Raw genomic sequence first — 70,763 nt, 5'->3', positions numbered from 1 at the left:
AACCATAATAATAAATACCATCTGACTGTTATAATTATGATTCTGTTTGCAGGTGTATCGCAAATATGGGAAAGAATACGGAGAGAAAACTAATCCAAACATTAGCTACCAGTTCTACGTACCTACCAGAAACAGTGAGTTGACAGACATTACACCTAAAGGCGAATGGGCTGTCCACACAACACCCTGCTCTGTCTCCTGTGGATCAGGTAAGTAACTATTAATCACAAGTTATATGGAAAAGCACAAAGAGTAAACACAACCTAATATAATATAATGTATTTGATGGCAGAAGTCATTAAAAATGCCCAGGCTGATTGCACATTAAAGTCTTAGCTCTTTTGTTGTAGGAGCCAAAATAAGATGAGGCATTTGTATGATAATGTGCAGCAATATTGACCTTATTGAGCAAGCTTTTATCCCATACTTACAGTGTCTGTCTATTATAAGGACACTGCAGCGAATATACCAAATTAATTTAGCCGTTGCTCTGATCACACGTTTTCAGAAGCAGATGCCACCAAATGTCAACTGAACTGATTACTAAATGATCAACACACAGCACACCAAATGCAATCATTTGAAACATTTTGTGTTTCATGAAGTAATGTGTTCTTTCTACACATATTGACTTTTTAACAGGTGTACAGAAGCATGTATATGTCTGTGTGGATGCAGATACCAACAACCATTTGGAGGAACACAACTGTGAAACGACTCCTCCCCCGGTACCACTCCACACAAGCTGTCAGCTCTCACCCTGTCCCCCCAGGTCAGGTTCACACACACAACACTGTTCCTCTCACATACACATGCAGCTCAGCACAAACGGTTATACGTGAATAATGAACTGTTTTACAGGTGGGATACGGGGATGTTTGGGCCTTGCAGTGCCTCCTGTGGTGGAGGAGAGAGAGTGCGTCCTGTAAGATGTGTTCAGAAACATGGAGCCGAAGTGAAAAAAATTCCAGATTCGAAATGCCCACCTGATACAGCTCCAAATACCGTTGAAAAATGTAACCTGCAACACTGCCCTGCCAGGTATAAAGGCTACACTGTACTGTTGAGCATTAGGTGCCCAGCTATTTATTTTATTTACCAAGAGTGCATGGGTCAAATAACTACCTATGGCCGCAGAATGTGCAGGATTTCATGTGTTAGGAGTTAAAAAAAAGAAAGAAAAGAAAAATGAAAGCCACTTTTTGTGTTTACAAGATGGCGCGTGTCAGAGCCCGGAGAGTGTTCAGCAGTGTGCGGGCCGGGAGAAGCGAGACGCATCGTGTCGTGCGTCCGGCCCGAAGACGGTCAGGATGTTGAAGTGGATCACAGCTTTTGTTCTTTGCAGATCAAACCACCTGATTCTGTGCCCTGTGTGGTAGATGTTTGTCCCATTGGATGGGAATCTGAGGGAGAGGTAAAGTAAAAAATAAAAAATTAGTAAAATTTTCAATTTCAAAATGTGAAGCATCTCTAAACATTGTCTTTCTTTTTTGTCAGTTAAATTAACATCTGTCCATACACAGTCAATCAGATAGTCTTCATACAATAGTTATACAATAAAAGAAGAAAAAATACATCCAAGAACAACAACACACACAAAGAACAAATAATAAAAAATAAAAAAAACGTAAATAACTAAACCTTAGTAGCAAAGACAGTCAAAATCGTTTACCCTTAAAACAGCACCTCTTGTAATTGAATCAAATCTACAATTTCACACCTTTTTTTTATAGCAGTACGCCTTTAATACATAACATGATCTGATCCCATACCTGGCTAAATTTCCCTTTGCCATTGTTCAATCTAGCTATTGAGTATTCATAGGAAGCAGTCTCTGTCATAAATTTACCCCATTCTGTGAGTTGTGGCTTGTATGCATTCTTCCAATTGAGCAGAATTAAAGTCTTGCTGCAGTAATACCGCCTGCCGTCACGGGTCCAAACTGTGCTTTGGTGACAACGTTGTCTTTCTTGACCAGGAACAGCCCATGCTGAAGTCTGGTGTGTCGCCACGCTCTAGACAGGCCCCTGTGTATGTCTGGAGTCCTGTTATCAGCCAGTGCTCTAAGACCTGCGCCAACGGTAAGTGAAACAAATATACTCACCATCACTCAGAAACAGCATGTCCTCGTCAGATACGGTACCAAAACAAAAGCCTGATGCTTACGTAGGAACCCTGCAGGTGTGGTTCTCCTGTGTGGACCACCAGACCAGACTGAGGGTGACTGACGTCCACTGCGATGCTTCTACCAAACCTCCTCCACAGTCTGAGGCATGCAACACATCTCCCTGCCCCGCCATGTGAGACCCCCATGCTTGACATGCATATAACATACGGTGTTAATGTCAGTACGTGTCAGCATGTATCCAAACCTTCCACTCTCTGTGTGTTGCCGTTCCTAAACTCTGTTCGCTTTTAGGATTGGGCATCGAGAACCGATTCCTACTTGGAATCGTTTCAAAAATTAAGATCCCAGTAGAATTGTTTCTTTATTTGAATCATTTGGAATCATTTGAAGGATTTGGTTTGAAATCCCAATTTAAAATGCTCGAGTTTTGGTTTCCGAGGCGGCCAGGCGCTTGTTGTGGTGCAGCCTTGGAGCACAGTAAGCGGTGCTCTAGTGTGGCTTTATTTTACATTGAAAAAGTCCTGTAAAACTACAAACCACCATTTTGAATCAAAATAAAACTTTCCTCTTATTTGTGAAAATAGGCATGTGACCCGTTTCAACTCCACCCCTCAAAGAATCGGAATGGAGAATCGATGAGAAGCGGAATCGAAGGGAAGAATTGGAATTGGAATCAGATTTGTGCCCAACCCTATTCAAAAAAGAGAGAACCTCTGAGCTAGCAAGCTACGCACTGAAAATGACTAATTTTGAAGAAAACTTGGATCGTGCATTAAGGGGAGTGTTTTTTCGGGGAATGATTGTAAAGATTTACAAAGAATATGTTTGCGGCATTTACTCTCTAACTGGGAGGTTTAAATTGCTCACGTTACTGTATTGTGTGCACAGTTGCTGCATCCGGAGCTTAGCACCGCCCAAGACGATTGTGATTGGTTCTCCTGTCCCAGAATGTATGTGTGGTGTAACCAGTCCTTACTCCACAGTGTTGTTGAGATAGGTCTGGCAATGCAAGACTACCGTTATAGAGAAATAAGTTATGCGGCTTGAAATAAGGGTTTGAAAATTACAGCAGCAAAATGCTTGTTATATCAACCAGGTGGCGCTCTAAGCAAGGAGTCTGCAGTGTAACGTGTGGAGGAGGGGTGGCCAACCGGGTGCTGTACTGTGCCAGAGAAACAGAAGGCGAGGAGGAGGAGGAGGAGGTGGTGGAGGATTCAGAGTGCGGTGACTTTCCCAAACCCACAGCAGTGGTTTCATGTAACGACTACAGCTGCCCAGCAAGGTTAATAACACCCATCTAAAATAAAAAAAAAAATGTTGCAAAGGTAAAATGATTTAAATACCACTGTCATCCATCCAGGTGGAAGGTATTCAACACATCGCCCTGCTCGGCGTCCTGTGATTTGGGTGTAGCTCAGAGGACTGTGTCTTGTGTCCAGTTCGTCTATGGCACGGAGAGTTTGGTGCCGGAGGAGAGCTGCCACGCGGCTGTCAAACCAGCCACCAGAGTGCCCTGCCTGGTGCAGGTCTGCACCTTTAGATGGGAGGTGAAACCGTGGAGCCAGGTACATTTCACAGGAGGCACACGGATCGGAATATAAAGATTAGATCACATTCAAGATGACACAATTAGTTGTTGATCGTCAAGTCGATTGACAGAAAATAAATGGCAAACAATTTTGATAATCTATTAATCATTTAAATACGTTTTCGAGCAGAAATGTAAACCATTCTCTGGTTCTCAAATGTGAGTTTTCTGTGTTTTATATCAGTACAAAGAGAATCGTCAGCTTCTGGACCCAAACAAACAATTGTGATTTCATTTTTCGTTATATCTAGACCTTTACTAGAGAAAATTATTGATTAATCGAGGAAATTATTCCACATTGAAAACAATCACTAGATAAGATTATGTATATTATATAAAATGAGTGGGAAACTTTCTCATTGCTCAATTTGTGTGGCTTGGGATTACTACCTTCAATATTGAGTCAGCATCCCATTTTAAAGGACTGTGCCAGACTTTTCAAATCAATCTGCACTTACACTGCATTTCCACGCAATAAAAATGTAACACCAAATAAATTTTGTATTGTATGGAAATAATTAATAAGCGTAGAAAAAAGGACTCCTCTCCTTGTTGCCAGACATGCAATCCTATATTTACACATTGTGCTAATTGTTTCTTCTTCTTTGATGTGAATCCTGTTTATTTGGGATATCTTGCTCATCCAGTGTTCAGTACCCTGTGGATATGGGATCCAATCCAGAGCTGTGTCCTGCATGGGCCCCTCTAAGCAGGAGCCCCTCAGCCCTCTGTTTTGTATGCACATGCCCAAACCCATCACCATCCAGGGATGCTACATGTCCGCCTGTGGAGACGTGCTGCCCATCTCAGATGTCACCGCAGCAGTTACGCCACGGCACCCGTTGGACCATCCTTCTCCATGTCCAACAGAGGCAATCAGCATCCCACAGGCCACTACAATCACCAGCCCAACACCTAAACCCAGTTAGTACACATAAACTATCCTTTCTTAGTAAGAGCTGAAGGCAGCTGCAGGATTATCATTACAGTGTCTGTGTTTAACCAGGTGCATGTGGACAGCTACTCCTGTCAGAATCAGGCACGGTGGATTTGAAAGACACGACCGGCCGCTGCACAGTATCCATAGGTCGACCCCTAGATGAGGTCATTCGTGTTAAAGTGGAATCTGGCTCCTTGAACTGCAGAAAAAGTAAGTTTTATCAAAAACATAAAAGGATATTTTCCCGTGTCGTAACTAGTGCAGCTAAACAAACTCCGTGCACGTGCCCCTACAGAGGAATATGCAGCATTTTTTGACCGACTGGCAGTTGTGAAGAAGTGTGAGCAGGTAGCGGGAAGCGAACTGACCACCAGAACCAACGTCCTGCTGGTGCGTCAAAATCTGCTCACCCCAGGGAATGGGGTCGTGTTCACCTACACTTCACAGAAAAACACAAAGAAGAGCCACCATCGGGGTAAGAAATGCTTGTGCAGAGCTGGGGTGGCATGATGGATTTTTTTGGGGGTTTTTTGCAATCCAAAAGGCTGACGTTTCCTATAACTCAGAAGAGTGGATGATGATTTGTGAAATAGGCTTTCCTTGCTTTTTGGAATGGATGCAAGTATAAGTGAATTGAGCCCAATATTTGAGCCTATTGCAACATAAAGGTTGCAGAGAGATGTATGCAATATCATGAACACTTGCACAGTCTAATGCAATCCGATACAAAAGCCCTGCAATAAATAGTCAAGCCAAAAATATAGCTAAGCCGGAAATATTCTGTAACACTTTACTTGAAGGTATCTACATAAGAGTGCCATGACACTGTCATGAACATATGACACTGTCATGACACAGTCATGTACCCTAACCCTAACCCTAACTTGTCATGACAAAAACCGAATGACACTAACTAAAAGTGTCACGTCACTCTTATGTAGATACCTTCAAGTAAAGTGTAACCAGATATTCTTTCCTTGTTGTGATTGCCAGAGTGGCGTTGACTCAGCTACAATAGTTTATAGCCGCTTTCCGACCGGAGGGATTTTTGCAGTTCCTAGAACATAAAATTCCTAGAACCCTTTTTTTCTCGTGTTCCGACTGGACAAATTTGGGGATTTTTAAGTTCCTCAGAACACAGTTCCTGTAACTCTTTCAGCTCCTACTTCAGGGCAGGGTCTTTTCACTGTTCCCTTTTAATTGATGCCAAATTGACAATTTGCTTCACAGTCTTCGGAGTTGAGAAGCTCCATGAAATGAGGCAACAGCCAGCAGGCACCTGTGCCTGCCCCGGCCGCTAGCTCGTCGCTCGGACAGTCATGCTCAGAGACCCCGAAGTAAGCTGGAGGTCTCTCAGACTGGTCTCGTACATCAGAGTAACTACTTGGTCGGAAAGCGGCTTATGTTGTGTTGAATTGTACTGTGCTTTTATTTTGTCCCCTTCATCTCTTATACATTTGGAGGTGAAAACCTTTTAGCACTTTTAACTGCCTAAAAAATGAAGTGGGGCGCTTGGGATAGCTCACCTAACTGAGCGTACGCCCCACACAGAGGCCCAGTTCTTGCTGCAGGTTCGATTCCGACCTGCGGCCCTTTGCTGAACGTCATTCCCCCCTTTCCTGTCTTCAGCTGTCCTGTCTAATAAAGGCCTAAAATGCCCCCAAATTTTTTTTAAATAAATAAATAAAAATAACTAGTTGAATCAGCACCTGACCCAGCCTCAATAAATATTAACCATATTGAGCTTCTCAAATGTAATAGTCACTGCCAGGCATTGGACTGCATTTGACTGTGCAGGTGTTCAGATGAAATGTACCGTGTCTTTGGCCCACAGATTGTGACATTCAGCTGTTTTCCCCAACTGGTGTCTTCGAGAATCCAACAACGTCCAACACTAACCACACCTGTCGAGTCCTCATCAACGCCCCTCCCTTGGTGAAGATCAGAATCCAAGCGCTGCACATAGGATTAGTGTTCAACTCCACTAACTCCCAGTCTACATACATCATGGTGCGGACAAGCTTTTTAAAAGGACAAATGCGGCGCAAAATGAACCTAGGGGTTAATAACACATGTGTACCGAGTAAACCGTTCTCTGGGACATGTTTTCATGCTGATCGAATGTGACCAGTTTTAGTGCAAACCGCTAATTAGCTTATAACGTTAGTCGTTGGGGCAAGGGTAAAGTAAAAAGAAATCGCTATTTCTATACCACTAACGAGGCTCAAAATAGCACCACACTTCCACGGTAGCATAATGAGGGTCCCTGCATGTAAACCATAGCACTGAGAACTTTGTACGTGTACAGACAGTTTATTAATAAAAAGATAGTTCAGAAAGATAGTACCGGTGACGTATACACGCCATCTTAGGAAAACAGTCATGACCAGTCGAACGACAAACGGCGTGCAACCAGTAACCAGTAACATAGCTCAAGCACGGCGTTCGTCGTTCACCTGGCTATTTTGAGCCTTGTTAGTGGTATAGAAATAGCGATTTCTTTTTACTTTACCCCTGTCCCCCGACAACTAGCGTTATAAGCTAATTAGCGGTTGGCGCTAAAACTGGTCACATTCGATCAGCATGAAAACGTGTCCCAGAGAACGGTCGACTCGGTACACGTGTTATTAACCCCTAGGTTTACTTTGCGCTGCATTTGTCCTTTAACACTAGTTTCAATATACTGTATACTTTAACTAGGAGGAAGAAAAGTGCAACTGTAATAACTACTGCACTATTTTGTCTTGTGTTTTTTGTTCAGATCCGGGACATGGACGTCTTAAAGACCAACGTGTTTAAAGGCCAACAGCTGTTTCAGTGGCACTCCTCTGGAAACATGGCTGAGATTGAATTTCATGGAGATTACCTGCATTCCAAAGGGATCTTCAGAGCTGAATATTCCTTTATGCGTCTTTTATACTAAATATAAGCTATCTCGATGGAGATTTGAAATTTACGTTAAACATTTATTTAGTTTACAATCCTTGATGTTTTTGTAACACTGTTAGCAAAACTTCTATTCTGCTGAGTAGAAAAACTTTACTGTAACAAGATACTTTTGGTTTTTATTCCTATGTGGTAAATAATTCCGACCCAAAATAAATAATTAACAAACCAAAAGCACTCAAAATCTTTAAACACCAAGCGAGGACAGTATCATTCTGAGGACTGCACCAGGGACATGCATAGTATAAATAAACATTTATACTATGGCAATCAGCAAATGATGTTCATTTAAAGTTTATATATAACACAATATATTAAAATATAGAATTTCCATCATAAAGAATATCACACATTGCACTTCTCACAAAGCTTTGTTAACGGGTTTCTACTCAGCTCCAGCACACTCAGTACATTGTGTGTCTCTGTCAGCGTGGCATTCTGCCAGCGACTCCGGCACCGGTTCAGTTCCAGCTCCTGTACAGCCCGGTGGGACCCGAACGCCACGTCGGGCTCCTGTGTGGGATCACTGCTTGGCTGGAGCTGTGTCTTCCAGGAGAGCTCTCATGTCCAACAGAGCATCCTCTACAGCCTGGGCAAACTTGGCAGCGTGCGTCTCCTCGCAGCTGTTGAAGGCCGTGACGGCGATGTTGATGTGCTCATCCATGGGATTGTAACACACTCCGTAGCCATCTGGCACCATTGGACCAAAGCACATCACACAGTCGGTCTTGGAGCCAACCTGGACGAGTCCGAAAGAGACGGGAGAGATGAGTGCAAGCAAAGAAATACGACGACAAATAATCATTTGCTCAGAAATAATAATAATAATAATAATAATAAGACTGTTGATTTTCTCAGAAACAAATATACCTGGCTGGTGGAGAGATTATAATGATGAGCCACAGCAAAAGAGGTATCCATGAATATCTCAGGCATGGAGGTCAGCTCTTCAATACTCAGCAACCTTAGCCCGAGGAGGTGTCTGTCTATGGCTTGTCCATAGATTGCCTAAAACAAATTAAAAGCTGAATGTGTAGAACTGAGAATAATCAGATGGTGTTTCATGTTGATGAATACCAGTTCTCACGTTGTACGTGTGCTCCTTATGTGTCTGAACGGCAACCTGCAGCAGCGCCAGCCTCTCTGCGTTCTGTTGGGAACAATTACTGCTCTGTAAGACATCTTACGTGCCTTAAATTGTACATTTATTGTGAAATTGAGTGGTGTCTCAGTACCTGTTTAGCTGGGTCTTGCATTGCCTGGACGAATTTGAACGAGTCCGCAGTAGTTGCACGGATTGCGTCTGTTCGCCCATATTTGAACATCCGTAACGATGCGCTCTCATACGTTGAGCAGCACATATTATACATCCTGGGATTCAAAAACAGCACACAGGACATATCATGTAATACACTTATAATGTGTTCGTCCAGCATCATTTTCGATTACGAAAAAGGATTTCTTACCTGAAATAGGCCAGTTGCAGAGCCATTTGCACAAAGGCATCTGGACTCAGCTTATGTTGCTTTGGCACATTCTTTCCAAAATGAGAAAACATAAGCACCTTCACGTCTAAGTCATGCACCATCCTGATGAAACAAAGAAAAGAGTGAGTTAAACAACAAAATTGTCTGACAGCAAAGACCAGACGATAATAATCACAATCATAACTGCACTTTACTTACATGTTCATATTTTGTTTGGCTCTCTCAATGTCTCTCTTGACCTCAGGTGTAATGTTAAAGCGCAGTTTCAGAGGCATGGGCAGGGGAAACATGGGAGAGCGAACTATTTCAGTTCTCCGCCTGTTACGAAAATATGAAAACACTTGCAGTCTATTCATTTGAGTTCATTTCAAAATAAGGGGATAACACTCTTCTAAAAATGGACAGAAACTTACATGTATCTAACAACGAAATCGATGAGAAAGACAATGGGTGGACCCTCGGCAGGTGCATGTTCATACACTAGTCCACATGTACCGTCTTCACCAACGATGAACTGAGGACGATTGACAAACACGTTGAAATTCTCAGACCATTATCGTGGTACTGTTGATCATAGAGAGGCAAAGTCCCTCCCCTTCCGGTGGACCTCATGGGACCTTCATTCGGAAAAAATATGAAGGGGGGGAGAGGCAAATAATTTTTTGATCCAGTTTGAATTGAGCCATGGATTACAAATATGATGTTCGTCAATTTAAATGACAATTTTTCAACCGAAGAAAGTCTCTGTTAGCCGTAGCTTTGTCGTGTGACCACTTAGTTTGTGTGAAACCGCTCAGTGAACTACATCTCTCGTCTCACACAATTTACGTCACCTAGCTCGATGCTCAACTTGCTAGCTGGCTAGCGTAGCTCAGTTCCACAACACATGTAACATTGTCTTACCCGATGTGTTTTATCCAGTGAAGGGTTTTCAGCAGATAAGCAAAAGAACAAGCAAGGTACATCCCCCGGTACGATACACACAGACATCGTAACTTCAGCGAGAAGTCATCCATGCGACTGTGAAGTGTGTAGTCTTTCTAATTACGTATTTTCACAGTCCTATACTGCAACAGTTTAACAATAAACTGAGACTTTCTTGATGTGCGAAATTATCTGTTAAACTGACGAACATCATGTGTGTAATTCATGGCTCAATTCCCACGGGATCAAAACATAATTTGTCTTTCCCCGTTCACTCCCGTTCATATTTTTTTTCCGAAAGATAGGTCCCATGGACCGGAAGTAAAAGGGCGTGACTTTGGCTTTCTATTGTCAATGGAAAGTCGTCGGTCTCAAACTCACCTGTAATGTCTTATCAAACCAGCGGTTGCCGCTGTTCCAGCGAGCTCCTCCTCCATGCAGCATCTGGGCAGCCACGCGGCTCGGGTACAGCTTGTCTGACATCCGTGGCATCGGGGCATCCAGGCACACGGTGAAGATACTTTTCTGGATGGCACGGACTGACTCCTTATTTGTCTTATCTGAGGAGGGATATAACAGCTTTCAAGATCAAATTCCCCCTCCGCCCCACCGACAGATTTTTCTCTCAAATACTAAGCCTAACTAAGCCTATCAACTCCTAAAAAAAACTCTGTATTTGTCAGTGTGGCAGTATGTTTACAAAATGGTGTAGTCCGGCGACTTTCAAGAACAACGGCGAAGAGAAAGAACAACGGCAAAGTGGACATACAAATTACAAGATAACTACTTCTTCTGAAGAGTCCATCATGTTTTGTTTTTTTATTCCTCTGTGTTCTCCTTGATTTGACGGGTTATACGCTACTAGCAACTGCATGGGGGAGGGGTGGGGATGCGATTACATGCGGATGCGCCGACAGTCTTGTTGTCACTACTTAGAATTCCTCGTGGGGTTGGCATTAGCTTTAGGCTAGATTTATTCTAAAAAAGAGAATATACTTTACGTTTTTCTCCTTGCTCTGCTCACCCTTGATGAGGTTGTTATAGGCTTTCCCCCAGGTGTTGCGGTGCTGTGACGTGAGGATGCCAATAGGCTCCTTGTTTGTCTGCAAAGAAGAGTTCCAGATCTTCTCCAACTGCATGTAAATCTGGTCTTCTGTCAGCGGGGTGCCATCGCTGTGGTACACATCCAAGACAAAGAACTGTGGGGAAAGGCCAGTTCAGGTTAATTCAGCCACAGATCTAAATATCCACGTTTCTGTTGACATTTTGAGAAGTACAAGAAGGGGAAGAACAGCAGTGCCATCTAGAGTACCTGGAAGTTGTGGACCACAGTGATATGAGTGATAGGTTTTTTCCCGAGGGTGTGATTCACAACAGTATCTCTCTTTGGACCAGGGATACGACAGGAGGACAGGATCTGGTAATACTGGTCCATGCACAGCGGCTTCTCACTCAGATACTCTATTGGCAGGGTATCACTGTGACACAGCACCTTGCATTATACATTTGCAGTTTTATAAACCAACTGAAAGTGAAATTGATCATGAGCTCTCTGTTACAACAGTATATATGTGTACTAGTTTCGGGCAAACTCACGTGTCAATCATTTTTTTAAAGTCCAATACTCCTGCAATCAGTTTGGCAGCAAACCTGCACAGAAGACGTCAGTGTGTCATAGACATGCATATGGTAATTCTATCGTCTGTTTTGTATCAATGTTCTAAAGCCAGTGTGCATATGAGGGGTGCACAGACAACATAAGATTCAATTACCATATCACTTCATATGACAGACAAAGTGCCAGTGGCTGACACATTGTGAGCCTACTGTACCCGACACACCTAAAACTTTAGCGCTGGCTTAACTCCATTCCATATGGTATTTCTCTTTGGGGCCACCCTGTTCACTGCATATCCCATGGTTCACCGTAGGTCAAAAACAGCTGAGCAATGCTATAAGCAGGCCAAAGGGCTTTAAATAGCCAGCATGTGGATGGAAGCCTACGATAAAGGTCGGCTTGAAACTCCAGTTTCATATGAGCTTGTTTATGCTGCACTTCAACACAATGTAAATCACTTTGGGAAACAACGTTATGAGTGGGCTTTTAATTAGACAATTAAGGTTTATAACTGATATTAAGGGGAATACAGCACACATTAGAAGAGCTGGCACTTCTTTTTTTTATGACTGAAGTAGGGATTTGTTTAGTAAGATAAACAGCTGTTACTGTGGTTTTACGGTGTTTGCTGGTTTTCTCACCTCATCTGTCCTTGTCGATCGTGGAAGCGCATGCGAGGCAGGACCACCCCTGGGCTGGTGTAGACCGCCACCGGCATACGGCAGTCTAGATAGGCTGACTGCATCCACCATTCTGACAGCTACATAAAACAGTAGTCAGAAAGCAGGATATAATAATGCTTCCATATTTTCTCCATTGCTAGCTTAGATTACAGTCTTCTATATAAACATATAGATGTCTAATACACCAAAACATTCAGCTGAATACATCCGGGTATCTACCCAGTTGTCTGTCTTGCGTGCCCGTCGCTCCAGGCCTTTCTGCAGCCTTTCCCCAACACCACCCTTGATGAACTCCTCCACCAGCTGCCGGGTGTGTTCCAGCTCCTCCTCGCTGACGATGGGCTCCAGAGCAGCCAGGTATCGCTCACACGTCTGCTTCAAGGGCGGCACGGGCAACATAGGTAAACCTTCCTGCTGCACCAGGGTCCTCTCTGGGATCTGTATTACTGATCTGACCAGGAGACATGGCTTCACCAGGCCAGGCCGCAGCTGGAAGACACGGTCTTAATAAGCACAAACTCTTCTCTGCCATTTGAAATCACACAGGCAAAAATATTACACTAGAAGGTCTAACACTAAGAAAGTGTCACAACTGCTCTTTGGTCAAATATTGTAAAGGTCCCATGACATGGTGATCTTTGGATGCTTTTATATAGACCTTAGTGATCCCCTAATACTGTATCTGAAGTCTCTTTCCCGAAATTCAGCCTTGGTGCAGAATTACAGGCACTAGAGCCAGTCCCACAATGAGCTTTCCATAGTATGTGCCATTTCTGTGTCTGTAGCTATTGAGGAGGAGAGAGGGGGGGGGCAAGGTGGAGGGTGGGGGTGTGGCCTTGACCAACTGCCACTTTGCTCGTTTGAAAGCCATGATATCTCTCTCTCATGGGTGGGCCAAATTCTCTGGGCGGGCAAAGCAGAGAAAGGGGAGGTAACCTTGCTCCTTATGACCTCATAAGGAGAAGATTCCAGATCGGCCCATCTGAGCTTTCATTTTCTCAAAGGCAGAGCAGGATACCCAGGGCTCGGTTTACACCTATTGCCATTTCTAGCCACTGGGGGACCATATGCAGGCTGGGGGAACTCATATTAATGTTAAAAAACCTCATAAAGTAAAATTGTCATGCCATGGGACCTTTAAATGACTACAAGGCAATGCTGCAGGCACACTGCTTTGATAAAAAAGGCAGTGAAAATGTTGTTGTGTGGTGATAATCTCACTAGGTAAACTAGAGCAGGGGTCTTCAACGTTTTCTTATGCCAGGGACCCCTTAGCTGAAAGAGAGACCGAGTAGGGACCCCCTACTGCATATATTGTATACAATTTAGTCGATATTAAACTGGGCCAAATGGATGAAAATAAATGGTTATTATTTATACATCACGTTTTCATGTTAAACATACATTTGGAAGACAAAGCAAATCCTTAAGCTTAACTGTTTGGCTATCATAGTGGCTACCTTACCTGTAGTAAGCTTACCTTAAATAGGCCAATTTATCTTTGCTATCAATTCATATTAATGTATATTTTCAGACATATTTTATTTTATTTATATATTATTTTATTTTCACATAATTTTTCAACAAAGACACTTTAAAAAAACAAACATGTTTTAACATAATTTGGCTGTCCAAAGTGCATGCAATGGAAGCCTCCCATAGGAAATGACTCAATGGACCTTTTTCACAGCAGACATTTTGTCTTGTCATAGTAGGAAAAAAGCACAGCTGAAACTCAATTCCATCAAGTGTCCCAGTGAGCTATTTCAGTGAGTCAGCATGCACGATACCAGGACCTCTCCTAAGTGGAATGCAGCCATCACTAATGGTTTTGAATACACCTGTGCTTTTCCTACTATGACATGTCAACATGTATGCCCTGAAAAGGGTCTATAGTAGTTCAGTGTTGTGAACAACATTTCTGACAATAGGCAAAGGTCTATACTTTACAGTGAGGTAATTTAAACTGTGAAAATTGAAACCAAGTCAACTAAGCAAAGCAGTCCTATTATTTGTTTGGACCCACTGGTGTCGGCTCTACCAACTTATAAATAGAAGGGTGACACAGCTGAACCTCTGAAATTGTATTTGACCCCAACGTCTCCTTCCAGGCAGCGCTGCGACCGCTGCCTTCAAGGCACCTCTAACCCTAACCCTAACCATAACCAGTGCCTCACAACGGTACCTAAAAACACCTACAAACGAAATTGTAGATACAACAAACACATGAAAGCAAGATACAGTGGGAATATGAATGAATTACGATGCAGTTATAATAATCATTTACTTTAATGGACATCATTTTCAGCTGTGGCAAGTGTCTGGGCAAACACTAAAGAACTTCCGGTAGACGCTTTCAAAATAAAAATGCTATGACCACCGTGTGTTGCAGCGTTGTTGTGTTTTTAAGCAATTCAAACCACTACAAAAGAATATAAGAGAACGGTATATAACGATATAAGAGACGGAGAACACTGAATGGGGGGCTCTGTAACGAATATAACTACAATTGTAGTGCTTGGCCGATGTCCTTTTTTGCAGCATGCGCAGTAAATCAAGCTAACGTTTTGCTATTGGCTTAACGTTAGCTAGGCTAATGTAATGGTTATGCATAATGTCACAATGCAGGGGCCGCTCTAAATGTCCGCTATTCCATAACAAATAGCGTATCCGACATTTTGACAGCATACACAGTGTTGAAGTAGGAGTTACATTTTAACCTAAATACTGTCACATTGTTGCTGTCCTGTCCTCGTGCCCCACCCCCGTCACTCAGTCTGATTCAGTCAAACCAAAGGTAACTTTGCTGCGTTTGTTAGTACGCACTTATAATACATGTAGACTGAAAAGCAATAGACTCACCGCGGCCTTGACAAAAACAGCCAACATCTTGTTAAACAGCCACGTTAAAGTCTTTGGTTGTCCCGGGAATATAGATGGGAAACCTTAGGGCAGTCATGCCTTGTCTCAAGGACAAGCACCGTGCATTCTCTCTCTATCCGCTCCCCTTGGATCCACCGAGCAAAGACAACTGCGCGCTCTCTTTGCTAAAACTCCTGTTTATCCAAGGGGAGTTTGGTAGGCTAGCTAGATTAGTAGGCTACACTGCACACTGCCGTTTCAAAATCTATTTAACACAACGTCTTTCAGAAATAATAAGATGCCTCATTTCATGATCCTATTTATTTTATTAGAATAAATTATAAATCCCAGTGATCCATGAAAAGCATATGCCCAAATAAATTATTATTACCAAACCAATATGTATTACTAGCCTATGTTATGGCAGCGTAATCAATTATAGGTGATAATATCCCAGAAGAGTGGTAAAATGATAGCAATGGAAAAAATCTGTGACAAACCCACTCTTAAGCACACTTAACAAGTGCATATAATTCACCAAGAGTTGAAGTTGTGATTTAAAGCCAATACATCAGTTTTCTTTTTCTTTTTTTAAATGTTGTCAGTTTTATTGATTAATAAAAGCAGGCCCTGATATAAATAATACATTTAGGTACAGAATGATATGCTGCCTGATGCATGAGGCTGTACAGATCTTTACTGGCCACATGATGGAGCTCGTCCAACATCCTTCCAGAGAAACAGTGTGAACTCATTTCTTCAGGAAATACAAACCAAAGACAGACCCCAGTACCCCCAGTTAAGTGAATCACCAGAAAATAAGGTTTAAAGAAGAGGTACAATTAATTTATACTTTGTGAAGACATGTAATCAGTTGGCACGAGAAGTGTTACATGTGCAAAAGTAATCCGAAATGAACAGGATTGCTCCATATAATCACATTTCATAAAAAGAAAATTTAAATAACAGAGGAGAGAGAGAATTGCAGTCATGGTTTATTTGAAAGCAATAAAATAAAACGATACAAAGAAAAACCATCATACAAATCAAAATGCTTCGATTGCTCTGGTCCAACCGCTGCCTGTTAACAGTGTATGTTTTAAACAAATTGTCTGAGCTGCGAATATTTGCTCAAGGTCCGTCTGCTGCCAACTCACAAACTCAGATAGTCCACCTGAACCCAACACTGAGATCAGGTTGGAGATGTTTGTGTTGTCCAACTGGTCCGAGTCTGAATGTAAATCATCATCAGTCCTCATCCTTTTAAACGGCACTGGTCCAAAGTCTGGCAAGTAAAACTCTGGGTCAACTATATGATAACTTGTGTCCATCTTTCGCTTTTTACTGTAGCACTGCGCGCCCTGCGGCTGTTTTGACTGCGCGCAACAGTCTGAGTGAAAGTATCCATTCGTGACAGTAGTCACCACATGCGTGTCCAAGTCCAGGACAGTCTTTTGGTTGGCTTGTGAGTTTAGGATAGGTAACTCCCAGGATGGTTTGTCCGCACAACTCCAACAGGCTTCCGAAACCATGAGGTCTGAGTCACTTGGTGAAAGCATTGCGCAGGCAGATACGTCTTGGTGCGGCACATCTGCAGGCTGGCCGTTGGGCTGGTGCGCTCCGCAGTGCCAAGTGTCCGACTCAACCCCAGTAAAGTTGCAGTAGAAGTCATCGCCCAACTCCGTTAAGCTCCCAGTCAATTCGAAATAGTCTTGCCTTTCACGGACTGCAGATACATCCTCATAGTGATGCGTCCTCTGCGTCTGCGACAAGTTTTTGCTCATATAAAACTGCCTAGCGTTTCTCAGTACGTATGTTACCAGTAAGTTCTTGTGGAGCTTGATGCCTCCTCTCTGCGTCCTGGAGCTTTGGATTTTCCTCAAAGAGATGGAGATCAGATTCTGTGCGTCAAATACACACTCCATCCTCACCCGGGCCACCCGTTCTTTTCTCTCAGTCTCTCAAAACGTTTGTTTCTTCACTGAAGAAATATGTACGTCTTTAGTTGAGATTCCTACTGGATTCGTGTAGACTGTGTCCATAGCGCTCCATGTCTTCCCAGTAAGGGCATGGATTTGCAACTCTCATCTTTCCTTGGCACGCCCTCACGTAGACATTGTCCAATGGGAGGGAGGAGGTGCTTCTGTTATACGCAAATGTCACTACTAGCCTAATTCAGAATGCACGTAGGAGCGGGCATGCTGCATTTCACTAAATGTGTTCTGAGCTTTAAAAATCTCAGTGCGGACAAAATACATCACAATTATTGTAGGAAAAAAGAGAGTAGAATAGAATAGAAAAAGAGCAGTGGTAGGCTATAGAATGGAATAGAATAGAAAAAAGAGGACTAGAATAGAGTAGAACCTATTAGTAATTACAATAAAATACAATGTTACTCCATTAGAGTAATATAATTGCCTATAATATCCTATAGGGTTATATAATATAAAAGAACATAGGCTACTAGAGAGTAATAGAATAGAATATGGTATAGAGGAACTGAATAGAATATTAGAGAGTAATAGAACACATATAGAGGAGTAATCCAGTAGATTGGAGTAGAATAAAACATAGAAAAGTAGTAGAATAGAGTAGAATAAAGCAGTTAGTAATTACAATGAAATAAAACATACAGAGAGTGACAGAATATAATATCCCTGAGAGCTATATAATAAACCATACTATAGAGTATAATATAATACAATAGAGTAGACAAGAGTAAAGTAGAGAGTTAGTGCATATAGATAGAAACAAATGTGTTAGTACTCAGAGTCAGAAACAGAAAGGATTTAAGTTAGTAACACTTACAAGGAATTTGCCTTGGTGGTTGGTGCGTACATAAACACAAAAATATATATTAAAATGAAACAGAATATAATATGGTGAAGAGTAACTGAATAGAACATATTGGAGAGTTATAGAACACATAAGAAAATAATACATTATACAGTAGAGAGTAATATAATATAATAAAGAATAGATTAGAGTAGAATAAAACAGAATAGAAAGAGAGGAATAGAAAAGAGTAGAATATAGTAGTTAGTACTTACAATAGACTAGCATACAGTAGAGAGCGGCAGAATATAATATCATCGAGAGGAATAGAATAGAACACAACATAATAAAGTAATACTAAATAATAGAATAGAGAAATATAATAAAACACAACAAAGCATGCATGATAACAATTGAATAGAATACAACATAGTTGATTGTGATGACACAGAATAGAGTTGAATAGAATATTAAAGAGCAGTCTGGATTGACTGAAGTACATTTCCAGGATAGTTGCGACATCCCTTGCCTTCCTGCTCTCTGTGTGCTGTCGTTCTGAAACTCCATTCTCTTTGGGAAACAACAACAAACCTCTGTACTAGCAAGCTACACACTGAAAATGGCTAGTTTTGAAGAGAATTTGGATCGTGCAACAAGGCACGCCTGCTTGGTTCTTTTGGGGAATGATTGTAAAGACTTACTAAGAATATGTTTACGGCATTTACTCTCTAACTGGGAGGTTTTGGGGCCAATTGGTGGGGATTGCTGTGGACGAGGTACACACAGCGATACAAAGGTAAGAGCAAATTACATATAGCTCATGTTACTGTATTATGTGAACAGTTAACTTCATTTAATGTTGTTTGTGGCGTTTTCTTTTGCGGGGTGCAAATGTTCCACCAAAACAAGTTCCTTCCCGAGACCATTTTGCACAGTCACCGTCGCTGTGTCCTGAGCTTAGTGCCGCCCAAGACGATTGTGATTGGTTTAAAGAAATACAAACGACCCAGAGCATTTTTTTTTCTCCAATCCCAGAATGTATGTGTGTGGTGTAGCCAGACCTTACTCCACAGCGCTGTGGAGATAGGTCTGGCTATGCGAGACTAATTAAAGAGTAACCAGATAGAGCAGAATAGAACATACAGTACTAGAGAGCAATAAAATGGGATATAATTGAATAAAGAATACCTGTAGTAGTGAGTAATAGAATAGTTTACAACATACAAGAGAGTAATAGAATGATATAGAATATAAAAAAATATCCTATAGAGTAGTGAAATATGATAGGATAGAATATAGTTTAGAGTAAGTGAATAGAATAGAAAATAACAGAGTAATAGAATAACAAAGAATATCAAACTTATTAAAAGAGCCTTTCAAACTGAATTCCAGAGCCATACAGAAAGACCAAATAAAAAAAAAAAAAAAAACACGATCTTAAAACTGGAAGGATACCCAATGGTATAAACAATGGAGAATCAAGAAACCAGCAAAAACTAAAATTGGTCTGGACAGAACAATTTGGTCAGATCCTCTGGCAGTTGCATTGAGCAGGGCCATAGCTTCTGAATGCAGCCTCACTAACAAGCACACACTCTCACCCTAAAACAGAGCAGAGCGAAGAGAAGACAACTGAGGAGAATACACTAATATTCAACTATACAACTATGTACGATAAAAGCCTACTATACTATTCTGTATTGTACTATACCACACGTAGGGGAAAATGTAAAGCGAGTTGGTCATTATTGCGAATTAGAACCCCGACAGGGTGATGCAGGACCTCGACCCAAGTGGAGGGGTCTTGCATCAGTGGTATGATCAGTGGTATGAGCTCCATATAAGCAGGAATTTTGATTTAAAAACAATTTTATTAATTTAAAAATGGTGCGCAAAAGTCTGTGATCAAAACTCTGTCCATGGCAACGGTCTGTTATACTTAGCAAAGATCTGTTATACAGAAAAAAAGACGGTAGAATGCTGTGTTAAACGAATCAGAATTAAGTATTCAACAAGGCCATATAATATAATTTAACTGTATTCTTTACTAAGTTACACAGATAATTCCTCAAAAACCAAACTCAATATTCTTATTTAACATACAGTACAATAAAGTACATAGGTTTAATGCACAAAACACACACACACACACACACACACACACACACACACACAGTCAATTATGAATGTACTGTCTGGACCTGACAGTGAAGTCATTAGGACTGCCTCTGATAATAGAAATATTGCCACGGCACTCAGATGTGTGAGGTAAAAGCTCTTTGTAGAGAGATTATCTGTCATCCGTGCCCCATATCTGTTTGTGTGTACACACACAGATGGCTGACATCATACTGAACACCTGGATATGACTTTGATTTCCAGCCAAATACGTGAATGAGGAGGACAGCCACTATTATGGTTATCATGCTCTGATAATGGTGTAAATTGGAGTCTGACATGGGTGCTCTCTCTGGAATATAGTTTCAATGGCAGAGAGCAGATTGATATCATGTTTTATGGTGCAGCGTGCTATGGTATGGCATAGCATTGTATTTTATTGTTTAGTTTAGCAAGTTGTAGTATACTTAATGTAACGGCCTGCCTCTCTTTATACGTACTCATACAGTCTTTGCAAGCTATTATCAAGTCACACTAATACAAAGATTCTGGATTATTAGCACTGCTTTAAAGCAACACTAGAGAACGTTTCCCACTTCGGTCCCCCTACAGGTTGGAAGCGGAATTGTCCATTACCAACGTGATATCATGACTTCGCATAAACATACACGCCACTTTCTAAAGCCAAGTGGCGCGTGTTATCTGTACGTATAAATACGTTTTTTTTAAAATGAAAAAACATAGAATAAACAATCAACAATTTAACATGACATAAAAATAAACTATCAACAAGACATAAAATAAGAAATCAACAATTTAACAGGACATAAAAATAAACAATCAACTATCAACAAGACGTACAATAAACAATCAACAATCAGACTCACAATCAAGGCACTTGAGTATTTAAAAAATAAATAGGATAAATAAAAAGTATTTAAAATATTTAAACAGGTGAGGTAGAGCGGTGTAGTGCAATAAATAAACAAATGGGGGAAGTGAAATGTGCAGTCCCTGAGTTCAGAGTGTATGAGTGGTGTTGGGGGGGTAGGTGGAGGGGGGGTGCAGTCTTAGTCTGTGGCAGGGGGCAGAGGGGGCAGGCTGGGCAGAGGAGGAAGTGAGGAAGTTGCATTTGGAGCTATCCGCGTGTATGTTTACGTCAGAACGGGACGTTGCATTTGGGGCTCGGTTTGGGTTTAGGAAAAGAAGAACGGGACGGTTGGATTTAGTAAAACAATAACGGGACGCGGGACAACAACGGCACGGTTAGGTTTAGGAAAAGAATGGGTTGGGTTTAGGAAAGGAAGAACGGGGTTGGCTTTAGTAAAAGAAGAAAGCAACGGTTTGGTTTAGGAAACGTGACACACAGGACACGATCCTCGGTTTCCTGGGTGAAAGTCCTGTGTTTGACCCAACCAACCTCCTTATGCGGATTTTAGGCCTTTCATACTACGCGTTTTTGACACGCAATCGCAAGGTAATGTAAGTCAATGGAGGCCAAACGGCGATATGCGTCTTGATAACACGCCAAAATGGCACACGAATTGGCGTGTCATACATACGCCACTTCATGAAATCAGTCTGCCATTACATTACATTATCCAGTTCATTCGAACTACAGATCCACTACCCGATCTGGCAAACTTGCGTAATGTAATAGACAATTCTGCTTCCAAACTGTAGGGGGACCGAAGCGGGAAAAGTTCTCTAGTGTTGCTTTTTTCACATTTAACTCAATGTGTATAGGTAATAGGTTTGGACCCCAGGTTGTGAAGGTGGGCAGACACACCTCTTCCACCCTCATCCTTAAACACTGGAGCACCACAGGGCTGTGTTTTTAGTCCTCTGCTGTTCTTGCTGTATACACATCACTGTGTAGCCACTTTCGACTCCAACACCATCATCAAGTTTTCTGACGACACAGCTGTGGTGGGCCTGATCACTAACAATGAAAAGGCAGACTTGAAAGATGTAAGCCAGACTAAAGAGATGATAGGAGATGATAGTGGTCTTTGGTAAGAAGTAGGGAAGAAATTGCGTCCCCATTATATTAACAGGTCCTCAGTGGAGACGGTGGTCAGCTTCAAGTACCATGGTGTCCATATCACCTAGGGTCTGACCTGGGCGCTGCATACCGACTCAGTGGTGGGAAAGGCAATGCAGAGCCTGTCACCTTAGACGCCTAAAGAAATTCCAGGTTTCCCCTCAAATACTAAGCATTTTCTACTCCTGCATCATTGAGAGCGTCCTGTCGGGGAACATTACTGCCTGGTACAGAAACTGCAGAGGGGTTTGTTCAGCTGAACATTCAATAGGTGGTGCCCTACCCTGCCTAAAGGATATTTACAAGGCACTGCAAGAATAAGACTAGGAAAATTAGAAAGGATCAAAACCACCCAGGAAACAGCCTTTTCTCCCTGTTGAGACTTTCCCGTCGCCCATTCTGCTTTATGATGAATCACGCACAAGCTGAAGGAGCTATGGATTACATTTCACTGGAATTGTGCTTAAAATTGATTGATTGATTGATTGATTAATTGATTATATGTTATTGCAAGTGACCTTTAGGGCATATATCTGTGGAAACGTCTTGCTTTGTTTTTCTTCTATAAAACACATTTTTTAATTATTAAAACAACTTAAATAGAAAGAACTAAAAACTAAGATGGGAACAAGTATAGGTGACCTTTAGAGCAAAACCAATGCACATGCACTAAATAGAGGTTTGTATATCATGGTTTGGATTGAGTGTTGCATTATGGATGGCTAAATGGCAATGGCAGTGAGATTCAAGTGGGAAAAAAAGAGGGTAGGTGCCAAAATGTCACACTGAAAAAAAAAAATAACCGTAACGAACATTTTATTGAGCATCACTGGAGAAAAACCACAATTACAATCTGTGAGAGCCCGAAGCAAAGGTCAGACCAAATGTCAAATGGGCCGAGTATCAGTTTTGAAGACACTGCTGTACTTGCACACACTAATCCTACCTATAGCTCATAAGACAGTAAAAGGCTTTGCTGGTTAAATGTAAAAAGACATAATGGAAATAATAAGGGTATTCATTTGCCCAGTCTTACTATTGATCTCTTGAACCTTAGTGTGCATTAAAAAATATTTGTAAATCAACCTGCCATTTTAAGGTGTAATAGTGTTTTGTATAATAATAATAATAATAATAATAATTGTTAGTGCATTGCAACTGAAATCCTAAATGCAATTAAAAGTAATACAAACTTTTGCTTTTTGGACATTTTTAATAAACTGCAAATGTGTATTGTGCATTGACTAAAACATGTCTGGTCACTACATACAGTATTATTGATGATATAGAATAGCAAAGCGCAGTGTTTCCAATGACATTTTTGCAGTGCATTTTTGCGTATTAAAGAAAATGACGAAGAATTAATTAGAAAAAAGATATATTTTATTTTTTGTCAACTGACAAAGAGAAAGCCTCTTATAATTTTGAAGCAACTGTACCACTGGTCACTAGATATTTTCTCTCACTTGAGACAAAGAGTTTTGCAAAGACATAAAAAAACAGCACTGTGACTGTGATATGAACAATACATCTGACAGTTAAATACAGTTCAACAATTATTGAACTATATGTTATGAGCTAAAATGAATAAAATATTAATGATGGAAGATGCCAATTTGATAACTCCAGCTACTAAGATGTTCTCATCTAAAAAATAATTAACACTTGAGCTATGTTTCCATTCAACCTAAATGGTATAGTTACTTCATACTACTTGTGTTGATAAAGCATTTCAATTGTATCTTATAGAATTCCTGGACAAGGGACTCAGCCCCACCCATAACCAACTCCTTCTTAACTCTAAAAAAAAATTATATTAATTAATAAAAATAATATATATATATATATATATATATATATATTTTTTTTTTTTTTACTTGCAGCACTTCTCTTATCAATACAGCTACAGTTCTGGAACAGAAAAGAATCACATTCTAAACAAAGAGAATTCAGCTTTTCCATAGTGCGCCCTCCAAAACACAGAGCTGAGATATGCAGCTATGTAGAAGATGCACACAATTACTTCGGAGGCGGGGTGCTTTATTTACATATGCAATATGCATAAGCAAGGTTACTGGGAGGGTGAAATAACCGCGAGATAGAAGGAGAGAAAGAAGGAGGGGTTTGGTATGAGTGTGTGATGTGTGTGCGTGTGTGTGTACGTGTTTGTGTGTGTGGTGGTGATGGAGAGAGGGTGTGTGGTGTGTGGGGGGGTGGAGGCAGAAAATTGATGTTATCAATATTTAACCAACCCTTCCAGCATATTTATGGTAGACAATAGAGCAGACCTGCAACTGTCTCATGTGAGTGGAAGTGTATTTATTACAGACTGAAATAGAGGCTGTAAATAGGGTGTTCATTGATATGTCGCCGCCACACTTGCATGGAATCGGCGAAGAGCCCACCACTTGGCACACCACTCTTCTTACCAAAATAAACTATTAACATTATCTAGTAATTGCACGTCACAACCCCCGAGTGCATCGCAAATATTCATTAAAGGGATATTTCTACATGTGGCAAGCAGATGTATGTAATTCAATCAGTTTGAAGAAAAAAAAAAAAAACCAAAAAAAGCTATGAAAAGAGGGAGAAGAAATAAAATGTCTGGTGCTTTTTTTTTCGCAGACCCATGGCCTCTCTTAAAATGTTTCCATGTGTTGTGTCTGAGCACACTGAGAGCAAAGAAGGAAAACATTCTCTCCTCCAAACCACATGCAACAGATTCTTTCTGAAGCCAAATAAATCAACCCTGTGTTTCAGATCATGTGACACTTTTGGTGCTTTGTGTTATTCCCAACATATCCTGTTTCAACCCCCCCTCCCTCCCTTTTCCAACACTCTCAAACACTGCGCACACGCACATATACACAACACATGCACAGAGTTTCCATTTCCTTCGCGTAAGATCACCTGTACAGACAGAATGGCGTGCTTCAATGCGACATGCTCAGGCAGGAAAACAGGAAAGGGAGTTCAAGGGTGTCCAACATGAAATACTCACAGAGTTAGGGGAAACCCAAAGCTCATGGCAGCACTCAAAGTAAAGTTTCACTAGTGCACTTTTATTTTTGGTGCTTTAGCACTGCCATCATACGCTCTACTTTTTGCATGTGCAAAAATGTTCTTCAAGTGTATAACTGCCTGTTTGAGAACAATACATACATTTATAGTACTTGTTAATGGGATCGTGCAGCATACATATAGTGCAGTATACATTTGGAACTAATGCTTTGCCTTAAAGTAAAAGTTTAAAATTTGACAAAAATTAGATGAGAAGATCTATACTACTCTAATGTCTGCATGATGAATATGTTGCTGAACCCAAAATATGATTAGTGTAGCTTAGCATGAAGACTAGAAACAGGGGCAAACAGCTAGTGAGGCCAAAGGTAAAACAAGCGGTTTTGTGAAGACTCTCAAAGAATTTCTAATTAAGGGAAGAAGTTCCACTCTCTCGATACTTCCGGCTTCTGAACTGGTTGCAGTTCCACTCTGGTTCCATATAGGGGGCGCTCAGAGGCGAGTGCAGAATGAATGTCTATGGAGCTATACCCCTCAAAATCCACTTTTCTCAGGATATCATTTTGTCTGGCAATTTGAATGTTGTATTCGAAAGGGCAGGCTAAGAAAATACACACTGCTGGGTGTTTTTTTTAAGTGGCTTTTTTGTTCTAAAAAGCCTTTTCAAATGTCAATGACGTCATACACATACGGCCAGAGATACTGCTTTACGGCAAGCTCTGAGTCACTTCCTTTTTTCTCTCGAGGCATCGACAACACAGCTGACAGGTTAGGGTCTCCCTGTCAATACACGTGCTAGAAAGAGGTTTGCTAATGTTTTAAAGACCACGCCGAAATATTCACACTGACATTCTGGTTCCGCTTCGGATGCCATCAAATGGGATCTCGGGTTGTAATCAGTCCTTCACTGACCAATCAGCATTCATTAGCAGAATGCTAGCGTGTTATGGGCAACAACGACTCAACCATTAAGAAATTGAACTTCATTCATTCAACTTTCAATCTATAATCAGTCCCTCCAGAAAAACGCGATTATGCGATCGCATAATTCAATGCATAATCAGCCAAAGTCCGCATATTCATGCGGGGGCTGCATTTTTTCAAATACGTCGCACTTTCGCCGCATAAATTGCCAATTTCCGTGCAAGATATGCTGGGCTTGCATGATTTCATAATCCCTGCATTTTCGTTGCAAAGAAGTCACATATATTTTAGCAGAAAGTTGAAAAATGTTGCATTTACCTCACACAAGAGCAGCCATTTTCCCCTGTTGCCATGGGAACGTTATGTGTGTCATCGAAAAGCAGGGTGTTGGGGGAATCACTTTTTTTTCTCTTTTTCATCAAACCACAGTTTTTGCAATTTCATCGCATAAAATTGCATAAATATCCCTCATATTCCATCGCATTTTTTAAGAAAACGTGCCGCATAATCAAGGATTTTTGCCCGCAACAATCACAAAACCACTCTGGAAGGACTGTATAATCCATGTTGAACTTGCAAAAACTACAATCAAATCTGAGATCTGTCAACAGCAATCAGGCGAAAGAGACAAATTTAGCCGTCTAGCTCTATAGAGTCCCATTCATTTTGCACTCGCCTGCGATCACCTCCAGTTGAACTCTGGTGGAACTGCAACCAAATTCGGTACAATGGGGCTAAATAGGGAGTGAACAGGCTCTCTGTAGACCGGCTCTGAGAATGTCCTCCCTGAAAAACCCTCCCATAGGTTTGTTCAAGCAGCAATTAAGACTCATATTTACGTTTATAAAGGTGGCCTCTAGTGGCTATAGTTAATTATGACAGGGACAAAGCAGAAAGTGATGTGACAATGTATAAGAGCGCCAAGTTCCACAAACAAACACAGAACTTTTATCCATTAGACGGGGTTTGGGTCCCGTTTGAAAATAAAATTAAACAGGAAGTTTTTTTTTTTTTTACTTTTACGGAACAAACGGAGCTACGTTCAGCATCACAAGCGTAACCGGGAATGAAGTAACATCTGATTTGAACCCAAGGAACAATGATTTATTAAACTTGACCAAGTAGTTTTTGTGTCTAAACATAACCAAACTGCGACCATTTCACAATGTTAACAACGTGTTTAAAACAAGCGTTACAGTCTCTGGTTAAAGCAACACTATGTAACTTTTCCCTCTTCGGTCCCCCTACAGGTTGTCTCATTTGAACTATAGCTCGTGCGACTGTAGTTCCAATGAGACAACCTGTAGGGGGACCAAAGAGGGAAAAGTTACATAGTGTTGCTTTAAGATATTAGGACAGAAAACGCTCCTGTGGGTCATATTTCCTGTCCCCGCTAGGGGCGCTAATTTATGAAACTCTCCTGTGGATCGTATTAGATGGTAGGAATAAATGACCTATATAGTGGTATAGTTCGAAGGACTTGTTGGTTCTGTGTGGCTGTACTTTGGTGCTTTTTAGCTAAATGCTAATGTCAGCATGCTGAAATGGTCATAATGACAATGCTGACATGCCTATGTTTCGCAAGTATAATGTTTAAATGTTCACCAGCTAGATCTGTCCAAAGGTCACCAAATGCGCCTACCAGCACTTCGAAACTTGACTAATTAACACGTTCTATCTTGTCATCTGCACAGAAACAAAACAAGCATTTTGTTTTAACCTTTATTTAGTGTGGAGAGCAATGCTCTCTTCTTTTCAGGAAGGGCCTGATCATATTATTTCTCTAAATGTTGAACTTTTCCTTTAAGCATTCGGTATTTTCCTTACGTACTCTATTGTATATCCTCCATTTCTTTCGTGTAATATCATCCATAGGTTTTACTTAACATGTACTATTGTTACCTTGTAGTTCTGGCTATATGTGGCATGCCATACTGATCAATCGCCCCGGTTCTCTGTGGGATAACACAGTGTTCCCCTGTGCATCTGACAGCCACCCCTAGCCCATTTACTGTCAAATGGGCTCCGCTCTCTTGCCTGAGCTCAGATGCAGATTTATGCCAGAGCAATGCCGGTTCTTGCATATTAGATGAAAGCCTTGTTTGCATATGCCCGCCCCCCCCCCCCTCCTTCCCCTAATCCCCCCCTCTTTCTCTCTTCCTTTTTTCCGAGGCGTCACTTTAATATGTATGCAAATGGGCTGCGCTCCACGGGCAGATATGTGTGGAGCCCTGTCCTGCAGTCAGGAGGTGTAGGAGAGATTGCGTTTGTATTTATGAGGCATGGGCCCTGCCGCTCTTGGGAGAGAAAACGCTGCGAGTAGTGTGGTGGAGGCTCTGCAGTGCAGGCAGAATGCAGATATGCCAATAACAGAGGTCATGGTTGTCACTAATGATAAGAGGAGACAATTAGACAATTGCATAGCTGTAATGTAACCCCCCCCCCTTACACCATCTTATACACACACAAACAAACAAACAGACACACTAGCCTCTCACATCCCTGTTGTGGCATGAAGCAAGCTAACAGACCGAGGCGGAGACACTTCTTCTGGAATGTTCTTTATCTTAACGTTGCAGCAGCTCTTCTCCACAGCTCTGCTCGACCTGGTGGGGAGTCCTTAGCGATCGGTGGGGGTAAAAGACCAATCTATCGATCCCGTGCATCCCTCACGGGGGTGAGGATCACTGTCAGGGGCTGAGGCAGAGGAGACAAGGTCAGGTCACCTATGAGAGAAGCACCCTTAACCCATTTCATCAGGCTGATGCTTCCCAGACAGGCCTCAAAAGCCTGTGATCAATAATGTCTCGGTAGCGGTCGAAAACTGAAATAAATCAGCAACGGAACGGCTCCTGGTTCTGTGGATCGCATCATCTCTATCTTAGCATGCGTTGTGTAACATTCACCGCTACATGTATGTATGACAAAATCACAGGAAAAATCTAGTTTTACATAAAAGGAATTCTTTTCAGTGTGTGTTGTAAAATTATAGAAAGAAAAACTCAATGGAAATCACAATGAATGTCTGGTATTATGTTCAAGACAAAATAATATCTTGGCTTGGTGCCAATCAGTGATCTACTAAGGCAACACACACACGCACACACACACACACACACACACACACACACACACAGAACTGTGTGCAAATCAAATGTCTGTTTCCTCTCCCTCTCTCTTTTCCTCTCTTACACACACACACACACACACACACACACACACACACACACACACACACACACACACACACACACACACACACACACACACACACACACACACACACACACGCACACACATCCCCTTCCACCATCATGAATAAACCATACTGTGTCTATGAGTCATGTACCACCCCCACATCTCCCTCTAACCCACTCCCCCTTATTTGCCGCTGCTAGAGTAAAAACGCTAATTAGCGTGATGGCTAGCTCCAGCTCCTGTCAGCAGCATGTGGGGGCCTCTCAACCAGCCAGGCTCCACTGGTCTCTGGTTTTAGCAGCTCTCTCCCCAGCCGCCATCTCTGGAGAACCGGGGCCCCTCATTCATATTCAGCCCTAGTCGCAGGCACCTGGAAGCAGCTAGCACCACCTCCACACAACCCCCATATAGTGTCTATCACCAGCCCCCCAGTCCAGCTCACCTCCTGTCAATGCTGGACACCCCCCCACACACACACACACACACACACACACACACACGCACACGCACACACACACAAACACAATTATTCAATTTTCTCAAACTACAATCCAATTGGAACACAAGTCCAAACTATAAAAACTCCATTTAGGAGATGTGGGAGCTCGAAACTCCATCTAGAAGATGACACAACCCAACTGATGGGTTGAATCACCCAACGGTGGTAAGAGGGAGAAGGAGAGGGAGAGGGACTGCGAGCCTTGGTGGACTAGCTGGGTAACCATGACAACGCAGCCGGGAGAGCAAGAAACAGGAACATACAGAATCTGTTTCTGCTGAGACTTGCACATGTGGCACAGCACTGCTTTTCCTGTATGTGTGTGTGTGTGTGTGTGTGTGTGTGTGTGTGTGTGTGTGTGTGTGTGTGTGTGTGTGTGTGTGTGTGTGTGTGTGTGTGTGTGTGTGTGTGTGTGTGTGTGTGTGTGTGTGTGTGTGTGTGTGTGTGTAGGCCCTTATGAAACATACATGCCTGCTGCCTCTCCAACCAAACTCACTCACCTCTCCTAGTCACTGAGTGAGTCACAACCCAGAAGATATTATGGTGAAACTGAAGCACACAACCCAGTGTTTAGTGGCAGGCTTTCTTCTCTTCCCCCCCACACACACACTACTGAATAAGGTGAGGTAAAGGTTGCATGTGGTACAAAGAGAAAAAGATAAAACACAAAGGCAAGAAAGAGAGAAATTTTCCATCTTCAGCCGCTGGTTTTTGCCTATTTTCCTTCCCTGTGCCTCTCTCTGCCGCTCCCCGTCTGCCTGTCTTTTCTCTTTCCTCTTGCTCCCTCTTTCTACAGGCTCAGTCTAACCTCCCCCTCCCCTTTCCTCAAGGGAATAAAGGTCGTAACGCAAATGATTACTCAAACCCGAGTTGCCATAGAAACGCAGTCATGTGACTAGAGCAGGCATGCATAGACCACAACAAAGAGGTGGATCAGGAACCAGCGCTGGAAAAGAGCTGTAGCTCGCCTTACTGGTGCCTCAGTGCATTTCACTCAAATTCAAGCTTTTAAAAATAGGCGAGCAGCATGAAACGCAGGGGGGAGAAAAGCAGAGAAAACGACACTCTAAAGAGCCAGGACGAGAGGCTGTAATGAATCTAGGCTGTAACACTGCAGTGAGCCACATATTCTACCATTCACTAGCATACCAAGGGTGTGTCCTATTCATCATGTCCTTCTTGAGGCAGAGCTCAGGCGCCAGTTGTCTGGAATTTCTGTGAAATGGCGTCAGTTGTAGAAATGTAGAGGGTGGTGGATTTGTGTGCTTCTAAAATAGGAGTCGGAGTATAGGAACCGTAACTTTTTGGCGTGCTACACTTTCAAAATGATTCCCCCTTCAAAGAGCGAGAACAGCTTTGTGTTAGTACTAGTGTGTAGCAGTGTTTGGTAACTTTACTTGTCGGAGCAGTTTTCTTTCCAAAGACATCTTAAAGAGATTAACAAAAGACGCCGGCGTCTAAGTAAGTAATGAATTGACATCTTGACATATTTTTCCCTCAATGGATATCTAGCAAACAGTAAAAAAAAAAACACACATACACAAACCATTCAATATCCCCTTAAAGCGTTAAGCTAAATGAGTACCATGAAGGCTGGTGAGCTCAACAGTCAGTATGTGTCAGTCTAAAGGAGGAACCAACACCTGGAGCAGAATGAGAAGGTGGCCTGCCCCAACAGGATTCAGCTATCCTGCATCCAATCCACCCCCACTGAGATTAGTCCTATGCCCTGAGTGAACCCGGCGACCTGCGTCCATCTCTAAGAGACCAACCGACATCCCCCACAACACACACGCGCGCACACACACATCGCTCACACACACATACCCACAAAGCTCCACATTTACCGGTGCCTGAACCAAACAACGATATTCTTATAGGAGATAAAGTATGCTGCTTGGAAGCCAGTATAATGGCAAACTTAAGTTGATATCCAATGAGTTTGCTTTTATTGGTCTTAGCATTAACAGCCATTTATCTTAGTGAGCTCCATCAACGCTAGCAGAGCAATAGCATGGGGTGCATTTTTTTCTGATGAAGTCACCACATCTGCGGTTATGAACACTGTGTTTCAATGTCTACGCTCTCTTTGGCCCTTTCTTTTGCTCTCTCTCTCTCTCCCACACACACACACACACACACACATCTGAATCCACGCTTGCCTTCACACCAGCAAACACATACAGCGCGTAGATGTATGGGCAAACACACAAACACACAATCTAAAAGGGGGTGCGAGTGTGACCCCCTTCACTGACTGCTGGCCATTTCCCTCCAAAGTACCACCTCAACTCCCATGAGGCTTCAGACAGCAGCTGAGTGTTCAGTGGTGTCTGCAATCATCCCGTGTCTAGACGATGTCTACTGCAAGACAAGGAGATGCACATTCTGAAAAGGCCTATAGACCGCTATGTCTTTCAGCTGGTGACGTGGTGGTTAATGAAAAGGTTAAGGCCAGACTAGGAACTCAGCCAACAAGCACCAACGTGAACAAAAAAACAGCACTATTTAAATAATTCCAGTGAATTTCAAAGAAAAGCAGTTATTGTCCAAATGCCTGTAATGAAAAGGTTTACTCTCCAGGTTGTATGGTCACGGCTGCATTGCAGTAGTTCACATGTATCTCTCTAAAGAGCCAAGTACCTCTGGCTTTTATGAATTGAAAATGCCCTTGTACTGCATTTTTTATTTTTCTGAAGCTTTCACCGTCTGTACCGCTGAAGATGATGATGGTTTCAGGGACTGGTTAGGACCAAGAATTAGGAATGAAAGGTAACAAATACTTGGTTGATGTCAAATAGATTATTTAAATAAATGATAACTTATTGAGAGAAAGAATTTCAAACAAAGAGGGAAACATACCACACGTGTTGTATAAGGGTTTCATGAAGATCAATTTCGGAATTACTGTGTATACTTCGATGATCATAAAACATTTACAAGTGTTATTTTTGTCAACTTAAGTCTTGAGCCATTCGCTGCCCTTCAAACCCCAATGAAATCTTAGTCTGTATATATCAAACTTTCTCATAGATATCAGGTTACGTTATTGGCATCTTATTTTGGAATGACTTCTCTGCATGACAAGATGATTTGAAGCAAATAAAAGAAGTACAACACCAGCAGAAACACTAGCAGAAGCTCGAAGCGACGGCTGAGAGATACAAAGGGTTGCAGTGAAAGAAAAGGCATTGAGAGAATGAGCAGGTGTGGTGGGAAAGACCCATGGGCTTCAGGGAGAGAATAGATCAATAACTAATTTCAGTACCGGGCTTCACTCGCACTCGTTTTCCAATAAATGCTGCCTTAGCCCTGCCCACCCCCCTAGCTCTATTCTATCACCTTCTACAAGCAGGGATTGGACTCTATGGAAGAAGGCTGGTTTCTTGCCAGCGTTGTGATTGTTGGTTGGGTGGATTATGCTCCTACAGCTAGTGTATTGTATAAATGTAATCCAATGTTGCCATTTCAATTTCCATGTGTCCTCCATGAGTGCTCCCACAACCATTGCACATATACCATCTCTGTAACTTTTTTTTTCCTTTTTCTTCACAGCCTCCTGCAACCCCCTCCCTTCCTCCCTCTCTCTCTCCCCCTCCCTCTCTCTGATTCGACCAGGGCCAGTGTTGAGGTTTTGTCAAAAGATTCAGACAGACAGGAGAGTGAAGCGTGTGTCATGCAGGGCTGCTGCTGCTGCTGCTGAGGCTCTTCTCCTCAGAGGCTGTGACCTAGATAACCAAGAGGAGCTGGAGCGCTCGCAAGCCTTGGAGCCACTCCAGCTCCAGCAATGTCAGGAAGGGGTTAGTTGTGTAACACAATGTCCTATTTAGTTTGCACGTCACACACACACATGGACGCAAACACGTATGTACACCATGGATTTCCTGTACCACCGTAGTATGTTTCTTTTAGGCACCGTTTGCTTATTACCAGAGACTGGATGTGCAGGGTTTTGTATGTATGACTGAGCAACAAAAAAATAAAATAAATAAAAATAAGAGAAGAAGGGGCCCAAAATTCATTTGAATTTAAACATTAGCATTAAGAATGCTTGGTAAAACTTTTCACGCCAGCAGCCACTGCAGCTGCATTATGTCACAGTAAAAACCATGTCAAAACATCTACACGCTTTCGGTCGTGTTGTAGCATTATATTCCTGCTTCTTTATTTGAGCATTCACTCAACTGTTGTTTGGGGGTATGAACACAACCACGAGGCACACGTACTGTATATAAGACACAATTATTGCACGGTGAACAGGTAGCCAGTGTGTGTGAGAGTCCCATTCAGCGCTGCACTGCCACTAACTGGTCAGTTATAAGCTTTAACATGTTGACAAACTAAACTAAAATAATGTCAAACTGATATACTCTGGATAGAAAAGGCTATCAGGACACCCTAGATGGAGACACATGACATGTTTTATTGGTCCACATTCATGTTCAGCGAGAAGATGCACAAATTCTACAAATACACCACCATCATGTTGAGGAGATGAAATATAGATGGAGCCTACTGCGCTGGAACAACTTTAATAGGCTGCACTGTGAATAACTACATCTTTGACCCTGACATCTGAGCTGCTTTTGAGCTGCAAGAGCCACATTGCCATCTGGTGGATTTTATGTTGCATTGCAGCTTCCTTTACACATTGATATGGCACACAACTGTACAACAGTGTAATCCTAACAGTAAAAACAGAGTTACAACTCACAGGCTAATCTGTACAGACAAAACTTTAATCTCAAAGTAAACATTCACACATTTGTCTTCTTTTGGCACAGACAGCAACAATAAGAATTAAACAATGCCACAATGGTTCGTTTTTGTACAACTGCTCAAGACATTTTATACAAATTATTACAGGCCTGTTCAGTCTTTTATTTTGATTTAGAAAGCACAAAACTAGACTTAGACTAGCTTATATACACATCAGCGCTGGTTGTGTTGGGGCTTGAAACAGTCCCAGCCAGGCTTAGGAGTATACGTGTGCTCAGGAAGAATAAAGTCTTTCAGTCTGTCTGGTAATGGCAAGGCTTTGACTTTGTCTTCCAGGGGCCAGGGCTGTAAGTGGCTCCTTATAAATGCCCTACAAAGGCAGCGCAGAGCAGGAGGGTTCGCTTCGTGCTCTGCTACGTGGTCGTGCAGGTCTACCAGAGCCTGAGCATAAGGGTGCGGGTCCCGACCGGGCACGGGGAGCTCCAGCCTGAGAGGCAGATGCGGTGCGGGGTCGTCTACCCTCGCCAAGTCAAGCAAGACCTCAGCCTGCTCCAGCAGCTCCGAGGCGTGACTTTGACCAGAGCACTGCTGCAGGGCTGTTTGCAGCCGCTGGAAAAGGAGGCTGTAAAACGACCAACAGGAGTCGCCGTGGTAGGAGCAAACCAAAGACGCTCCGCTCTGGATTAGGAGCACAGCCAGAGGGAAGAGCAGGTCAAAATGCTCTAGGCTCGTCTGTGTCAGGGAGGGCTCGCCGTCCTCATTCAGACAGCAGCTGGGGTCCACGCCGTGAGCCAGCAGTAGCTGCGTGGCTTTCAAGCAGAAGTTGCCGATCTCAGCAGCGTCCTCCGCAGTGGCCTCCAGAGCCTCCTTCACCAGGAACACCAACGAGGACTCAACGGTTTCACCGTCTACAGTAGCAGCATTAACGTCAGCACCTGTAGTGAAGAAAGCATCGCTCCTTGTTTGTGATCAAATCTGAAACCGTTAACTACCGTTACACGTGCCTTACGCCGTGCTTCCACTGTACGCTGCGGCTCTATTCAACTCGACTCACATTTCTTGGTACCAGTACTTTTCTTCTTTTCGTGATCCACTGATAGTACCCCCTCAGCGCAGGCGGGATTCTCAGCTGTTCGCCATAGCGACGCCGCGTAAAACTGCCATGACATTATCTTCAACGTGACACTCGCTGAAGTGATCAGAGAAACGTGTGCCCTTCGTTAACTGCTCAGCGTAGTTTTGCAGGTGACCATTCTTTAAAATCTAGGGATGAGAGATTAACAAAAATGCAGTCGCTATTCGCGGTAGATTTTAAAATCACAGGTTTGCGCAGGATGTCCCCGTGTCGCGCTAGTCCCGGTTCTCTCTGGCCAATCGGTGGTGTGCAATGTTTTTAGTCTATATCCTTCACATTCCACTTCCGGGATTGCTCCGGTGCCGCGGGAAATTCCGACGGATGCACGTATGTCCGTCTCCTTCCGCTTCCTTCGTGTTGGAATTTTAAACTTCGGTGGTTTTATGGAGACTATGGTTAACTGCTCCTCAGATCTCTGCAGGGTAAATTGAGACAGCTAGCTAGACTATCTGTTCAATCTGAGATTTCTCTCGCACAACTACTTTACAGCGGCTCCGTGCAGAGCTTAGCGCTGCCCAAGACGATAGTGACTGGTTTAAAGAAATGGCAATAAACCAGAGCATTCTGGCACCATTCCAGAATGCTATGTGGAGTAGCCAGACCCTCCTCCGATCCGCAGCATGTGGATGGTCTGGCAAAGCGAGACTAGCAATGTTTGAACTCCACCTGCTAGTATCAGCGCAGCTCGCTTAGAACCTTTACTAAAGGGGAAACCAAACAAGTCCCAGGTACTATCCACAACTTTTGCTGATGGAAAACCAAAAAAAGAGCGAGTCGGGTAGAATCAAGTCGAGACGTACCATGCAGTGGAAAAGTGGCATTAGTGTCATTGTAATAATGAGACAACTTGTCAATAGACAAGATCAATCAATGACATGTTCGACAAACTAACAAAACTGAGCATTTACTGGTGGTTACAGCTTTAAAATGAACCCTAGTATCACTAAAGCTCTAAAAACTCTAGAACCTACATGTCCCATAATGCAACTCGATAGCATCTTTCATTACATCTCTTTAACTGGTAAATGCCCACATCTTTAAACCCCACAACCCCGGTTAGCAATGCAGGCTTTCGGTTATAAATTTAAAGTCTAAGTCAAGCTGAGATACCCCTGATGACATCACTATGACCTCATCAGCGTTGTTTTTTTTTTTTAAACTTGACAAAGCTCGTACAGAGCCGGGATAAACCAGTTTTTGCAGGTTAATTAGTACTCTAATTCAACTACACATTTCATGTGATCATGTCCTGTCAACCATCAGGAGGCAGGAAGCTGGGATCCCAATCTGTCACTCAGATTGTTCCATACTAATTACTGACCTTCTTAAATTAGCATACCCATGAAATGTTTTAATACATTCTTACTTCAAATAAAAACATTTTATCTCTCTGACAGACAAGGGTACACATACTCACCTTTTTTCGTTGAATACTTGGATGATTTTTTTCTGATATTACTGACATGTGTATGACGAACTGGTTCTTTGTTGCTGTTGTGAAGCTGCTTTGCTGTTAAGTTACATTTGGGATGGTTACAGCCAAGAGACTTATCCTCAAGAACTGGACATCGGTCTCTGCACTTTTCCTCAACACGGTGGTTGAAGGAAATGATTTTGAGAGAATTCACAATGGGTGGCTTTGTTGTTGTGGGGGTACACTGGCTGTAAATACTTTAAAAAGACAAGACCATTAACCAAAGTGTAAACCTGTAGTTGTACTGTAAATGAAACTGCAAGTATACCAAGGAGATTGATGATTGTATACTATGAAGACATGAAAGTCATCATTTCAGTCCTCAACAGCCTGCAGTTAAAAATCTTGTCAGTGGCTTCATGACCGGATCACAGGATTGGTTATGCTCCCTTTTCACATGCGTTAAAAATTGCATGTGCTTATTTTAGACAGCCACTGACAGTTTACTTTGATCTCAAAATGCATACAGGTGGGCAGGTATGCATACCAACACAAGTTTCTGAATGTAGTGGGGTTTGACTGTGATGCTGTCTGAGAGGGTATGTGAATAACCAAAAGAAGGCAAAGTGAAGATGAAGGGGGTTCAGTCAGTACCTCTCTGAAGTAGAAGCTGGATGTTCTCCGTGTTGTGCACAGTGAGTCCGTCGCTGCTCGCCAAGGCATGGAGCAAAGGTGTTTTTCCTTTGGAGACGAGACCAAAGCGATCAGTTTTCAGAACTAACGGACGAGCGACAGAATTAACATTTCTGAATTAGGCCGGGGAATGTAAATTTACCACGTTTGTCCCTTGCGTTCACATCAGCACCCAGGTCCAGCAGGGTGAGCAGGCAGGGGAGCCTCTCCGACTCCTCACTGGCAAGATCCAAAGGACTGCTCTCATGGATCTACCAAGTAACATTGATATTACATTAAATGCTAAGAAAACAGAGGGAAGACCATGAGAAGAGAGGGCATGAATCCAAGTTGGACAGTTGCCTCACCCTGTCTCTCTTTTCAACGTCTGCTGCGTGGCCGACCAGCAGCCTCACCATGTTGGGCCTGTTCCTCAAAACTGCAATATGTAGAGGATTGTAGTAAGACACTGGGTCTGGAGAGTAAAAAACAAATATTCATATTAAACCAATTACGTTTTTTTTAAAGATAATTTATGGGGCTTTTTAGGGCTTTATTTGTATAGGACAGCTTAGACTTGAAAGGGGAGAGAGAGAGAGAGGGGGGAGGGGGGATGACATGCAGCAAAGGGCCGCAGGTCGGAGTTGAACCCGCAGCCGCTGCGTCGAGGAGTAAACCTCTATATATGGGCGCCAGCTCTACCAGGTGAGCAAACCAGGCACCCGATACTACATTTTCTTTTAATGTAGTATCTTAAAATGCTATAGTGGCAAAGCACATTCATATGTTTGAAGGGATATTGTTGAAGTATGTTTTCTGTATTTGCTTGTGTTCTATACATTTACCAAATGCTACAAATGGAGCATTTATGGTGACAGAGTGGTTAATGTTTGCAAGTGTTTTCACAAGCTGTTGTGCGTTAGGCTCCCTCGTCTCCATTAGTACAAGCAGATAATAAATCTTAGTTAATTCTCGTACCGTTTCTCAGTGGCACAGTTACTGATTGTTACTTGTTACAGCGCGTGTCTATATATTACCGACAAATTCTCTTTGACGTCTACATTATAATCAGGGTCTAGATTATTAAGTTCGACATACGGACTAGTAACTATCATAATAACTATATAAACCCTTGCTTCAGCCCAGTCGGTGCCTGTACGAAAGCTGGCACACGCTATTCTTAAACTTGCAATGAATGACAAATACTTGAAAAAGAATAGAGAAGCTCGAACATTGGTATGTTGGAGAATTTGTCAGTGTTAACTTGCTGGAAAGAGGCGTTCGAGAAATGTAAAAGATGAATGAAGCAGCCTATGCCAGGATCCTCTAATTATGTCCCTGGGGAAAGACATTTGTACTGCCACCAGAGGTCCCCACAGCAGGGTCTGACTGAGCCCTGGCAGGTTTCTTCACAGCTGCAAGACATGCCGCACTTTCCACTGCAATTTGCTAAAAAGTGACTTATTCTCTTAAGTGTATGTGGATGACTACTTGCCCAATTTACAATATGCTTGTGTACTAAGTGAAAATGGCAGGTCCACTTATATTTCAAAGTAAAATCTAATTTATATGACAAGTTGTTGTGCATGTAGCACAGACTCACGATCACCCATTAAAACTGGAGCAAGATGAAAGCTACTGTAGAAGGCTAGCTACTAGCCAACACAGAAAAAATATATTTCTCTTTCGGGGAAAAAAAATAAAAAAACGTATTACAGGTTAGGGTTTTTAAATTTGTAACCACCTCCAAAGTGTGATTGGCCCAAAATTTGTAACTTGAAACTAAAATCACGTCTACTGGACAAGTCCTAGATATAGGGGAAGTGTGACCACATAAAACTATTTCTAGTGATAGTACTGCATTTAAGAGGACTAAATATTATTTTAGTTTAAAATAATCATCACTGATTGCTTACATGGGCATATAATTGAATTTATAAACAAGCCCTTGTAGACTCAAGCCATTTTCTCATATGAACTTTGGACAATGTCCCGATAAATCAGGTCCGGACATTGTCTGTAGTTTCCTTTTCACACATGTAGCACAACACAGGAGATTGTCTGTTTCAGACGTGTTTTCACTGGAAATACACTATTTGGTTTAGGTCGAGGGGTGGCTCCTTGTTAGAGTGTGCAGGAGGCAGGACTTGACACAATTACACTGCGGTCACGTAGCCGATTCGTAATTTGGTCACAAACAACAGAGTATCTCGCTGTTTCTTGAAGTTGTCTGACAATTTGAAGTTTTGCAGTGCAAGTGTGAAAGGGACTTCAGAGTAACAGAACATGTGGCGCACTGTAGGACAAGTGGTACTGAGTGCAACTGCCAGAGTAAGCCCATATTATTATGTTTGTTTCTCTGGCTGGCTTGTGTACAATACTGTATATTTCACAGCTAACTCGCATATTAGTCCTCACCTTCAAAGTTTAGATCAGCTCCATAGCGTAGAAGAATTTCAGCTGCATATACCAGTCCCCGCTCTGCCACCTTAAACAGAGCATAGCTGATGCCTTCCACAAACACTTCTGACTGGGACTCCCGCTCCAGAAGCTCTGCAAGGGAGCCACAAAGACCAGACTCCTCCTCAGGACCTTGGACTCTGGACACAGGAGGGGAAAGTAGCACTGTTTCAGTGAAATTGTATGAAATGCCACCAGTGTTTTTCTATCAAATGCATTCTGCAGCAGTTATAGAATAGATCATTATTGTCATTGTTTCAACAACGAAACACAGTTTAGCAGCACTCATGACAGTTAAGTCACAGAAAAACAGAAATATAACATTTAAATAGTAAAATATAACAACAAAATGGAAAATTTAAATAGTAAAATATAACAACGATGAGGTGGTACTATATACATAATGTTATTGCACTTCCAGTTTTTTGGGGTTTAATGCACACAAGTCTTTATAGAGGAAGGAGGTAGAGAGAAGGGCTTGTGCTTTTGACAGCCTGGGGGAAAAAGCTGTTTTTTAGTCTGTTGGTTCTGGATCTGATTGTCCCGTTATGGCACTTTAGCTGGACTACGACAACTTGCTACACACAACTGAACATTGAAACAGAACTACATTTTCCAGTTATGAATCCGAAATGAGGAAAAGTTAGTTTGTCACTGTCAATTATCAAGCACCAAGTACCAAAAACCATAGGCCAAAACTAAAAAAGAAGAGGAGAAAGCATAACAACTGATAATGTCATGGAAGCATCTGCTGCAGGCTCTGCTGCCAAACAGCTATAACAGACGATGGCCACCCCCAACGACAGCGGTGAACGGGGCGGTGATAAAGGTTACAAAACTGTGGCTGTATTTGCGAGATATGTTTTTGTACGTTGGAGTGAAAGATACTTCCTCAAAAAAAAAAAAAAAAAAAAATGTCTGGTTGTTTTTCTTTGTTGATGTCAGACTTTGAAGTTTAAAAAAGGCGTGGGAACACTATGCTTTACGTCTTTAAGTAAGACACAATAAAGTTCATAATTACGTTTTTTTTCTAATAATTAAGTCAATTTAATATAAGTAAATTACTTTTGATACTTAAGTACAGTAAATATCAGATAATTTAAGACGTTTACTCAAGTAATATGCTAAAAGGTGACTTTAACCTCTAACAGTCATTTTCTGGGAAGATACTTTTGCTTTCAAATACATCATACAAGACTGTATTTAAGTGATTCATTGGTAAAAACATAACGTTACTGGAATTCAATTCTGCACACAACTACCTAAATAAGTAATCAAATAATATTGCGTTACCTGTCCTCGTGACTACCGTCCCCTTCCTCCAGGCCAACAACACACATGACATTATCTACCAGCGGCTGATACTCGTATACGATCCTACGAAACCCATGGAGGAAAGGCATGGCTCCTGCGCTGCTCACAACTGTCATAAGTCAATACCTAAAACACAAATGTACAAGATAAAACAGGTCATATCAGGGGCTTGGCTTTAGCTAAATGTGGTTTGAATATAGCTGGCACTTCACGCTAAACTTGCTATTATAATGTTAGACGCTTTGCAACTCATTGAATATGAATGTCATTTCTGCTCACAGGACGAAATTGGACTTTATAATTGTCGTTAGTTAACTACCGTTACATATGGCTTAGCTAGCTAGCTACATTAGCTAACTTGACGTTCCGACTTAACGTTAATTGTTTTACGAAAATTGTATAGGTAACGTGAGCTTACTTAGCAGACAATGTAAGCTAGCACCGGTGGCTAAATGTATCATTCATTTAATTGCAAAGTTACGAATTAAAGTGGAATTACCCAAGTAAAGTTAAGAAACTCACGCGGATACACATACAAGTCGCTTCCCTTCACAACAGGAAGCTTCCCGCACGCCCACATCAGTCCCACGGTTTTTTTTCATTCCCCTTTAAACCCCAAGAGGGTGACGAAGGTTCCTCTTTACGCTCTGTCCTTGAACAATGTCTAACATTTCTTGCACTAACGTTGTAAGGTTAGTGCAGGTTTACGACCTAAAAAAAGAATGCAACTATGGTGGTCACACAATCACTGTACTCCAAGCTCTACAAAACATATCAACCAGTGCTAATGTATTTCCTTTCTGTCTGATGCTTTAGAGAGGTCTAATGAACAACAGTCTGGTGTTCAACTTCACTTTCAGTATTATTAGTGAATTAGTGAATCTCCTATAACATATTAAAAGTCCTTAAAAATCCTAGTAGTGGAAAGTATTGAAAAATACTGATAAGTGATGCCAATTTTCCATAGCAGCCCATGTTAAAGGTGCTCTAAGTGACGTGACGCGTATTTTAGGCTACAAAATGTTTTGTCACATACAGCAAACATCTCCTCACTATCTGCGAGCTGCCTGTCCCCTGAACACACTGTAAAAAAAATGTGGTCTCTGTAGACAGCCCAGGCTCAACAAACAGCAACAAAAACAAACTGTGCCAACCTGCACAACAAACCACAACAAACAGTGTTCCAGCCAATAACCGACAAGAAGGAGCTGGCTGAGTCATGAATATTCATTGTGGAAGTAGCCTACGTGCTAACGCTGCTGCAGTGATGGCTCAACCACCTCCTCCTTCCAGTTATTGGCTGGAACACTGTTTGTTATGGTTTGTGGGGCAGGTTGGCACAGTTTATTTTTTTTGCCATTTGTGGAGCCTTGGCTGTCTACAGAGACCGCGGATTTTTTTACAGTGTGTTCAGGGGACAGGCAGCTAGCGGATAGTGAGGAGATGTTTGCTGTATGTGACAAAAAATGTTGGAGCCTAAAAAACGCGTCACATCACTTAGAGCCCCTTTAAGTGGAGACAATACAGGTGAATCGGGAAAATATTTTAAAGGTGCTCTAAGCGATGTTGGGTGACGTTATTCTTGTTGAAGTTCAAAGTATTTTCAAACAAAACTAGACTAGCTCGCCCCTCCCTCCTCCTCATCCCGTCCCCTCCCCCTCCCTTCCGTGCTTCAGTGAACTAACCCCTATACTGTTAAATGTGAAAGAAACAACCGTTGGGAATATTTGTTTTTCACTACAGGCTAAAAGTAAGAATAAGGCAACTCGTCAACTCTTTCAACAAGCCGTTAAGAGTACTCCAGCTGCTTTATCGTACTGGTCTTCATATGTTGAAAAAAGGTTTGGCTAATTGCCACACAAGTTTGTCAACCAACAAAGTTAAGGAGATCTCTTTCAAAATGCTCCACGGATTTTACCCAAATAACCATTATCTGCAGAAAATGAAAAAAGACATTGATATCAGCTGTACTTTTTGTGGAGAACTAAATGAAACACGGGTACATTTAGTTTGGTCTTGCCAATATACCAAGAGACTTCGGAGCAGATTATCAGATTTTATTGCCGTTCATATTTACCTTCAATTCACATTACTTTGTGGAATGTATTGTTTGGATTTACTCAATATGATAGAAAGATTTATTCCGAGTATTATATGATAAATTTAATAATTATTTTAACCAAATTGTATTTACATAAGTCAAAGTATTTGAAAAAGAAGCCAAACTTTTTGGAGCTGGCTGCCAGCTGGCTGCTTTTTTTTTTTTTTCCATTTCTAACTGTACAAACAAAAAAGCTGTTAGGTCATATGACCTTTGTAAGCTTTACAAAATATTTTATGAAGTTTTTTGCTTTTTTTGTCCTTTAGTACCCCCCCTGGCTCGTTTAGACTGTTAAGATGTACATAAGATGTTGTTTCCTACTGTATGTCCGCATTCTTCAATAAAGTTTGATTAAAAAAAACAAAAAAAACAAGCTTTTGGTGAAGAATCCTGAAGCGAAAGCGAAAACATTTTCTTTTGACTTTAAACTTATCTTACAATCACTGTCAGCATGTCTGCTGTCTGGTTGACGCTGACAACCATCCTTTATCTCTCCTGCACAGCCCTGAGTGGTCCAGGTAAGACGGCTTAAATGTGCTGAGATACTGTAAACTGAGCTAGTAAAGTGGTTCCTCCTACTACATGTGAAAACATGGCATTGATTTAGTTTAGTCGCCACTGTTCTCTGTCTATGATTCGCTAAGAATATACTGCAATTTGTAACAAACTTTAAGGGCTTGTCTTTGTGTATTTGAAATACTTAAAATACATTATTTAACATGTCATTATTTTTTTTCTTAAATGAGACACTGCATGCCGTTTTATGGTGCATAGCGCAAAAAGTGGATATGCTCTATATTTTTGGGGTATTTTCTATATGTAGCTGCTTTTGTGCGTTTCTAAATCATTTCTGCATTTCCTCAATGTTATTATATATTATTGTAGAGGACTAACAGGCTCGAGTAGGCGCCATATCTACCGTACGTTCATGGACATCGGAAAAACGTTTTTCCGAGTGAAAACGTCACCATTCACGTAACGTCCTGTGGGAATCAGAGGTGGGAAACCATGGAAACTCGGGCTGGATTTTTTTTATTTTTTTGCTTTCAAAAAACGTTATTATTCCAGTACAAAAACATACAAACATTGAAAAACTTAAATGCATACATACATACAAACATGGAAAAGGAGCGCATGGAATTTATATCAAAGAGGTTGAAAGGCATTGTAGATGTTCAGAGTCCGGATGGCTTTCTTATATGTCAGTCCTTGTAAATTTTCAAAATGTAATTTCATGTCATTTTTAAATTGGTGAATATTCGGTTTTCTTTTAGACCATTTACATTTATGGATATAAAATTTCCCAAATAATATTAAAAGATTTAAAATGAAAATATGGCATTTATTCAAATAATTTCCTTCATAGTAAAAAATAATGTCTTTACTTTGCAACTTTATCTTAGAGCCACACAATACATAAAATACATCCTCCACATCAAACCAGAACAACCTCACATAAAAACATTCACAAAACAAATCGTCTCTGTGAAAACCCCACAAAATGTGCAGGATTCAGAAAGTTCAGGTTTATATTTCTTTAAAATTTGATTTGTTGGGTAGATGCAATGGACAATTTTGAAAAATACTTCCTTAACTTTATTACTAATAACATATTTATTATAATAGGTCCAAATCAAATTCCAATTGATATTCCCAAAGTGATTATTCCAATAATGTTTGCATCGAGCATCTGTAGGGCAATGTGTCAAATGTCTAAAATATCTATTATTGCACTTTTTATCCTGTATGTCAATGCCATTTAATAAGACATCTGTTCTAAATGGTGACTGGTCAGTTGATACATTACTACTCTGCAGCAGTCTTATGGTGCGTTCTTTTTGTATTGTAATCGCGACTAGTAGCTTGAGTGTAACGTCACATCCGTGTCGAAAAATGAGAAACGAACTCGGGGTCCTCTGTGTTCAGACGACTTGACGAGTCATATATACGACCTCGGGGGCGTTCTTTTTGCAACTTCCGGTTCGTAACTCCGAAAAACGACTCATAGATCGACTTCAGTGGACAAAAAGAACGCACCATTATATATGCTAAACCCGTGGGTATAGCATCAAACACTATGCTATATTCTCTTGCAATTATTGGAATATTGAACTTCATTAAGAATTCTGAATATGTAAGAAAGTGACCATTGTCATTAATCAGCTGGGAAATGAATACAATTTTTGTTTTGGACCCAATTGGGATAAAATATTGACTTGTTCTTATACTTTACATCTTTATTATTCCATATCACGTTTGTGGGGTGAAAAATTGTGTTTATAAATAAGAAGCAAACATAAAAGATCTTGTTTATGAAAGTTTGATAGCTGAATAGGTATTTTATCAATATAAAAATTGCACTTTAGTAAAAATTTAACACCAACTTTTTGAAAAATAAAGTTTGGAATAAAATAACACATTTTATCTTTTATTTTTATTATAATGTTTAATCCAGTTCACCTTGAAAACTATATTAGATGTATGGAAATCAAGAACATTCAAACCTCCTTGATTGTATGGATTACATAAAGTATTTATATTTAAATAGTGAGGCTTATTTTTCCATATGAAATTGAATAATGTAGAATCTATATTCTTAATAAAAGGTTTTGGAACATCTAAGACTTTGGCCGGATAAACTAATCTGGATAATCCTTCAGTTTTGGATAAAAGTATCCGACCTTTGAGTGAAAAATCTCTCATGAGCCATCTATCAAATTTATTTTTGACTTTTGGAATGAGAGGTTGAAAATTGGAATTCATCCTGTCTTACTGATTTTTACAAATATTATTTCCTAAGTATGTTACTTCCTCTTTAACAGGAATACCCTCAAATTCTGTTGTATGTATATTGCTCTCTTTGAGTGGAAAAGGGTACATTTTGTAATATTTAACGCTAACCCTGAAATTTTAGAGAACACATTAAGACAATCAATAACTTTTTTAACCTGAAATTCATCTTTTAAGAAAATGGCTGTATCATCAGCTAGCTGGCAACATTTTATTTCTTTCCCTACAACGTTAAAGATGCAGTAGGTAAGTCTTATAAAACTAACTTTCTGTCATATTTGCTGAAACTGAACCTATGTTCCAGTAGAACTACATGAATTATGTAAAATAAAAAAATACAGCTCCTCTGGCACCTCCTACAGCCTGTAGTGCCATTGGCAAAATTCCACTGCTCCCGGTCGATTTTCTCCAATCAGGGCCACAGGGGGTGTCTATCTGCATGTCAATCATTGCTCAGGCACACGCATATAATAGCGTTCTCCCCTCCCCACTCCTAACGCGCATGAGCTGCAGAAAGGTTTTCCAAAACTCCGTGAATATTGGAGTGGCTTTTCAGAGGTGGCGTGAGCTCCGGGATTTTAAAGATCTGAAGAACGATGCAGACGTAGCCACATTTCTTCTCGACAGGTAACATAATTACCATGAATGATTTATCTTTCACTTTGTTATTAGTACTTAGTCAAAAGTCCACAAAGCTACGTTGGTGAGGATGATAGTAACGTTTGCACGGTGTTATGATGATGATATTGTAGCGTTACGGCTCTGCCGCACGGCTGGCTAGGTAGCTGAATGACGAGGAGACAGTGGCCGAAGTTTAACCGGATGGACCGGGCTTTATTACCCTCGAACACAGGCTAATAACAGGGTTGGAAGAGTGCCCAAAAACAACAACAAAAGAGCTGCTGGCCCCGACTACCTCGTTAGCTTCCTCCCTCTCCTAGCACTTCCCCCTACCTTCCCGCCTCCTCACCAACCTGACCAATCAGCTGAACTAGGGCAACATCTTCCCCCAATGAACAACCCCCCCCCGAATCTCGCCCAAATTAGTCCTGCAGGGTCGCTACACTGCCCCCCCCCCCCGCTAATTCCTTGTCCCCGAGGAAGCTCAAAGTCTTGAAAGCGACCCAGCAATCTCCGTTCCCTCTGCGACCTCCTAACTCCCTGATCCTCCGGGAGAGGTCTAGGAGCGGTAGAGGCATTTCTTGGCACTACAGCTCCAAGCGGTGTCACCACCTCTCCTCGAAGAGCATCCCGCTGCCGTATTGGTGGGCCCCTTCTGCGGCACGGTGGTCCTACACTGGCCCCGGTCTGTGTCACTGGGAAAGCCGGCTGTTAGGTCCCTCGGTACGGTGCCATCCTATCCCGGTGTAGAACTACTGTGCGTCCTCTTGGAGCCAGTTTGACGCGGTACACAACCTGGCCCACCCTTTGGACCACATAGCAGGGACCAATCCATGTGCTGTCCAACTTAGGGCAGCGGCCCTTAACTCTCTTTGGTCCATACACCCAGGCAAGATCCCCAGCCTGGAAGTCCTGTCCTTTGACGTACACGTTGTAGCCTCGTTTTTGACGGACCCCGGCCTGCTGCGATTGGTGCCTGGCGAAGTTGTGGGCCGTCTCCAATCGGTCTTGTAACTGCCTGGCATATTCTGGCCCTGCTGAGGCATCGGGTGCATCTGGTGGCCGTCCATAGGCCAGCTCCGTCGGCGTTCTCAGCTCTCTGCCGAGCATCAACAATGCAGGAGTACATCCGGTGGATTCCTGGACTGCGCTGCGGCACGCCATGAGGATGAGGGGTATCTGCAGATCCCAATCACTCTGGTCCGGGGCAGTGGAAAGGGCCAGCTGGGCACTCAAGGTCCGCATGAACCGCTCCACTAATCCGTCACTTTGTGGGTGCAGCGGTGTAGTCCTTGTCTTCCGGATGCCAAGCTGGCTACACATTGTGGTGAACACCTGTGCTTCGAAGTTCCGCCCTTGGTCTGAGATGGTGTTCCGAAGCGGCTGTACATTCCTTGTACCAAGGCCTCAGCCACAGTTGTCGCCTCCTGGTTAGGAAGGGGGTATGATTCGGGCCACTTCGTAAAGTAGTCAATGGCGACTAGCACATATCGGTTCCCTCTACTAGTACGGGGGAGTGGCCCCAGCACATTAACGGCCACTCTGTCCATGGGTGCCCCTACCCGGTGCTGCTGTAAGGGTGCACGGGACTGACCTTGGGGGCCTTTACGGGCAGTACAGGCATCGCATTGGCGGCAGTAGTCTTCCACATCCCTCCAACTCTGGCCCCAATAGAAGGTCTGTCTCAGCCGTCTTAAGGTCTTTGTCACCCCAAAGTGACCAACTCCGGGGCTACCATGATGTGCTTCAAGCACTTCCTCGCGGAGGTTTTTGGGTACAACCACTTGCCATTGTGGTTCTCCTGTGGCTGGCACACGCCAGCATCTCTTCAGGACTCCCTCATGCAGCTCCACTCCAGGCCATTGAGACCAGAGCCCTCTGACGGTGGCGGACTGGCCAACCACATCTTCCCAGGGTGGTCGGATGTTAGCATCCAGCCACCCCATGACCAGATTGAGCTCAGGGCAATTCCCTCCACCTCTTCACATTATCGGGTAACAGCGCCCGACAGATCACCCTTCCAGCGTTCTGGCTTGCTGCTTCACGTTCTTCGGCACGGTCACAGTGGTGACAGCCTGGAGTGCACGGTCGGCGGGAGAGACTGTCTGCATTGGTGTGACTTTCCCCAGCTCTGTGCTGAATAGTAAACTGAAAGGCCTGGAGTTGTTCGATCCATCTGGCTACTTGTCCTTCTGGCTCTTTGAAGGACATGAGCCACTTCAAGGCAGCGTGGTCAGTGCGGATAGTGAATGGCAGGCCACAGAGGATATGCTTGAAATGGCCCACAGCATCGATCACTGCCAAGAGTTCCCTGCGAGTAGTTCCTCTCTGGCTTATCAAGGGAGCGCCTGTGGTACGCAACAACATGCTCGACCTCTGTGGTCAGCTGCGAGAGTACGGCGCCAAGACCTGTGTTGCTGGCGTCCGTGTCGAGGATAAACGGCAGCTCAGGGTTGGGTGCAACCAGCACCCGGTCCTTGCATAAGACCTGTTTTAGCTGGTGGAAGGCAGCTTCCTGGTCATGTCCCCACTCATAGGGAACATTTTTGCGCAGTAAGTTGAACATGGGCGGCGCCACCGTAGAGAATCCAGCCACAAACCGTCTGTAGTAGGAAGCCAATCCCAAGAAGGATCTCAGTTGCTGGACATCAGTGGGGGTGGGCCAATCCCGGACAGCTGCTACCTTGTCTGGTTCTGTCATAATGCCAGCTTCACTTACTTTATGACCCAAGAAGGATACCTCCCGCCGCAGGAAGCAACACTTCCCGGGATGAAGCTTCAGCCCTGCAATCTTGATCCGCTCCAGTACTTCTCTCAGGTTCTCAAGTGCTGAGTCAAAACTGGGCCCATGGACAAGGAGATCATCGAGGTAGACTAGGCAGCGCTCGGGGGGGACACCCACAAGGACCTTTTACATCAGCCTCTCAAATGTTGCGGGGGCATTGCACAGTCCGAACGGGATGGTGGTGAACTGCCACAGACCCCGCCCCATGGTAAAGGCGGTCTTGGCTTTGTCTTCTGGAGCCATAGCCACCTGCCAATATCCACTCCGGAGGTCCAATGAGGAAAACCAGGCTGAGCCGGCCACATAGTCGAGGGACTCATCTATCCGCGGCAGTGGATAAGAGTCTTTCACTCTCTTGTTGTTTAATGGTCGGAAGTCGACACAAAACTTCCACTTTCCATTCTTCCTAGGAGCCATAACGACCGATGACACCCATGGACTTTCGCAGGGCTCAATAATGCCAGCATCCCTCATTTCTTGTAGCATCTGGTTCGCAGCAGCTTGACGGGAGTATGGGAGGTGCCTAGGCCGCTGGCAGATTGGCTGTGCATCCCCAGTATTGATGGAGTGCTGAACCAAGTGGGTGAGCCCCACGTCGTTGGGGTTGGTGGAAAAATTGTGTCGATACTCATGCAGGAGGTTCCAGAGCCTATTCTGCTGCTCGGAGCTCAGACCTGCATGATTTTTCTCCCACAGGTCCTTGATGGTTGCACTGGCTGCTGTCTCTTTCTCAGAAATGGGAGCTACACTTGCGGTCTGGATAACTGCAGGTAATGGTAGCTGGTTGTCCGATGGGACAAGGGCTGTGGGGCTGTCAGAGGTTAGTGGACAAGGGCTTTTTGCCGAAGGGACCTCCCCCCGAGAAGAGTCTGGAGAATGGGACGGTTCTCCTTGTTCATCATCGTCCTTAACTAAATAACTAGTCATTTTGGGGATGTGAGGGTCACTCAGGAAGGGAATAGATACCCCATCAGGGAACATAATCATCCGTGTTTGGAAGTCCAGTATAGCCCTTGCTTCACACAGGACATTGGTGGCTTGGGGTAGAGTTCCAGCTGGCAGGAGATCAGGGTGAAGGAGAGTTGCGGTTGAGCCGGAGTCGAGCAGGGCGTTGGTCAATTGGCCATTGACCAATATCGGTACTCGGCAGCTATCATTGTTTGAGGTCTTTTGCGTGCTAAGGGCATGAGTGACGGGGAGGCGGAGCGCTTTTACCGCGGAATGATTGTCACAACCTCTGGGGAGCGAAGGTTGGCTCGGGTTGCTCCCTTCTACACCGAGCCTTGAGCGTTTCCCAATGCCGGCACACCCAAAGCAGAATCAAGAACAGGACAGAAGCGTCATGTGTGACCCCCCTGATTGCACCTCCAGCAGATTTGCCTCTGTCGATCTTCAGGTGAAGGGGAAGGACGTCCGGGGCCCGTTGGCAGAGAGGTTGGTCCAATCTGCGGAGAAGCTTGACTCTTGGGCCTTGTTGACACCTGTCCGGGTAGGTTATCGAAACCTTCTATGAGGATGTCTTCCACCACCAGTGCTTTCTCTAGAGCTGCTTCCAGGGTCTGTGGGTCAGCAAGCCGGACTTGTTGGCGCAATGGAAGGGGTAGGAGGCCAAGAATGAATGCTTCATTAGTTAACACCAAGCATGTTTCATTGTCAAACTCAGGGAATCCTCTTTGAGCGAGGTAGCGCAGCTCCGCTGCAAACACTCCTAGCTTTTCTCCAGATGCCCGCAATCGTTCGTTAAACCTCTGCCGCATCACAACTGCGGGGGTGGTGGTCCCAAAGCGTCTCTCTGGTGTCCTGGATATAGCTTGTGGGTTCTCCAGGTCCACCGCAGTCACATCCAGCAGTACTTTCCTATCTTCACCTTCCAATGCTGAGATCAAATGGACGGCTCTCTCTGCTGGGGACCAGCCATTTGCGGTTGCTAGAAGACCAAACTGGGCCCAGTATGTTTCCCAGGAAGTGAGTCCATCATAACGCCCAACCTTTAAGCTGACGTCTCTGGGGGATGGTTGTTGCACCCTCATTGGGCCGTGGTTAGTGCGGCAGTCAAAGCTGGTACCAGGTCACCTGGTTGGTTAGCAGCCGCAGGTGAACTAGCTGGGGTGGGAGTAAGGGAGCGACACTTTTCACGTCTCTCCACAGGTTGACAAACTGAACTGGCACCCTCATCGGAATGGTGGGTGGGTTGTGAATCCAAGCCACCCACTGGAACATTAGCATCATGGGTAGCAACTGCAGCGTGCTTATTTTTGGATGTGTCCGTTTTGACACTGGCATGGTTGGTGCCCACATGTTCCTTATTAGCATTAGCCTGATAAGCGTTAGCATGAGCCTCTAACTCTGAGGTTTAGTCACAGAGCTTTCCAGGAAAAGTCCGAAAGCACGTTCCATTGCAAGGCTCATCCTTTGCATAAAGCCCCCCTCTATCCCAGCTGTAATGTCTTTCTCTAACTCTGTGATAGAACTTGGTTGGCCATCCATTTTACCTTTGGGATCTGCCCGAGTAGTGACATCATCGATGACTGGTTGACTGATGCAAGGCATGGTCTGGCCGGTGCAGCAACTTGAAACAGACTTTTCCTCATAGCTTCGGGAACGTCCATGTAGCTAGGGGTGAGTGAGTTGTTTTCCCCACCTTTCTCCGTACAACGTGTTTCAGGGGGAGTGTATAGGGCATAGCGGTCCGGTTTTCCGTTACGTTCAGCCATCCTGTTTCCTTGGTGGTGGCTAGCGGTGGTAGCCAGCTATCGTGCGGGGAAGGGAAGCTAGGTTGATCCCACTTTTGACACCAATGTAGCGTTACGGCTCTGCCGCACGGCTGGCTAGGTAGCTGAATGACAAGGAGACAGTGGCTGAAGTTTAACCGGATGGACCGGGCTTTATTACCCTCGAACACAGGCTAATAACAGGGTTGGAAGAGTGCCCAAAAACAACAACAAAAGAGCTGCTGGCCCCGACTACCTCGTTAGCTTCCTCCCTCTCCTAGTACTTCCCCCTACCTTCCCGCCTCCTCACCAACCTGACCAATCAGCTGAACTAGGGCAACATCTTCCCCCAATGAACAACCCCCCCACGGAGTTGTTCCCCACGGAAGTTTAACTGAACTATTGCAGTCACTATACAAAGTTTGTATTGCTCTTTTGAAGTATTGACCAAAACCAAAAAAAATCTAACACATCAAATAAAATACTATGCTTTACAGTATCAAAGGCTCTATATATGTCTATGAATAAAATGTAACGGTTGTCTGTTATGTAATCCTTAAAGTCAATCAAATCTAAAATCAGACGAATATTGTTACTGATGTGCCTTCCTTGCATAAATCCAGACTGGCAGTCATCTATTATTGTGTCTAGACATGCCTTGAGTCTTTGTGCGAAAATGTGAGAGAATAATTTTGTATCATTATTAATTAGGGTTATGGGTCTCCAGTTATCAAGCACAAGTTTGTCTTTATTAGGTTTAGGTATCAAGGTAATTAGACCCTGACACATAGTGGAAGTTTACCAACGTCTATAGCTTCTCTGAAGACGTGAAGTAAAAATTCAGAAATATGATCCTGAAATACCTTGTAAAATTCACCAGTAAGGCCATCATTACCAGGGGCTTTATTATCCTTCAGTTTACTAATATTCTTTTTTAATTCATAGAGTGACAGCTCTTGATCACAGATATCTTTTTGAGTTTGGTCAATACCTCGTGCCTCGTTTGTTATAGAGATGAAAAAATCAAATGTGTTAGAACTGCCCTTTTGCTCGGAATATCATTTTTTATAAAAGTCTTCCACAAAATTTGAAATTTCATGGGGATGTTCAATGCGCTGGACTTATCGAGCCTTCCACCAGCTCATGGGCCTCACCAGTTGTCATGGTCCCAAAAAAGACAAATGATGACTGGCGGTTCTGTGTGGATTTCAGGCCCCTCAACAAAGTGACAAAAAAAGATCCCTACCCACTCCCGCGCATCAACGAGGCCCTGGACACAGTGGCGGGGTCCTCCTGGTTCTCTTTCGATATGCGCAGCGGGTACTGGCAGGTCCCTCTCGCCCTAGAAGCCAGACCCAAAATCGCTTTCATCACCAGCCGGGGCCTGTGGCAATTTAAGGTTTTCCCATTCAGCCTCTGCAATGCCCCTGCTACGTTTGAAAGGCTGATGGACAGGGTGCTTGCTGACATCTCCCGAGTGTGTCGTCTATCTGGATGACATACTTGTCCATGATGACTCCTTTGGGTCAGCCCTCAGAGCCTTCAGGCAGGTTCTAAAGAGAATGGCAGTCGCAGGATTAAAGCTACACCCACAGAAATGCTGCTTTATGAGAAAAGAGGTTGTGTTTTGGGTCACAGGCTTGGAGGTGGTGGAGTTGGCACCATGGAGGACAAGGTGCAAGCTGTGAAGGACTGGCCCATTCCCAACTCCGTACATGACCTAAAGAGCTTTCTGGGACTGTGCTCCTACTACAGGAGGTTTGTAAGCCGTACCCCTGTTTTGACTGCTGCGAAAGGGGGAGACATTCATATGGACAGAGGAGTGCCACACAGCATTCTCCTCTCTACAAAGAATGGTGCTCACATTGGTGACAGTACAGCGCTGACCCACAGGTCAGCATGTATTCTCAAGCTACAAAGGAACTCTGGTCAATGTTTGACGCACTGCATCTGTGTGACGGGGTGCTACAGAGGTGGTGGAAAGAACCAGCTGCGAGACACAGTGGCAGGTGTTGGTGCCAAGGAGCCTGCGGGAGAGGGTGCTTTAGGCGCTACATGGGGCTCCTGGGTCTGGCCACTTTGGGGTTGGAAAGACGCTTCGCCGCCTCTGTCAAGGATTCTACTGGGGCCAGCATAAGCGCGACGTGGAAGACTACTGCCGCCGCTGTAACTGCTGCAAAGGCCCCACAGACAGGTCTCACGCCCAGCTCCAACAGTTCCCAACAGGTTGTCCTATGGAGAGGGTGGGGATTGATGTTCTTGGTCCATTCCCTCGTACGGAGAAAGGTAACCACTACATCCTCACTGCCATGGACTATTTCACTAAGTGGCCTGAGGCATACTGTATTCCAGACCAGGAGGCAAAGACCGTAGTGCATGCATTGGTGGGAGGATTGTTCAACAGATTTGGGGTGCCTGAGGTCATTCACACCGACCAGGGCAGGAACTTTGAGTCACGCGTGTTTGCGGCCATGTGTGAAAAGCTGGGCTTCCACAAGACCCGTACCACACCCCTTCACCTGCAGAGTGATCGACTGGTCGAGAGATTTAAGCGCACATTGGCACAGCAGCTGGCCATAGTGACGGCTAAACACCAACGGGACTGAGACAACCATGTGCCCCTCGTGCTGATGGCGTGTCAGTCTGCTACATAGGACTCCACCTCCTGCTCCCCTACCCATCTAAAGATAATGTTTTTTTGGGCATTTTAGGCCTTTATTTGTATAGGACAGCTTAGACTTAAAAGGGGAGAGAGAGGGGGAATGACATGCAGCAAAGGGCCGCAGGTTGGAGTCGAACCCGCAATCGCTGCGTTGAGGAGTAAAACTCTATATATGGGTGCCTGCTCTACCAGGTGAGCTAACCAGGCGCCCAACTCCCTTACCCTTCTAATGCTAGGAAGGGAGACTCCGGCTGAGATGATGGTGGGAAGACCTCCCGATGACTCGGGGGTGCCGCCGGGCCACGACTATGCTAGGAAGCTCCAGGACCGCTTGGAGTCAGTGCATGAGTTCGCCAGAGACAAGCTGCAGTGTGTGGGAGCAAAACAGAAGCGGAACTATGACCTGCATGCCAGAGGGCGTAATTTTGAAGTCGCGGATTTGGTCTGGGTGTACAGTCCACAGAGAAAAAAAAGGCAGGTGCCCAAAGCTGGACAGTGTATGGGTCGGTCCTTGCAGGGTCCTGGAGAGACTGGGTGAAGTGGTATTCAGGGTCCAGCTGCCTCCAAGAGGCAGGAAAGTTTCCCTACACCGAGACAGGCTGGCCCCCTATCAGGGTATGGCCACTCCCACAGGGGCACATGAAACCCTGGACACGGCAAAATCTCAAACCCCTCCTCAAGCCCCCCACTGGCGACTTGAATTCCCCCTCTGACCCCCACAGAATGGACTTTTGCCCCCTTTCCCGTAGTAATGTTAGGTAACGTTAGTTGACTTCACTTAACTAAGTTTCTTTCTTCTTCTTGCGTTGGCTATGTCCCACAGTTGCCTGTGTTCAGGTCAATAATAAAATCTACAGTAAACTGGCTATAACGTCTCACCGGCTGTTATTGGGGGATGCTACAATACGTACATATATACCATATATGCATCCATCCATCCATCTTTGTCCGCTTATCCGGTATCGGGTCGCGGGGGGAGCAGCTCCAGCAGGGGACCCCAAACTTCCCTTTTGCCGAGCAACATTAACCAGCTCCGACTGGAGGATCCCGAGGCGTTCCCAGGCCAGGTTGGAGATATAATCCCTCCACCTAGTCCTGGGTCTTCCCCGAGGCCTCCTCCCAGCTGGACGTGCCTGGAACACCTCATGACCCAGCCTTCATGACCATAGGTTTTTTTTTGTTTTTGAATTTATTTATGCATAGGTGAGGGTAGGAAGGAAAACTGACCGGTAGATCGAGAGCTTTGCCTTCTGGCTCAGCTCTCTTTTCGTCACAACGGTGCGATAAATTGAATGTAATACCGCACCCGCTGCGCCGATTCTCCGACCAATCTCCCGCTCCATTGTCCCCTCACTCGCGAACAAAACCCCAAGGTACTTGAACTCCTTCACTTGGGGTAAGGACTCATTCCCTACCTGGAGTAGGCACTCCATCGGTTTCCTGCTGAGAACCATGGCCTCAGATTTAGAGGTGCTGATCCTCATCCCAACTGCTTCGCACTCGGCTGCAAACTGATCTAGTGAGTGCTGAAGGTCACAGGCCGATGATGCCATCAGGACCACATCATCTGCAAAGAGCAGCGATGAGATCCCCAGCCCACCGAACTGCAACCCCTCTCCACCCCGACTACGCCTTGATATCCTATCCATAAATATTACAAACAGGATTGGTGACAAAGCGCAGCCCTGGCGGAGGCCAACCCTCACCTGAAACGAGTCCGACTTACTGCCGAGAACCCGGACACAGCTCTCGCTTTGGTTGTACAGAGATTGGATGGCCCTGAGAAGAGACCCCCTCACCCCATACTCCCGCAGCACCTCCCACAGTATCTCCCGGGGAACCCGGTCATACGCCTTTTCCAGATCCACAAAACACATGTAGACCGGTTGGGCATACTCCCAGGCTCCCTCCAGGATCCTTGCGAGAGTAAAGATCTGGTCCGTTGTTCCACAACCAGGACGGAATCCGCATTGTTCCTCCTCAAACCGAGGTTCGACTATCGGCCGAACCCTCCTTTCCAGCACCTTGGAGTAGACTTTACCAGGGAGGCTGAGAAGTGTGATACCCCTGTAATTGGCACACACCCTCTGGTCCCCCTTTTTAAAAAGGGGAACCACCACCCCGGTCTGCCACTCCTTTGGCACCGTCCCAGACTTCCACGCAATGCTGAAGAGGTGTGTCAACCAGGACAGCCCCTCCACACCCAGAGCCTTGAGCATTTCTGCTCTGCCTCTAACATAGAGGGTGTATTAGACGGATTCAGGAGTTCCTCCAAGTGCTCCTTCCACCGCTCTATTACCTCCTCAGTTGAGGTCAACAGTGTTCCATCCTTACTGTACACAGCTTGGATGGTTCCCCGCTTCCCCCTCCTGAGGTGGCGAACAGTTTTCCAGAAGCACCTTGGTGCCGACCAAAAGTCTTTCTCCATGTCTTCTCCAAACTTCTCCCACACCCGCTGCTTTGCCTCTTTCACGGCAGAGGCTGCAGCCCTTCGGGCCCTTCGGTACCCTGCAACCGCCTCCGGAGTCCTCTGGGATAACATATCCCGGAAAGACTCCTTCTTTAGTCGGACGGCTTCCCTGACCACCGGTGTCCACCACGGTGTTCGTAGGTTACCGCCCCTTGAGGCACCTAAGACCCTAAGACCACAGCTCCTCACCGCAGCTTCAGCAAGGAAACTTTGAACATTGTCCACTCTGGTTCAATGCCCCCAGCCTCCACAGGGATGCATGAAAAGCTCCGCCGGAGGTGTGAGTTGAAAGTCTGTCGGACAGGGGCCTCCTCCAGACGTTCCCAATTTACCCGCACTACCCGTTTGGGCTTACCAGGTCTGTCCAGAGTCTTCTCCCACCCCCTGACCCAACTCACCACCAAATGGTGATCAGTTGACTGCTCCGCCCCTCTCTTCACCCAAGTGTCCAAAACACACGGCCTCAGATCAGATGAAACGATTATAAAATCGATCATTGACCTTTGGCCTAGGGGTGCTCTGGTACCAAGTACACTTATGAGCATCCCTATGTTCGAACATTATGTTTGTTATAGACAATCCATGACTAGCACAGAAGTCCAACAACAAACAACCACTCTGGTTTAGATCAGGGAGGCCGTTCCTCTCAATCACGCCTCTCCATGTGTCTCCATCATTGCCCACATGCGCGTTGAAGTCCCCCAGAAGAACAATGGAGTCCCCCACTGGAGCCCCATGCAGGACTCCATTCAAGGTCTCCAAGAAGGCCGAATACTCCGAACTCCTGTTTGGTGCATATGCACAAACAACAGTCAGAGTTTTCCCCCCCACAACACGCAGGCGTAGGGAGGCGACCCTCTCGTGTAAACTCAAACGTAGTGGCGCTCAGCCGGGGGCTTGTGAGTATCCCCACACCCGCCCGGCGCCTCACACCCTGGGCAACTCCGGAGAAGAAAAGAGTCCAACCCCTATCCAGGAGTATGGTTCCAGAACCAAGACTATGCGTAGAGGTAAGCCCTACCAGATCTAACCGGTAGCGCTCCACCTCCCGCACCAGTTCCGGCTCCTTCCCCCACAGAGAGGTGACGTTCCACGTCCCCAGAGCCAGCGTCTGCTGCCCGGGTCTGGTCCGTCGAGGCCCCTGACCTTCACTGCCACCCGTGTGACAACACACCCGACCCCAGCGGTTCCTCCCACAGGTGGTGGGCCCATGGGCTGGAGAGATGGGAGCCACGTAGCTTTTTCGGGCTGTGCCCGGCCGGGCTCCGTGGCGAGGCGCTCGCCGACGAGCCCGCCATCTGGGCCTGGCTCCAGACGGGGGCCCCGGGCTTCCTCCGGGCAGGGTCACTCCATCTCTACCTCGTTTATTCATTGGGGTTTTTGAACCATTCTTTGTCTGGCCCCTCACCTGAGACCACTTTGCCTTGGGAGACCCTACCAGGAGCACACAGCTCCAGACAACACAACCCTCAGGTTCACAGAGACACACAAACCTCTCCACCACCATAAGGTGATGGTTCACGGAGACCATATAATACCATATAATTATTCATAATTTTAGTAGGCCTACAGTGGCTGATATACTTCAAAATAAACCTTTATTATTTAAAGCCCATAAATGATGATGTCCTGCACACTTATTTATTTATTTGTTTTTTGTGGGGAGGGGGGGCAAAATTGTTGCTGCATACACCTCTGACACTGGGTAGTTGCGCCCCTGCGTAGAATTGTCAGCGTACCCCCGCAGACCCCTCTGCGTCTACGCCAGACCCTACGCCATAGCCTGACATACACCTCGAAAAATGTAACTACACGTCGCAGTGACGCACGTCGCTCGGCCGTGGCTTGGTAGTGTTGCATTTCCCCCGGCTCATTTCCTGGTTCTCCTTCTCCATAACCAACATGAAATCAAGGATAGGGTTAACTTTTCCTGCCACAGATTTCCCACCTTGGTTAGAAAAGACAGGGGAGACACTTTATTTCTCTCACTATGACTCTAGAGTCGGCACTCGCTCCAAAGCTAATTGCTGTCACTCTCTCACTTATCCCTCTACCATACACTCCCCCCAGACACACACATGCTGGCTCGACGCACACACCAGCGCACAAGAAACTCCATGCAGTAGCTACGGCGTCGTGACCCTTTCGGAGTTCTACATCAGGGTTGAATGTGTTTCTTTTCATCGCGGTGCATTTCACCACCAGAATGCTAGGGGATGTGTGGTTTCCGCAGGGTCAATTGCGAAACTCTGTGTTTACTTGTGCGTTGGTGTACATGCCTGGAGCCGGCATGTGTGTGTGTGGGGGGAGTGGGTGATAGAGCGAGGGAGAAAGTGAGCAAGTGACGGCAATTGTCTTTGGAGCGAGTTGTGCTTTCTGACCACGGTAGAAAATCTGTAGCAGGAAAAGTTACGTTTTAATCCACCTCTGCAACCCCAGCGTCTCCTCCATAGTTCCTTCGGGATTTCAGGCTTGTTTCCCCCGGCAGCAGTACAGGTCGACACAGCGCTATCAGCCGATCGCATGTGTAAACAGTAGTCCCGTTGCCTTGTGCGTAACTCGCGGTTACAAAAAACGACCAAAGTAAGAATAGAACTAAGAGAAAAGTTCCGAAGTTGACAGAAGCCATTTCAACACAGATGTTCTAAGTGACCATTAATAAAAGAAATGCACTTAAAGACAAAAAAGTGACTAAAAACACAGTGTGTTACACTGTGGTACACATACACATCAGGAGCTGCTGCAACAGGCTACCGCACGACACAGCGCCATCTTGCCTGTGCAAGATGGCGAGGCAAAGTAGGCAAAGCATCTAAAAAAGTGATTTTTCATTTTATTTAAAGTTTAAACTTAACATCCTTACTCATTCAGTACTCCCAAGCCCTGTGACTGTAATTTAGAAATCTTATTTTTAAGTCAACAGGCATTATGTCATCCATCCATCCATCCATTCATTCATCCATTTCATTCTGCTTAACCAAGGCCAGGTCACAGTGACAGCAGGCTAAGCAAGGTAGTCCAGACATCACTCATTGCTCCTTACCCTATCTTTCCCACCTATGAAGGAAACACATTTCAGCCACCTACGGTATATCTGCCATCTCATTCTTTCGGTCACTACCCAAGTGTCCAAGGACGGCTGATGATTTGACCGCACAGCGTAAGGAAAAACTCCTCAAGCGGCGCTCAGCTGGTAACTCCATCCTCCTGCACTAGATCTAGCTCCTACCCTGCCAAAGAGGGGACATTCCAAGTCCCTGGAACAAGTCTGTGATGCCAGGGCTCAGAACACCTATGTCCCTGCTTTTGCCTGCCACCCAGCTGACAATTCACTGACCCCAATGTCTATCCCTTCGGGTGGTGGGCCCACAGGAAGTTGGCTCCACGTGGTTCTTTTGAGCTGTGCCAGGACCGGGCACCAGACCTCCACTCCCAGGTCTGGCTCCATGGAGAGGGCCCCGGTTTTCCTGTTCAGGGCAAAGGGCTGCAGATCCTTCTTGGCCGACTCATGTGGGGGGTCTGTGAATAGCTCTTTGTCTGGCACATCCCCTGGGACCAATTTGCCTTGCGAGACCCTACCAGGAACTATTGCCCTCGACAGCATATCTCCCAGGGTCACGCATAGCCCTCCACCAAGATAAGCTGGAGATTCTCAGAGGGGTACTTATGTAATGTCCTCTATAAAAAAAGGAGCTTGAGCTGAAATTAGTTTTCACCTTTAGTTTTGTGTCTTTCAGTTTTAGAAAATGTAATTTTATTTCTTACTCAACTGCTTTTTCTTGTCTTATTCTTTAGCAATGGCCCCACAATGGGCTCATCCAGAGAAAATGATGACAAAGCTTCATGCTGTCCCGGCCAGTAAGACGGTGAAGTTTCGATGCCAGGCCAGCGGCAACCCACCTCCCACTCTGAAATGGTACAAGAATGGCAAGGAGTTCAAGAGAGAGCATCGCAACGGAGGCTTCAAGGTTAGTAAATTTAAAAAAAATATATTTTGGAAATGGTTCCCCTCAGCTTCTTCTTCGTGACACTACACCCTCCTTAGAATTTCTTATTGAATCACTCCAAGCTCATTTGCTAGGAGCGGAGCTGTGTTAAGTGATCTCATCGCCACATTAGATCTCCACCCCCTCCCCTGGAGTAAGAAACACTTCCTGCAAGTGAAAAGCAGAGGCAAGTTTCACGGTTGACCTGAGAAACAATGCAAGAAGCCCCAAGGAAAGTTGTGCCATAACAACACCTTCAGTTGGGCAATCCTAGCCATCTGTTTGGGAGAAGGATAACATAGGCTGTCCTCATTCTGGGTATCAGTGCATCGTCTTTTCTGTAATTACATCTATGCAGCAGTACCTCTACCATGATACTTACAGTCTGTGATATATACAATGTGTGCTGCGATAACATTATAATATCATTTTATTATAATATATAATATTTTTGGCAACGTCTTCCCATTTTCAGGCAAGCTGTATTCAAATGTGACGCTAACTGCTGATAAACTGCGAGATTATAATAGTTGATAGGACCGTTTCCTTCTGTTTCTGGATTTACTTAGCAGAGGTGTGGCGGGTTAGGGCTGTGGACCAGATCTGCTGACCAGACTTCTGTTTTTTCAGTCAAGGTGCATCAGCGGCCGTGGACGTCTCTCATCCCTCCCACACTCCTGCTTTTATGGCCGGGCTTCTATTGTTCATATTGTCTGTAGGGAGATGTGCAGAAGGGAGGGAACAATGTAGACCACATGTATATGAAGCCAAGCACAACACATTTGGCAGCAGGCAGCTGGACTCCCCCATCATGTTTTTAGCTAAATGAGGGAAACCGTACGGCTCTCAGTCTGTGTATATGCATGTTTGATGTTGCCGTTGCCTTAGAGGTTCGTTGGTTAATCACACACTGCCGGTCTTGGCAGATTTATGGAAGAAAAACTATAACATGTCTTGGAAAAAAAAAAAAGAGCCAGACATCAGTTGGGGCAGATGTATATGAAACATGTACCCATTTACCCATTTTCCTGTGGTCTTTGTTAGGGAGGACAAAGATCCGCTGTTTGTAAGATTGGGTGCTGTCACAGGAAGAGGGAGTGGGTGTTATCTTATCATCACATCACACATCATTGACCTTGTTAGCCGTTGCCTTGAAATGAACAAAATTTGATTTACGAGTCATAATCGGAGAAAGCAGATGGAGAAAAATTCTCGTGTTCTTTCAAGTTTTTGCTGTCAAACTCAGAATTGCAGTCTAGCTCAGTCTCTGTTGCCATTATTGCCTCACTACTGGCCTCGTTTATGTGAATTAGATTTGAAGGAATACATTTTAGCTCTTAATTCAAGAACTGATGGTACGATTCTTGAGAGCTATTAAGTGCTTATTCTTACCGTTTCTATTGTAACTAAAATAACCTGCAGTGATAGATTTTGTGTGTCAGTAAAGAACGAACACATTATGAATCTGTGCACACAGCTATGGTTTCACCTGCTCTGTCTCATACCTTAAACTGTATGCCTGGAGTTTGATCTGGGTTGTATGGTTTTTATTTTTGGTGATCAATTGCTGTTCTGTACACCCGCCACTGTAACCTTGGCTTTCCCCCCCAAACCTTTAGGTCCGTGACCATGTGTGGACCCTCGTCATGGAATCTGTAGTACCCTCTGACAAGGGCAACTATACCTGTGTGGTAGAAAATCAGTACGGCAGCATCAATCACACCTACCAGCTCGACATAGTCGGTAAGTGTTGACTGTAGTCATGTTGTCTGTATGTTAAACCATGGTTTTTTGATCATGGTTTTATCACCTGTTGACTAAGCATGAGGCTCTAGTCTTTTTTTTCACAAATGTCTCATACCAGGTTAACCAATCGAATGCAACCGTTGTCACAAAAGTACGGGGACACAGTCTCTGAGCCTTTTTTTGTTTTTTTGTCAGCCATTTGATAAATAAAGCCTGCTTACTGATTCTATAAATCACGGTCCCACTTCCTCTGTCGCTGTTGTCCCCTGGGCTCCGCCTGACCTCAGTAGAGGTCCAGACCCCGACGCGCTTCAGTGAGGGGAGAGTTTGGTCACAAGTGCTTGCTAATTGCCCAAGAATGTCTTGCTGAAAAGCCTGGACATTTGACATTCTGCCAGATTCTTGACTTGTAGGTTTACTTCGGAGAGTTATCAGTCATTAAAGTGGAGCTGCAAGAACATTTCATTTCACAGAAACTGCTCCAGATCAGATACTTAACTTGCTGCTGTGGCCAACTCTTACACAAGCAGCACATAGCTGGGGAAATGGCCGCTTTAATTCTCCATACGAGAAATGATAGTCTGTAATTTACACAGTATCAGATACAATTTTACAGGGGACCTTGTTTGCCATCTGCCCCCGTCCATTTCCAGTAACAAAGGCCTTGACGCAACGGTGGTTTGACTTGGCTTAGGTTCAGTCCGCTGTGTGTACTTTTGAATTATTTCACGTTTGTCTCTTTATATTACGTCGTTGCTTCACTGCTTGCCTAACATCTTCTAAACTAACATCCGTGTACGTTTTGGTTGTGTTGCAGAGCGCTCCCCTCACAGGCCAATCCTGCAGGCTGGCCTGCCAGCGAATCGCACCGCAGTGGTGGGCAGCGACGTGGAGTTTGAGTGCAAGGTGCTCAGCGACCCTCCGCCTCATATCCAGTGGCTGAAGCACATTGAGCTCAACGGGAGCCGAGTTGGTCCAGCTGGTTTCCCGTATGTCCGTGTCCTCAAGGTAGGAGCTTTCTCATATCAATCCTGCAGCAACAAGCCAGTTGAAATTATTTGTAATGCTAAAACGAAAATGGGACAATTTGGATTAGATATGGTCCTCTACTGCTATGTCAGCTCTTTTCTTAGATGCCTAGTACTTTTTGTCGGGGTCCAAAGTGGATCCTGGGCAATAAATTAGCTTTATCTTGCTTTTGTAACGCTGAACATCACCCAAACAATTCAAAACTGCAACTACTCTCATTGGATTTTGTGTCTTTTTTTTCACAAAATCTGTGCTGCACATGACGTGTTTTTATTTCCAGCATTGTGTGGTCAATAGCTCGGACGCTCAGGTGCTGACCCTCTACAATGTGACTGAGGAGGAGAGCGGAGAGTATATATGTAAAGTGTCCAATTATATAGGAGAGGCCAATCAGTCGGCCTGGCTGACTGTCACCAGATATGAGCCCACAGGTAACCACCACGCAGCAGTACAGGGGCGACACAGCGGAGGCGCTTCTAGGACCACCTGGGAAAACTAGGGCCGTAAAACTCGAGACAACCTCAGCTGTTTCTCTCCTCCCTCCCTCCCTCCATTTCTCTCCCTCCCTCTCTCCTGCCTCAGTGCTCCTGACTGTAAATGGTAAATGACAAATGGAAAATTCCCAGCAGAACAGTTGAAAGTGTTTAGTCTCAGGTTTATGTTGGACCCGTTCTCACTTCTGCCCCATGCTTGTGCCGTGCCCTCCTAATAAGGGCCTCTCTCCATCTTCTTCTATTACTCTTGCTCCCTTGCGCTTTAAAGTCCTCCGTGCACGGCTCACGGGCTCTCTCTCTCTCCACCTCCTGTTGTTTGTCTAACGCTCACATAGTTCGCAGAAGTGTGAGTGTGAGTTTGAGTGTGCCCTGTTCTGCTGTGGAGTTTTCCATGTTGCCCATCTCTTGCATGTAGAGATGAGACTGACTTATTTGATGTGGTGATGGGGTGGCCCAATGTGGGGTTCAGCAGCGCAGAGTCAACTTTGAAGAAAAAATTTAAGTTAACGTGCCAGAGTTCAACAAAACAAGTCACACCAAGGCCCTGAGTAAATGTAATCACTAATAACTTTCTATACCATAATAACAACCAATAAGAGAAGAACGCGCCGCAGTAGAATAGTATTTAAACAGTTTAGACAAAGGATTCGGGGCACATTTTACGGAGTTTTCAGAAAGAAGCAAACTGTTGCCCACAGCTTTGTATTCCTGTACCTTTTTTCTGCCTTATTGCCTGTAAATAAATCTTGAACAGAAGGAGAGAAGTTGTAGACTTTTTATCTGAAGTTGGAATAACTTTTTTACCTTCCTCTCAACAAACGAACACGCTGACACAACCTAACCAGCTCCTCCACTAACAGATACTGGAGTCCTCTGCAGGGGGCTCTCGGTGGTACTTTTCTGGCAGATGGTGTTGGATCGAGAAGGAGAACGCTCATCCATCCCTTTTCTCTTTCAGCATCCTTTACTCATGATTCCCTTTCCCCTCTTGGGCCTCTTGTTGGGTCTGCTTCTAGACCGCTGACCTTGACAAGAACACGGAAGTCCTCCAACTGAGAAATGTGTCTTTTGATGACGCTGGGGAGTACACCTGCTTGGCGGGCAATTCTGTCGGGTTCTCTCATCACTCTGCATGGTTGACCGTTTTTGAAGGTATCAGTGGTTCTGTCTTTCTCCTATATTTCCATTGTTCCCCTTTTCCAACTCCAGCCTGGCTGTCCACCTTCACATTTGCCAGAAAGAAAGTCTTGTCCGACTCCAGTGTGTGATACATCCTAAACGTACATTGACTTATCTAATAGAAATTGTATTTATGATTTATTTGCTTGATTGCAAATGAGACTGTTTTTGAAAATATATAAACCTAAAAGAAAACCTAAACACACTGTCCATTAGTTACAGATTCAGCATGTGACCCATCAGACAATAATCTGGTCCTGCTAATTGTTGTGATCTGTGTTGCGCTGCTGCTTGGCATCATCATGTGCTTCCTCATATGGATCATCATTAAGGTAGTGTGTGTATGTGTGTGTGTGTGTGTGTGTGTGTGTGTGTGTGTGTGTGTGTGTGTGTGTGTGTGTGTGTGTGTGTGCAAATATTTACATTGTCATTTGGTCTTCAGTGTGTGGTGCTGTTGAATTGTATTAAATGAAATGCTTCTTGGTATCATACAATACAACACTACATAAATGTGTGTACCACATATAAACAGTATATATAAGTTGATATAAAGTATAATATATGATGAATATGATGATATAAATGAAAAAAAGGAGAATGTGTAACTTTAAAATGTCACTTATTAGATATTTAGATTAAATATTTATAAGAAACTAAACAACAAAAGCCTCAATAAAAAGAAGTTGCAAGAAATATACTGAATAATCATCCTACTACTTATTGTGTAATAGCCCTACATCTAACATGTTGAAAACAATATCTGTCGTTACCAGACCAGAACCACCATAAAGGAAACCGAGGAGCGTCCCCACCAATCATGTTTGTGAGGACATGCGTGGAACAATCAGACGCTAAAGATGTCAGCCCGCAAGCAAGCAACCTGAAACACCACAATCTCTCTGCACCACTAAGTCACAAGTTATGCATGTGAAGCAATGTTGTAACTCAGCATGTTCTTTCTCTTCTCTTCATGCCCTATGTGTGTCTGGCTGAAAGACAGTTAAGACAATAAAGTCTATGAATTCCTAAAAGGTACAACATGGGAATACCTGCACTGCCAATGAACAGTTTGGCACAACTGGCACAAAAAATGCATAACACAACCCTGAAATGTTAGAGAAGTACAAATGTCTTGTCTTTCAGTGGCAAGAAATTAGAACTGGATTGTACTGAGATGAGGCCCTGACATGTCTTTTTAATTTGGGCAAGACACATTATAATAGACTGACTTTATCCCTATCTTAGCGAATTGCATAGTCAGCTAATAACATTGTCATGAAAATGAACGTGCCGTTTAGTGCTGTCAAACTTAACTTGTTTAATCATTTCTGTTAGGTTAATTTGAAACATTAAATGCGATTTCACTTGGTTGTATATGAGAGGTTGTAGTGAGCTCACGTTTGCTGCTAGGATGAAGACTATGGTATTGAATTGAACGGGAAAACATCAGGCATGCATTGGTACCACTCTAAACGTGCTAACAAACAGGGAAGGGGGCTAAATAATTCACCGAATTTAACCAAAAGTTAAACCAAAAACTCCTAGCTTGCACTTTCTGTCTGTCTTCCATCAGAGCAGTTTTTCCTTGTCTTTCATGTTTGCGTTTACTATTGTGGAACTGGCAAAGACCTGGTGGTTGATTGTGAAAGAGAAACGGAGAAACTTTCCTACTTAATCCTACTTCCCCAACATTAAATTTGCTTACATTATATTTGATTAGTTATAAGTTATAGTATATAGTAACTGACACTGTCAGTGTAGTTTTGGTATAGGCCTACAGAATATCTAATCCACATGTTCAGGTACAGCAAGTAGCCTACTTTATCTCTGAACGTATTGTCAGTAATACTCTGTACTGTTTTATAATTACAAGTTTGTGTAATTTGGGGTTTCTGTAGCCAGTGACATTTCATTCTTTGTATTTTATTTTCAATGCAGATGTAATGGCATTGTACATTTTTTTGTTTTTATTTGAAGGCTGAGGCTTCATTAATAAACACAACCCTAATTTTCATCATTGGTTTTGAGATGTTACTTGCTGTGAATACCTTGTCTGATAGGCTACAGTATTGTGGCATAGTATCAGGACTTCCTGGCTGGTGTCTGTCGTGCACGGCTAGGGGCGAATGGCTGGATGATGGGCTTATTTGGGAGAAAGTCCAGGGCTGTTTTATAACCCCAGTTCATCCCTGCACAATAGCATACCGTTTCTTAGGTGGCAACACCCAACCGTGTTTTGCATTGGGGAAAAAAAGTGTAGCTCAGCTTAAAAAGAGAATCACAAATACATGAGGAAGACATTTGAGGTAATGCAATGACAGGTATTGGGAAGCATATGTTTTTTGCGTATCAACCTTTGAGCACACCAGAATGTCAGTAGATTTTCTTTTTCTTTTTAATGTTTTTTATTTTTTGTATTTACGAATATAAAAATGCAACTTAATTAACATGAGCACTTGAGCCCATGATGTAAATGTACCAGATTTAGCCATACAGGCCAATTTTCATCTGCAGTCCCTGGCACGCTGATGGCAAAATGTACAAAAGCGCATAAGCACAATAAAAGCACATAAGTACAGACATAAGCCCAGCAATAAGCACGCAGACTAATTAATTAAAAAAAAATAACATAACCACTACAGATTATGAAAGCATGTTTGATTGTCCAGTAACCACTGTCTGTATTTGTACAATATGAACACATTCAGTGAAAAACACAACAATTACCTTGTAGGATTTATATGTCTCAATAATATGAATATTTACTCAGTAGTACTAGAAGTTGCTGTGGGTTGTTTGTGTGTCATACAACTATGGTGTTCACCTGTGGGGCTGACAGCAATATCAGCAATATATGACATCAAGAATTCAACAGCATTTGGCAAATATGTTGGACCTGAGGCATACCGTATTGTCAGCAACCATTAAAAATGTGGTGATAACCTTGGGTAATTACAAAGGCTTACTCAGGAAACAGAACAGGTTTTAAAAAGACTTCCCATTTCTAAACTGTGTCACTCACAATATGAATGTCCCCTGTTAGTTATTAAAAAAGTAAATCAGCAGGTTTTATCAATACAATCAGGTTTTCAGTATAACATAATGTGCTGATTGGCCATACATGTCAAGTTTCACAGATCATAATTCACAAGACACTGAAATAATCTGTCACGTATTTAACTGCATTATAACAGACCATTTTTCATGATGTCTATTTCTTCCAGAGATGAAGTCATTGATTACCATTTGGCATTTTTAGTTTGACGCTTTTACTGACAAAATGTGTCCAACGGAATATTTTTCCACCAACACAAACCCTTCTTTAAAGAAATCTACCTTGTCCATATGGCACATTAGTCCAAGATAGTGTGCTTTCAGATTTTCTTTTGACATCTACTCCATTATGCCGACAGCATCTGGTTGGCAACAGTCGCCTTTGTCCTGTTTAGCAAACAAACCCATGCCGTGTCTGGCTTTGGTGACAGATGGCTCGCTTTGAGAGCCTTTGACGACTGCTCCCTTACAGAAGATGTCATTTTTAACACATCAGTGAGTCTGATTTTAAACACAGCATATGTGAATGACACTGCATTTTTTACACAACATATGTTGTTGCTGACATACTTTATTGTGCTTTAGAAAGTAATGACAAGACAAGTTAAACTGACATTTTTTTTTTTGACCACCAGTAAAATAAATGAAGTGCTTTTTATTTAAATTGTGAATTGTAGAAAAACACAGAGGATGTGTCACATACGGAATGCTTGGATAATGGGGTTTGAGCTTGGTGATGAATGCTGCCAAACCAAGTGACAATTTTTAATTGACATCTACCAAGGGACGTTCAGTAACAAGAAAATATGCAGTTCCTGATGGCTGCACTTTACATGCCACTCACAGGCTGAATCTCATCACCGTTATTCGATAGCTCCTCGACTCCTCGGTCGTCGGCTGAACCGGAAGTTGTTCTCTCCCTCCTCGGTGAAGGCCGTCTCAAAGCTCTTATTTCTGCCCCGAGGACCAAGGAGGGATCATCGAGGAGGGATCATGGAGGAGGGATCATCGAGGAGGGATCATCGAGGAGCTATAGCCGAGGATACCCGAGAGCAGCCTTCCCGGAAGCCATGCAGCTGAAGCAGTTGCCAACCACGCCCAAACAGCTGACGAATTCCTATGACGCTTCAGAGGATAGGACGTCTCATCCCTCTAAAACACATTTGCTCGTTGCCTCTCTCCTCCGAGGAAGGGATGCCATTTAAGTGCTACAGGACGTACCCACGCTGTACCTACCATAGACGTAATTTACTGGCTAGTGCAACCCATTCCAAAAACCTATTATCATTTCCTTTCCATAAATAAAGACATTTGCACCATAAATTGATGCAGAACAATTTATCAGAATGCAGAAAATGTGTTTGACTTTCAAAATTTAAATTTAACTCAAAATCAAATCTCTACCCCCCTAAAATTATGCCCTTGGTACCTACACTGTACTAATAAGGCATGCAAAACAGATATTCCATTGCGTAAAATGATGTTAGACATGTAATAAATAAACATGATAGGAATCATTTTAATGACTGCAGTTGTGTGTGTATTATGTAGGTACAGTGAGTACAGTATGCTGAATGATTCAAACTCTGTCTTTAGGTGGCAGCAGTGCATCACAGTCCAACACAGTGGGTCTCTGAGCTTGGAATCAATGGTACACATCTGT

General features: G+C 43.7%; 5 protein-coding genes across 7 annotated transcripts in view; 2 read left to right on the top strand and 3 right to left on the bottom strand.

The window, feature by feature from the left end:
- Positions 1 to 7,771, top strand: part of adamts13 (ADAM metallopeptidase with thrombospondin type 1 motif, 13) — a 17,268-nt gene extending 9,497 nt beyond the window's left edge. Inside the window, exons 17-29 of the mRNA XM_028577787.1 lie at positions 53 to 209; positions 643 to 772; positions 862 to 1,041; positions 1,216 to 1,414; positions 1,979 to 2,081; positions 2,171 to 2,300; positions 3,225 to 3,410; positions 3,489 to 3,693; positions 4,364 to 4,640; positions 4,723 to 4,866; positions 4,952 to 5,131; positions 6,491 to 6,666; positions 7,418 to 7,771. Of these exons, the coding sequence (XP_028433588.1) occupies positions 53 to 209; positions 643 to 772; positions 862 to 1,041; positions 1,216 to 1,414; positions 1,979 to 2,081; positions 2,171 to 2,300; positions 3,225 to 3,410; positions 3,489 to 3,693; positions 4,364 to 4,640; positions 4,723 to 4,866; positions 4,952 to 5,131; positions 6,491 to 6,666; positions 7,418 to 7,579 (2,229 nt within the window). The 3' untranslated portion in view covers positions 7,580 to 7,771. The remainder of the gene's footprint in view (positions 1 to 52; positions 210 to 642; positions 773 to 861; positions 1,042 to 1,215; positions 1,415 to 1,978; positions 2,082 to 2,170; positions 2,301 to 3,224; positions 3,411 to 3,488; positions 3,694 to 4,363; positions 4,641 to 4,722; positions 4,867 to 4,951; positions 5,132 to 6,490; positions 6,667 to 7,417) is intronic.
- Positions 7,609 to 15,397, bottom strand: LOC114555303 (carnitine O-acetyltransferase). The gene is made up of 14 exons (XM_028577607.1): positions 15,177 to 15,397; positions 12,534 to 12,803; positions 12,273 to 12,391; positions 11,610 to 11,663; positions 11,326 to 11,491; positions 11,038 to 11,212; positions 10,395 to 10,573; positions 9,503 to 9,603; positions 9,288 to 9,407; positions 9,069 to 9,191; positions 8,838 to 8,973; positions 8,690 to 8,752; positions 8,473 to 8,610; positions 7,609 to 8,341 (listed from the first exon to the last, which is right to left on the bottom strand). The coding sequence occupies exons 1-14, from the start codon at positions 15,201 to 15,203 to the stop codon at positions 8,126 to 8,128; spliced, it is 1,887 nt and encodes a 628-aa protein (XP_028433408.1). The 5' UTR covers positions 15,204 to 15,397; the 3' UTR covers positions 7,609 to 8,125.
- Positions 15,398 to 16,153: 756 nt separating this feature from the next.
- LOC114555304 (immediate early response gene 5-like protein) lies at positions 16,154 to 17,250 on the bottom strand. The gene has a single exon (XM_028577608.1). The coding sequence runs from the start codon at positions 17,099 to 17,101 to the stop codon at positions 16,223 to 16,225; it is 879 nt and encodes a 292-aa protein (XP_028433409.1). The 5' UTR covers positions 17,102 to 17,250; the 3' UTR covers positions 16,154 to 16,222.
- A 16,911-nt stretch (positions 17,251 to 34,161) lies between these two features.
- On the bottom strand, positions 34,162 to 42,089 carry asb6 (ankyrin repeat and SOCS box containing 6). Of its 2 annotated transcripts, none has more exons than XM_028578069.1 (7): positions 41,995 to 42,089; positions 41,452 to 41,598; positions 40,117 to 40,298; positions 38,067 to 38,173; positions 37,862 to 37,970; positions 37,681 to 37,767; positions 34,162 to 35,412 (listed from the first exon to the last, which is right to left on the bottom strand). In XM_028578069.1, the coding sequence occupies exons 2-7, from the start codon at positions 41,586 to 41,588 to the stop codon at positions 34,691 to 34,693; spliced, it is 1,344 nt and encodes a 447-aa protein (XP_028433870.1). In that variant the 5' UTR covers positions 41,589 to 41,598; positions 41,995 to 42,089; the 3' UTR covers positions 34,162 to 34,690. The 2 variants fall into 2 exon arrangements, with proteins under 2 accessions (XP_028433870.1, XP_028433871.1); XM_028578070.1 differs by having other exon boundaries at positions 41,972 to 42,064.
- Positions 42,090 to 43,933: 1,844 nt separating this feature from the next.
- On the top strand, positions 43,934 to 68,053 carry LOC114555601 (fibroblast growth factor receptor 1-A-like). 2 transcript variants are annotated; one of them, XM_028578118.1, is made up of 7 exons: positions 43,934 to 44,091; positions 61,408 to 61,580; positions 63,218 to 63,341; positions 64,162 to 64,352; positions 65,884 to 66,019; positions 66,269 to 66,378; positions 66,820 to 68,053. In XM_028578118.1, the coding sequence occupies exons 1-7, from the start codon at positions 44,025 to 44,027 to the stop codon at positions 66,871 to 66,873; spliced, it is 855 nt and encodes a 284-aa protein (XP_028433919.1). In that variant the 5' UTR covers positions 43,934 to 44,024; the 3' UTR covers positions 66,874 to 68,053. The 2 variants fall into 2 exon arrangements, with proteins under 2 accessions (XP_028433919.1, XP_028433917.1); XM_028578116.1 differs by having other exon boundaries at positions 66,263 to 66,378.
- The last annotated feature ends 2,710 nt before the right edge of the window (positions 68,054 to 70,763 follow it).

The sequence above is a fragment of the Perca flavescens genome, chromosome 5, assembly GCF_004354835.1.
Source record: "Perca flavescens isolate YP-PL-M2 chromosome 5, PFLA_1.0, whole genome shotgun sequence".
Taxonomy (NCBI): Eukaryota; Metazoa; Chordata; class Actinopteri; order Perciformes; family Percidae; genus Perca; species Perca flavescens.
The sequence above is the reverse complement of the archived record's forward strand: the minus strand, read 5'-3'. Positions and strand labels throughout refer to the sequence as shown.

Coding starts and splice junctions, on each gene's coding strand:
- LOC114555304 (XM_028577608.1), bottom strand. CDS start 17,101: ATGGAGTGTGTATTTGACGCACAGAATCTGATCTCCATCTCTTTGAGG.
- asb6 (XM_028578069.1), bottom strand. CDS start 41,588: ATGACAGTTGTGAGCAGCGCAGGAGCCATGCCTTTCCTCCATGGGTTT. Junction 38,174..40,116: donor AGCTGATCTAAACTTTGAAG/GTGAGGACTAAT, acceptor TTTACTCTCCAG/ACCCAGTGTCTTACTACAAT. Junction 37,971..38,066: donor ACGTTGAAAAGAGAGACAGG/GTGAGGCAACTG, acceptor GTTACTTGGTAG/ATCCATGAGAGCAGTCCTTT.
- LOC114555601 (XM_028578116.1), top strand. CDS start 44,025: ATGTCTGCTGTCTGGTTGACGCTGACAACCATCCTTTATCTCTCCTGC. Junction 61,581..63,217: donor ATCGCAACGGAGGCTTCAAG/GTTAGTAAATTT, acceptor CCAAACCTTTAG/GTCCGTGACCATGTGTGGAC. Junction 64,353..65,883: donor CGTATGTCCGTGTCCTCAAG/GTAGGAGCTTTC, acceptor GTCTGCTTCTAG/ACCGCTGACCTTGACAAGAA.
- LOC114555303 (XM_028577607.1), bottom strand. CDS start 15,203: ATGTTGGCTGTTTTTGTCAAGGCCGCG. Junction 12,804..15,176: donor CTGTTTTTGTCAAGGCCGCG/GTGAGTCTATTG, acceptor CGTGTCTTCCAG/CTGCGGCCTGGCCTGGTGAA. Junction 10,574..11,037: donor CTATAACAACCTCATCAAGG/GTGAGCAGAGCA, acceptor ATCCCTCCTCAG/ATAAGACAAATAAGGAGTCA.